The 60,948-nt window shown below is 41.2% G+C and overlaps 2 protein-coding genes and 2 pseudogenes across 5 annotated transcripts; 2 read left to right on the top strand and 2 right to left on the bottom strand.

Moving 5' to 3' along the window:
* The first annotated feature begins 18,166 nt into the window (after positions 1 to 18,166).
* Positions 18,167 to 28,611, top strand: ZKSCAN4 (zinc finger with KRAB and SCAN domains 4). The gene is given in 6 exon segments (XM_010374526.2): positions 18,167 to 18,589; positions 20,512 to 20,659; positions 22,204 to 22,286; positions 23,244 to 23,367; positions 24,353 to 24,888; positions 24,890 to 28,611. Coding segments are annotated over 6 exon segments (1,638 nt in total). The 3' UTR covers positions 25,214 to 28,611.
* Positions 28,612 to 37,168: 8,557 nt separating this feature from the next.
* ZSCAN9 (zinc finger and SCAN domain containing 9) lies at positions 37,169 to 45,437 on the bottom strand. 4 transcript variants are annotated; one of them, XM_030929398.1, is made up of 4 exons: positions 45,337 to 45,437; positions 43,183 to 43,675; positions 42,864 to 42,996; positions 37,169 to 38,106 (listed from the first exon to the last, which is right to left on the bottom strand). In XM_030929398.1, the coding sequence occupies exons 2-4, from the start codon at positions 43,600 to 43,602 to the stop codon at positions 37,490 to 37,492; spliced, it is 1,170 nt and encodes a 389-aa protein (XP_030785258.1). In that variant the 5' UTR covers positions 43,603 to 43,675; positions 45,337 to 45,437; the 3' UTR covers positions 37,169 to 37,489. The 4 variants fall into 4 exon arrangements, with proteins under 4 accessions (XP_030785258.1, XP_030785259.1, XP_030785260.1 ...); XM_030929399.1 differs by having other exon boundaries at positions 45,373 to 45,436; XM_030929400.1 differs by lacking the exon at positions 45,337 to 45,437 and adding an exon at positions 40,521 to 40,664 and having other exon boundaries at positions 37,169 to 38,124; positions 43,183 to 45,238.
* Positions 45,438 to 51,527: 6,090 nt separating this feature from the next.
* LOC104671097 lies at positions 51,528 to 53,007 on the top strand (annotated as a pseudogene).
* A 3,111-nt stretch (positions 53,008 to 56,118) lies between these two features.
* LOC104671088 lies at positions 56,119 to 56,466 on the bottom strand (annotated as a pseudogene).
* Between the last annotated feature and the right edge of the window lie 4,482 nt (positions 56,467 to 60,948).

The following is a 60,948-nucleotide window of genomic DNA, read 5'->3' as shown; positions in this document are numbered from 1 at the left end:
CTTATGCTCATAGATGAGAACCCATTATCAATCAAATATTCCTTGTCCAGTGGGGATGAAGTCAAGGCATGACATTAGAATTAGCAAAATTGAGGAAAAGTGCATATCAGGGCCTAATTCAGAGAAAGGAAAAGAAAGTAAAGCTGACGAGCCTAGACGCTAATTTTAATTGCATGAATAGGTCACTTTTTTTAAACAGTAGATATTAATAGGATAAGTTTCAAGGCTCCCACCAGAATCTTAGCATTACTAGTAGCACACTACTTTCGTTTTTTGTTTGTTTGTTTGTTTGTTTGTTTGTTTTGAGACGGAGTCTCGCTGTCACCCAGGCTGGAGTACAGTGGCCGGATCTCAGCTCACTGCAAGCTCCGCCTCCCGGGTTCACGCCATTCTCCTGCCTCAGCCTCCGGAGTAGCTGGGACTACGGGCGCCGGCCACCACGCCCGGCTAGTTTTTACTAGCACACTACTTTTGAAAAACAATAAACCGGCTGGGTGCGGTGGCTCACGCCTGTAATCCCATCACTTTGGGAAGCCAAGGTAGGTGGATCACCTGAGGTCAGGAGTTTGAGACCAGCCTGGCCAACATGGTGAAACTCCACCTCTACTAAAAGTACAAAACTCAGCTGGGTGTGTTGGTAGGCACCTGTAATCCCAGCTACTTGGGAGGCTGAGGTTCAATCCACTTGAACCCGGGAGGTGGAGGTTGCAGTGAGCTGAGATCACACCACTGCATTCCAGCGTGGGTGACACAGTGAGACTCTGTTTCAAAATAAAAACAAAAGAAAAACACCAAAGCTATTCAGGAAGAACATGAACTCTACCACATAAAATTCTTTCCATTTTTAAATAACCTAATTCATGATTTGGATAATAAGTAAAAACAACTAACATTTGTTCAACATTCTGATTTACATTTTAAAGTGTTTTTACAAGGGTTATCTCATTGGATATGCCCAAGGTCACCTAAATCTACATTGGATGGAGGAGACAAACACATTATGACTCTAAACTCCATGTTCTTTTACCACCACCCACATTCAAAAGTCATATTCAAGTTCTCTGCACTTTCTAGTGTTATTTCCTGTATTTTTAAATCTTGCCCTTTTCTCTGGCAAATTTCTAGGCATCACAAGGTCGAGGACTACATTTTTCATTTATTTTGTAGATTCTATAACTCTACTTTGTATCTGGTATGAAATAAACATACACAGATGAGCAGATTATATAATAATTAATTAAGAACCCTTTCACTTAGAAACAATGTTATTTAAATACAAAGTTTTCAAGAGAGAAAGTGGTAATGCAAGTTAAGAATCAGGTGTCAAGGGATATGTGTAAACTCTTAGCAAAGCCACTTAGCAGCTGTTGTAAGGATCAAAGAGATAAATATAAAAGGTTTTAATGAACTCTAATGTTAATTAAACACGGGGCTGGGGCTAGAGTGTGGCAAAAGAGGCATTGAGGGCACAAAGTGTAAGGATGAACCCACTCTCTTAAATTTTGTGATCCTAAATTCCTCTCTTGCCTTATCCTTCCAGCACTGTTTAAAGATAAGTGATAGACAAAAGATCATCCCATTTTTCCCCCATTTAACATATAAAGGAAATTCCACGAGTCATCTATAGTCCCACAAAGAACATACAGAACTAGAAAAAATATGCTGTGGATTGTTGGAACAATATCCAGCTTGTATTGTAACAGTTTGTTAAGATCTCTATGATTGGTACTAAGTGAAGTCAAAAATACCTGAAGAATTAGACATCTTCAAAGTTTCTGTGGAATTGGGAGAATTGTTTCCCTCTATGTTGTTCTGATCCCTAGAAGGATCAGATGCCCTCTACCATTTATAGCCAACATCTCAACTGTTACTTGGACAATTAATTTGATCATAATATTAGGATGTGTCAGAATTAAGTTTTTATACTTTTAAGCACAAGACAAGAAGAAATGTACCCCTTGTGGGACTTTTAGAGACCTCAGTGTTTAATCAAAGATCTTGTGTAATATTCAATATAATGATGAATGTCATGAACACAAGTGGCAGAAAATATGAATGAAAAAAGGATGAGAAGCTGTGGGAAAAGGCAGAAGCTCTTAACACCCATAATCAATTGTTTAAGGTTTAAACACCAACAACGAATAGTTTGCTCCTTAGCAAATTTAATTATGGGATTTCTAGAAACATTTCTAGAAAGTTTAATTATGGGCTTTCTAGGAAGTTTAAAATTGGCTTTCTAGAAACTTTGATTCAAGGCTGGGTGCAGTGGCTCACGCCTGTAATCTCAGCATTTTGGGAGGCCGAGGTGGGAGGGTTGTTTGAGTCCAGGAGTTTGAGACCATCCTGGACAACATAGTGAGATCCCATCTCTACAAAAAATTTAAAAATTAGGTGGCCATGGTGGGATGTGCCTGTAGTCTCAGTTACTTGGGAGGCTGAGGTGGGAGGATTGCCTGAGCTCAGGAAATCAAGGCTGCAGTGAGCCATGATCACACCACTACACTCTAACCTGAGAAGCAGAGTGAGACTCTATCTCAAAAAAAAAAAAAAAAAAAAAAAAAAAAAGTAAAAAGAAAGTTTTATTCCCAAGAAACTGCCTCGGAGGTATGGAATTTAACTCTCCTCTTCAGTAGTAGGTTGTATTGCCTGCATTTTGGAGCCTCTGGTATTAGCTCATCTTCTGTTCATTTTCAGTGCTTCGACACCTAAGTTTTTGTAGAAGACATGTAGATGTCTAGAAGACATCTAGACATCTTTTTTCTAAAAGACAGAGTTCCCTGTTGAGAACACTCTGATGTTGAATGACGCTTGACCTCTTCATGGAGGCCTTTCCCCATTCTTTACACGGATAAGATGTATCTCTACTGTGGAGTCCCTGATACAGAACAAAACTGACAACCCCACTGAAAGCATTCCCACACTAATCACATTTTTAAGGTCTAAATCCAGAGTGTATTTTCTGGTGATAACAGAATACCAATCATGAAGAGAAAACTTCTCTGTCCACTTCACATTTAAGAAGTTTCTCTCCCAGGTGAATTCTGTAGTCGTAAATGAGGCTTGTATTTTGGACGAAGCTTTTCCCAAATTCATTACATTTGTGTCATTTTTTTAAATGTAAAAGTCACCTGCTGATGTTCTAATCTGATCCATTTTTTTTCCGCACTCAGAATCCTGGTACATGCTCCCATTGAGTGTTCCACATACCTTCCCATATAATTCTGTTTTCCTGTAATTTCCTTAACTGGAGCTGCTGTCCTTTTCTCAGTCTTCACCTTACCATTGGAAACAATAATCCAATGAAAAGAAGGGGCTTATCATAGGAGAGAAAAATCTTCCTAATAAAATATGAGTATGAGGTTTGTGTTTATCTGAAAAGTATATGAAGAAGGCATAATATGAGGAGAACATGAGAAAGGAGAAAGATGTGGTGCCAGTGGCCAAAAGAGGAAACACTGGCAAAAAGGCAGTAAGTATATATGTAGGATAAGGAAAAGAGCGAAAAGAACAGAATGAGAGTCAGTTCAAAAAAGAACTGGCTGGGGTGTTATGAGAATGTGGAATGTGGAATGTGAATGAAGTGGATTTGTGTTGAGGTGATCATTCATTGATCAACTCAAATTTCTGATTAATTCATTCAACAAATGTTTACCTTGTGTGTACCATGTGCAGTACTGGAGCCGTCAGTATTAGAACAATAAACAAAACAGCAGAAAAAATTCCTGCATTCACACTCACATAACTTCTATGGGATGTCGGCCAATTAACAAACAACTAAAAAATAAAGTACATAGGTGGTAACAAGTACTATGGGAAAGAGGACAGGGACTTCCATCAGGCAACAGAGGGTGAAAATTTTAAATAGAGTGATGAGGAAGACCTCACTGATAACCTGAAGGAGGTGAGAGAGCCAGTCATGTGGTTATGGGGAGCATAGAATCCCAGGCAGAGCAAACAGCAACTGCTAAAGCTCTGAGGTGAGAGTATGTCTAGCATTCAAGGAACAGCTCACTGGCTGTAGCTGGAGCAAAGTGAATGAGGGAGAGCAATGGAAAATCTGGTCAGAGAGGAGGCAAGTAGCCAGGTTATATAGGGGTTCAAAAACTACTGTAAGAACTTTGGTTTTTATTCTGAGTAAATGAGAAACCATTCGATATTTTTCGATAGAGGAAAGTTAAGATCTGGCTTGGGGTTTAAAATGATCACTGTAGTTGTTGTGTTGAGAATAAACCATATGAGAGACAAACGTGCAAGCAAGAAAACTCAGTAGCGGGCTACTGCGGTAATTCCGGGAACATATAATGGTAACGAAAAACAGTGGTAGCAGTGGAGATGGTGAGAAGTGATTTAGTTTGTAGATATATTGGGAAAGTAGTTCTAATGGGATTTCCTGATTAATTGGATGAGACGTGAGAGACAAGTAAAAGACAAGAATGAAAAAAGCAGATGAGCAGTTTATAAACAAGGCAACTACTACTCAAGGGGCAAAAGCTGTGCAGAAGTTAAAATATGTCTATAGTGAGTACTGGCCTACTATCCCTGTACATGTTTATGCCTTAAGGGAATTATAATTATAAAAAATATAGTTAGGCATGCAAGCTCTATCATCATAAGACTGAAAGGGAGTGAACGAGTTTAAGGAAAATTCATAAATAGTGCTCCCAATTGTGAAATATATGTTTATGCATAATCAGAGTAATGGACACAAGAACAAGCAAGACCAGAGGGGCTTCAACAAGAACTGGTAGGTGCAATCTTAGGTTCTGGGGGTCTGAGATTTGATTTTACTCTACTAACAAGGCACTAGCTTAGCCTGTTATTGGAATCTGGCATATAACACAAATTGCCTAAGTCAGAAACAAAATAATTTTGTGATTACAAGGAGGCCCTATGACTTTTACACTGCCTTCAGAATTTCAGTGCCTTTTTCTACTGCATTAATAACCCACCCCAAACAGTCCTACTATTTCAAAGTTATAATTGTTATTTTTTTCCCAATTAGGATAGTCTAGGCCCAGTGGCTCATGCCTGTATTCCAGCACTTTGGGAGACTGAAGCAGGAGTATTACTTGAGGCCAGGAGTTTGAGACTAGTCTTGGAAACATAGCTAGATTCCATCTCTATAAAAAACAAAACCAAAAAAACCTTATTAGGAGAGACGGTCCCCCTTGGGCCTTTTGTGCTTCTGCGCATCTTGCTATATGTGCCAAGGATGTAAGTCCCTGATCATTTTTTACCAGTCTATTTCCCATAGATAGCAAGTCTGCTATTTGTTACTCATAGATATCAAGCAGCTATCATATTTGCATCAGTTGCCACTGCCACCAAGTCTCAAGAAGGTGACATCATGGGCCCAGATGGATGCTATGCACACAGTGGGTTTGTGTTGCATCCAGAGAAGCCTGAGCTTAGGGAATCTGTAGCTTTTATAGCAAGGGATTGAGTAAGCCTGGTAATTGTACAAGGGAAGACATTATCTTTCAAGGTCACCAGCTGCATAAACAGTCCGAGGAATAGACTGGTTTAAAAAAAAAATCTTGTATCCTGATTTTCTTTTTTTAAAACCATCATTCTCGTAACTTTCTATTAAAGTTTATGTGTACATTCTGCTTATGGTTTATTCTATTGTCAATCTCCACTGGAATATTAACACTATGAGGGCAGAGACCTTTGTCCTTTTTGCCACTGTTGTATCCTGAACACCTAAAATAGTGTCCAGCCCAGAAGAGTAATTCAACATTCTTGTTCTGTAAAAGGTTAAATAATTTAAAGCTTATTGAGTCCTAAGGTGTAATATGTATATCATTTTCAACTTTACAAAATATTTTGAAATCGCTTTTTAAGATAAATGTATGAATTTATACACCCATCAGCTGTGTAAGAGTTTTTTCACACATTTACTAGCAAATATTATTGAAACACTTTTACATGTTGCTAAGGTATAGGTATGAACTGGCTTAAAATTTGCCTTTTCTAATAACAAGGTTAAGGATCTTTGCTTATGTTAATTGGTCATTTAAGATTCCTCCTCTGTGAATTGCCTGTGTGTATTCCTTGTTATTTTTTTCTGTTTGATTGTTGGCTTTTTTCTTGTTCATACATAGAAGTTCATTATATATTCTGGCTATTGATCTTTGTTGATTATATGGGTTGCAAATATCTTCTTTCAGTCTTTTTGTTTTTCCACATGTTTCTGGTGTCTTTTGATATAGCTTTAAATTTTAATGAGGTCAAATTTACTAATTTTTTTCCTTCACAGTATGTGCTATGGATTTTAAAAGAATTCCTGCTTTACTTAAGATCATAAAGAAATACTCCTAATTTTCTTCTGAAAGTGTCAAGATTTTTCTATTTAAATTTTTTTTTGAGAAAGGGTATCATTCTGTCATCCAGGCTGGAGTGTAATGGTGCGATTATAGCTCACAGCAACCTCAAACTCCTGGGCTTAAGGGATCCTCCTGCCTCAGCTTCCCAAGTAGCTGGGATTATAGGTGCACACCACTGCACCTGGCTAATTTTTTCCCTTTTTGTAGAGATGGGGTTTTGCCATGTTGCTGTGGCTGGTCTCAAACTCATGAGCTGAAGCAATCTAGTCACCTTGGCCTCCCAAAGTGCCAGGATTACAAGCATGAGCCACCACACCTGGCCAGTTTTGCTTTTTGACTTTTAAATCTTCATAGAAATTAATTGTTGTGCATGTATGAACCAAACTTTTTTTTTTTTCTATTTGGATATCTTTTATCAAGTAGCCCTTTCTTTTCCCACTGAGTTTTAATGCTACTTCTGTTACATATCAAGCATCCATACATGCCTAATTGCTTCTCAGCCTTTAGTTCTGTTCTATTGGTCTACTTGTCTATAATTGTGCTGATGCCACACTGGCTTAACTACCTAACTACTGTACATATATAATAAATCCTAATATCAGGTAGGGCAAGTTACAGCACCTCCTTTGTTTGCTCAAAAAATTCCTTGGGTCTTTTTCACTCTTTTGTTCTTCCTTATGAGTCTAGGATCAGCTAGTCAAATTCCATGGAACGGCTCACTGGGATTTTGATTAGCATTACATTTAATTTGTGTATCAATTAGGAAGGAATGAAATCGTTCCCATATTGGATGTTCCTATGCATAAACATGGTATGTATCGCCATTATTTATCCTTTTCTTAATAAAATTGTATGTTTTCATTAAGGTGTCTTTTTATTTCATTGCTCCTGTAGTTACTGTCTTCTAAAAATTACATTTTCAAACTCTTGTTGGTAGACCAGAAGAGCAATTGTGAATACTGATGTTTCTCATCCAGCGACCTTGCTAAACTCTCTTACTAATCAAAATAATTCAAGTGTTAGATTATCCTGAGCTTTCTGTGCAAAAACTACAACACATTTTTTAAAGCATGGTTTATTCATTTATATTGAATGTTTTAATTAAATAATGCAGTCATTTACATCAAAATATATTAAAAGTGGTGTAATCATTCTTTGTTTTAATTAGATAATGCAATCACCTCAAAATATATTTAAAAGTATACAGTAATCATTCTTTCTCCTACCTGCATCCCCTAGTCTACCCAGTTTCTAATCCTCATAGGTAACCACCATTATTAATTTAATGTATCCCTCATAGATAACCACCGTTATTAATGTAATGTATCTCTCTGGTGTTTCTTCTGAATATACAAGATCGAAACAAATATATATTAAAGTCTTATTAATCTCTTCTATCTTCACAAAAATCTAGCAAAATATAGACATATCTCTGATCCTTTTCTCCCTTTGCTGAAAGAATCATTTTTAAAAGTCATTTTAACAGCGACACTGGAGGGAAGAAGACGCGTTGGGGGCTGGCAAACCACAGAGTCTGTCAGGTAGGTGGCTAGAGAGGAACGGAAGTGGCCTTTGTGTTCCGCCCTTTGTGTATGGTTTGTTAGTTTCCGACACTGTCAGTGTGTGGTCTATGGCAGAAGCCGGTTGGGAACCCGCTTACAGATGTGGGCTCACGCGGAATCTGCTTATAGATGTGCGGTCACGCCTCCTTCGGTTGCTCTTCTCTGACCTGTCATGCAGTTCTTAGGGTCCCTGTGTGTCTGTGTGTGTGTGTGTGTGTGTGTGTGTGTGTGTGTGTGTGTGTGGTGGGGGGGGGGAATCCCTCCCTCACCAATTTCCTCCCGCCTCCGACCCTCCCCAATTCCCTGAACCCTGTCTTCCCAGGAAGCCTTTGGGCCGTGGTCTCCACAAAGGGCTCACTAGAAGAGCCTTTTTGTTCAGGGCCGTGTTGTGGACTGGGGTTCCGTTCTCTGGGTTGGTGCCTTAATTCGCTAGGAGACGTGATTCTTGGGTTATAGTCACAGGCCTTAAAAAATGAGAGCCTTTAAATCTTTGCTGCCCTTAGAGACAAGTTCAGTATTAAAAGCCCTTTAAATTACTGTTGGCATTACTGGTCAGGAGCCTGGATTTTAGAGCTGGCCTGTCAGGTTGGGTCCTGCTAACTGTGTAACTTCTGGCCAATCCGCAACCTCTCTGTGCTGCATTTTACATCTTTGTAAATGGAGATAATGTATATCACCTAACCCATTAGATAAGGCTGTGAGGATTGTGTCCACGAGGATTAAATGAATATATGTAAAGCACCTAAAATAGTACCTTACATGGAGTAAGCATGATGTAATAATGATCTCCTATTATTGTTATTTATTATTTTTTTCCTATAAGGAGCACCTTACCTTTAGTGTCTTGATGACTGGCTTTTGTTACCTTTCTTTAAATTTTTAGGCCCTTTATCAATTCTATTGGTAATGGACGATTTCTTACATGGGAGTGAGAGAAGTGGGGAGAAGGGATATTCTTAGGAAGAGCTGCTCCCAAATAGTTTGTGTTGTTTGTTGTGATGCTCAAACCCACAGTAGCTCCAAGAGTTGGAAATGCCTCTCCTTGACTCCTCTGATTTAGGAGAACGAAAAGAGATTTTTGTCAGTGGAAGGCTGAAATACACCGACCCTGATCAGTGCTAAAAAGGTGTCATCTTTTTAGAGTCTTGTCTCTGTGATCTGAGAGACCAAAATAGACACACCTCTATCAACTAAGATGAACCTTAAAGTTAAGAAACAATCTTAACCTTACCTGCATGTGTTCATGTATACCTGCTTATGTTTGATGGTTCAGGGCCTTGCTGGTAAAGCAAATTTCTAAATTCCGATGGCTACAAGAAAAGTCATATTCTTACTAAACGCCCTAATAACAGGAGCTATCAGGCAAATCCCAACTCCGATTTATAACCCAGAGCACTACAACTCCAACTGAATAGAAGACCAGCCTTACAAGCATTATTTTCTGATTAGCAATTGTAGACATTAAGCCAGTTTCAGCCAGCTCATAGGGGCTGCATATAAACTGTCTCAGTGTCCTGTAGTTCACCTTTAGACATGAAGAGCCAAATTCTCCCTCATTTTAATGCTACCCACCCCACGCCACCCCAAAGTGAACATGGGATGTATGTTGCATCTATGTTTACTTACCGCACATGAACTCTGCTCCCCTCATAAATATATCCAGCTTTCCCCCAAACCTGCTGAATATGTATGACTTTATTGTCATACACTGTGAAGCATAAAGCCCAACCTGTCCTTTCCCTCCTGGAAGAGGGTATCTTTGGTCCACGCAAGAGACGATCTCTTCCCAGTTTGAAAACTAGTATAACCAATAAAGCCCTCTTTTCTACTATTTAGCCATTCTGGTGGTCTTTTGGACAACATTTCCAAGAGACCTGTGGCTCATGTGGGAATTACATATGTGTGAGTGTATGTGTGTGTGTGTGTGTGTGTGTATATATGACACACACCTACATACCTATGTCTATATTTATTTCTGTAAGTAACTACAGATAGTGGAACATTGAGTTCACACCGACACCTTTAATTTTAACCCAATACTGCAGGATTCATTTTGGCCTTTTATTTTTTATGTTTGTAACTCCCTTCTCTGACAGTGAGAAATCTGGATGCTAATATGACCAGTGGGCTGTCTGTATCTTGGGTTCAACCAATTACAGATAAAAAAACATTTAAAATAAAAAAATTGAAAATAACAATACAATGTCGACCAACAGGAAGAACCTGAGGCACAAAATACTATTTGAAAGAGTTCACTTAAGCCAAAATGAGGACAGTTATGCAGAGCCCACATAAGCAAGTGCCTTCAAGAGGAAATTATTTAGCTCAAGAGGGGAGTGTGACATGAGTGCTATTGCATATCAGTGCTTCTCTGGGTCTGATCATTTAAAAGGGCTTGCAGTCCTCAGATAAAAAGGGTTTTTTTTTTTCTTGACAATGATGAAAAAGATAATGCAAATAGAGAAATACATTGTAACAAATATTTACATGGCATTTACATTGTATTAGATATTATAAGTACATCTGGAAACTACTTAAAGTATACTGGGTATACGTTACATGCAAATACTATACTCTTCCATTTTATGTTAGGGAAAAGAGCATCCTCAAATTTTGGTACCTGAGAGAGTCCTGGAGCCAATCCCCCAAGGATACCAAAGGATGACTGTAACTGATTATTTGATCAGTCTTTCCTGTATATAATCAATTTCCCCATGCCTTCTCACTTATCTCAGTTGGGCTCAGACCTCAAATGTTACAGCTTGCTGAAACTGGAATGAGGCCTGTGGAATAGATGGTAGTAATGTATATGTCAATTTTGCTACCATAGTTTCCTCCTCTCACCCATGTGACATTCTCCTCACTCGACTTGGGGTCCTAATTCACTCTAGGCTGAACTGCCACCTCCTCCTCCATCTCCTGTGGCCCCACCTAATGGATTTTGGACTGAATTATTCAGGAATGAAGGAAGGTAGGATTTTTTAAATTTAAAAGAAAATTACTATGGACAATGTCAGACATATGTAAGTGTAGAAAGAATATTATGACAAATTCCCATATGTGTCTCACCTAACTTCAACAATTATCATGTTTGTGGTGTTTTCTTTTTTTCTTCCTCTTTTATTTTCTGAGTATTGTAAAGCAAAATCCCAGACATTATATCAGCTTACAAGGACAAGTACTTCAGCGTGAATTTCTAACAAATAAGGACTTTTCAAAAACATAACCATAGTATCATTATGACAACTAAATTGACAGTAATTCATGAATATCATTGTGTTTTAATTTTCCCAATTGTCTCAAATATGTCTTTTTGCAATTGTTTTGTTCTTATCAGGGTCCAAATAAGGTTTACCATTACCTTTACATTTGGTTGATAAGTCTATTCAGTGTCTTTTAATCTATAGTTCCCCTTTCTCCTCTGAATGTTTATTAATGCCATTTATTTGTTGAAGAATCTAGGTCTTTCTGAGGTAGGAGCCTTCACTCGACTCCAGAAGTGGGGCTGACACCAGACCAGATTGAAAATTAGCCAAAACAGAGTAGAGGCAAAAGCATGTCTCTGTAGGACATGCTCAGCAATGTGCCATGTCAGTTTACCATTGCCATGCTACCCCTTTCCATGACAACAACCTGATGACCAGGAAGTTACCACCCTTTCTCTAGAAATTTCTGCATAATCTGCTCCTTAATTTGAATATAATTAAAAGTGGGTATAAATATGGCTGCAGAACAGATTCTGAGGTACTACTCTGGACATGTTGCCTATTGGTTAGCCCTGCTCTGCAAAGGAGCAGTACCTCTGCTGCTGCTGTACATTACTGCTTCAATAAAAGCTGCTGTCTAACACCACTAGCTCACCTTTGAATTCTTTCCTGAATTAAGCTGAGAACCATTGATTCATACATTTTATGAAACAAGCAAAAAGAAATAAAAAAAGGACGCTCCTGATCTAAGCCCCATTTGGGGGCTCACCTGTCCTGCATCATCTGACAACCCAGATGGGATGAAGACAGCAGAGACAGTGGAGAAAGAGGCAATCAGCATGAAGGCAAGACAGTAGTAAGGCAGAGAGACAAAAGAGATGATCATGATCAGTGATCAGCAGAGAAGTGGTGATTGGCAAGAGATGATGAGAGAGAGTAGTCAGCAAGACAGCAAGAGACCAGTGAGAGATGGTGATTGGTGAGAAGGTGAATGGAGAGATGGCAAGGCAGTCTGTGACTGAGGCTGCCAGAGCTCTAACAATAAAGAGCTGCCAACACTACAGAGCTATAACAGTAACCAGAGGTTCTTTCCAGAGCCACCATTTTCCCTGACAGGTGGAGCCAAGTGGATGTGTAAGTGGTCATAATGCTGCTGCCTCATATGGGACCCACTGCTCCAACCAGCAGGCCGGTGGGTTACCAGCCCCATCTTGGTCCCCCATGTGACAGCTGAGCCCACCTAAGCTGAGGAAATCTGGAGAGACTTTCACCTGGGTCCCATGTGAAAGATCGGTCAGAGCCACTTATCTTGAGGATAAGTGAATGTTCCTTGTGCTCCCCTACCTCACCCCCTAATATCGGGTAAGATAGGAAGTAAAAGTCTTTGGATAAGTGGTCAGTTAAAAGTCCCCTGTTGTTTGAGTGCTTTGAAGCATATCCTTGCCACATCTTCCCCCAGTTCTTTCTCCTCTGACTCCATTTTATTGCTCCACCAGTCATTTTCAGTCCTAAAATATATGTTTTGTTTTCAGTTTTTTTTTCTTTTGAGACCAAGCCTTACTGTTACCTAGGCTGGAGTGCAGTGGCATGATCTTGGCTTGCTGCTACCTATGCCTCCCAGGTTCAAGTGATTCTTCTGCCTCAGCCTCCCGAGTAGCTGGGACCACAGGCATGCACTACCAGGCCCAGCAAATTTTTGTATTTTTAGTAGAGAAGGGGTTTCACTATGTTGGCCAGGCTGGTCTTGAACTCCTGACCTCAGATGATCCACCCATCTTGGCCTCCCAAAGTGCTGGGATTACAGGCGTGAGCCACCATGTCCAGCCTCCATGGGGTTTTCAGTATTGGGTGAGGAGACCCTCACTGGCTGAAACTCAGGTACTCCGGGTTTTGGTATTTTCGGCTGCCCCGGCAGATGCTCTGGGGTTTTCAGCATTGACATTCCCTCTAGGATTGTGGATTACAGTCCCTACCTCTAGGAAAATATTGGTCTCACGTTTGTCTGCCCTAAAGTTAGAAGTTACTTCCCTAACAGCCAGTTGCAGTCCCCTTCCTTTGTGCTCGCTTATAACTGCCTTGCTCAGCCCTCTTGGTTGAAGAAGCTGGGAATACCCAATCCCCTGGCATGACAGCCAACCACCTACAGCAGTAAACAAGTGGCTACCCAAACATTTTTTTTCAGTGTCTCTGCTGGTAGGTAGGTTCTCCAGCAAGTCAGGGCCTCCGAGATTTCCCCTTGGGCAACCCCTTTTCCTTTCTCCCTTCCATTGTCACCATTTGTTTAGCCTCTCTCCGCATAACACTTGCTGTCTGCAAAATATAGGTTCAACATTCTACAGCCCATTCATAGCTCGGCTCATAATGCACTTTTGTAACACTTTGCTCCCTCAATTATGCCTTCTCTGTAGAACAAAGTGAGAAATTAAAAGGGAAAAGTAACTAGGCATTTGCTAAACTTAGGCTAACTAGGCCAGGCGCGGTGGCTCATGCCTGTTATCCCAGCACTTTAGTAGGCTGACATGGGTGGATCGCTTGAGCCCAGGAGTTTGAGACCAGCCTAGGCAACATGGCAAAACCCTATTTCTACTAAAAACACAAAAATTAGCAGGGCATGGTGGCGGGCACCTGTAATCCCAGCTACTTGGGAGGCTGAGGCATGAGAATCACTTGAACCTGGGAGGTGGAGGTTGCAGTGAGCCAAGATCGCGCCATTGCACTCCAGCCTGGGTGACAGAGTGAGACTCGTTCTTAAAAAGTAAAATAAACTTAGGGTAATTGAAACTCCTGTAGATATCTTTATTAAACATGGGGACAACAGTGAGCATCCCAAGAGACTTGCTGCTAGGGTGGCTTGTAGACAACTGGAGTAAATTTAAACTAGAGAAAGAACCTAGGCATGGTTCTTTACATCATAGTGATATTTAACAAGTAGATTTGCTCTGTAAAAAAAAGGAAAATAGAGATCTCTTATGCACAGGCTTCTGTGGCTCTGTAGTGGTTCACATTAATTCCAGACACCAGAAAGCCACACCTAAGGGATCCTCTCCAAGTAGCTCCCCCGTAGAAGGCCTATGCCCTCTCTGAAGTCTCCTCAGTCCTATTCTGAGGGTAGTCCCATTAATTTTCTAATGAACGATTCTAACTCAAGGTCATCAGGCACCCCTTCCCCTTATCCAACTAGCCCAAGCCCTTACCCCCTAGGGCCCAAAAAAGTAAGCCCAACCAGGACCACCAGGAGTAGGGCACCATATAAGCCCCTAAAGTCAAACCTATGTCCATTGCAGGAGGTAGCTGATGGAAATGGAGGAACACTTAGAGTACATGGGGCATTGTCTATCTATAATTTGGTTTTATACAAGGAAAAATTTGGCCAGTTTTCAGAGAATCAAAAAAAAAAAAAAAAGGTTTATACATTTTACCATATTCTTTGATTTAACTTGTCATGACTTGCAAATATTGCCATTTGCTTGCTGTGCCATGAAAAGAAAAAAAGTGAAGGAAAAATTGTGTGGTTAAGCCAATCATTTACGACAAGGTTATAGAGATAACTCAGGGAAAATGAGAAAATCCCACTCTATTTCAGGGTCATTTTGGTGAAACACTCAGAAAATATACTAATGCAGACCCAGACTCCCAAAAAGGACAAGTTCTCCTAGGTATGCATTTTATTACTCAATCTGCCCCTTACACTAGGAGGAAGATACAAAAAGCAGCAATAGGACCTCAAACCCCTATGAGCCTTTTAAATGTGGCCTTTAAAGCTTACAACAATAGGGACAGGGCAAAAGAGGTTTAACAATAGCCAAAAGTGCAATTATTAGCAAATGCTTTAAGTAACCTGACCCTTCAGGGTTACCCATCCTGAAAAAGTGTCACAAGATGGGTATCTGGAATGCCCAGAGAAGAGCCCCTGACTTGCCAGCCCCAGTGTATAGATTATTTACTAGCCAAACAAGATGTAGTCTGTGCAGTTATTAATAAAACCTGCTGCACATGTATGAACAACTCTGAACAGATTGAGTTTAACTTTCACAAGATCTATAAGTAAGCTACCCGGTTACATATCTATAATCAGGGCACTGACTCCAACTATATCTGGTCAATTATCAAAAGTGCCATTCAAAGTCTCACCTAGTTTTTATCTCTCCTAGGACCTTTAATAGCCATCTTGTTATTACTAATCTTTGGCCCTTGCTTGTTTAACCTCTTTATAAAATCTGTGTCTTCTAAATTACAACAGTTCCAGATAAAGAAAATGCTGTCAAAAGGCTTCCAACCCATCCCATCTACTGACCCAGAAAATAAAAGCATCCTGCCCTTAGATATGGTATCCAGAGATTTGTACTCTTCCAGTGCTAGGCAGGGCCTATACCCATAAACTAAGCAGGAAGCAGTTACAGAAGATGGACCACTGCTCTTCTGCAGCCTGCTTAAAATTAAGAAGGCATATCTAATCTCTGAGGGAGGAATGAGGTAGGAGGCAGAATTCAACTCCAGAAGTGGGGCTGCAACACCTGACCAAATTGAGGACTAGCTAAGAGGGAAGAGGCAAAATCACCTCTCCACAAGATACACCCACCAATGTGCAATGTCAGTTTACCATTGCCATGGCAACACAGGGACGTTGCCACCCCTTTCCATGGCAATGACCAGGTGTCTCAGAAGTTAACACCCCTTTTCTAGAAATTTCTGCATAATCGGATGCTTAATTTGCATATAATTTAATGTAGGTATAAATGTAACTGCAGAACTGCTTCTGAGCTGCTACTCTGGGCACACTGCCTAGGGGATAGCCCTGCTCTGTAAGGACCAGTACCTCTGCTGCTGCTATACACTGACACTTCAATAAAAGTTGTTGCCTCATACCACTGGCTTGCCCTTGAACTCTTCCCTGGGCAAAGCAAAGCACCCTCTTGAGCTAAGCCCTAATTTTGGGGCTCACTTGTCCTGCATCATTCTGTTCTATAGAATATTCCACATGCTGGATTTGGCTGATTGATTTTTTAAAGTGTCATTTAATTCCTTAACTCTCAAACTCACCTGCACGTTGGAATCACCTAGGAAAGTTGGCCAGGAGTGGTGGCTCATACCTGTAATCCCAGCACTTTGGGAGGCTGAGGTGGGTGGATCACTTGAGGCCAGGAGTTCGAGACCAGCATGGTGATGCATGTCTGTAATCCCAGTTATTCAGGTGGCTGGGGCACTAGAATCACTTGAACCCAGGAAGCAGAGGTTGCAGTGAGCCAAGATTGTGCCAGTGCACTCTATCTGTGGGTGACACAGCAAGACTCTGTCGCAAAACAAACAAAAACAACAAAAAGATGTTATTCATGCCTGAGTCCCATCCTGTGACACTCTGATTTAATTGATTCTGGTTGCAGTCTAGGTATCAGGATGTTTTAAAAGCTCCCCAGTGATTTTCTGTGACACAGAGTGTGAAAACTGCTAACTTAACTTGTTTCTGTAAATATTAGGATCTAGAAACTTACTTATATTCAAGTTCACTTATAAGGATACGCCAGGGAGAGTGCCCTCTACCTTCTGTGGTAGCTCATCAAGAGAAAGATATTTTGTAGCAGTTTTCATTTGCAACAGTCTTTGGGACCTCTCATTTTCTTAAGTTCTTTCCCTTCCTAATCCTTGGAACATAGAGGCATAGGCAGAGAAAGAAAAACTCAGGGAAGTACTGACATGGTATTTTTTCCCCTAATAAATTACTGAACTTGCATTTTGTAGCTTCTCCATTCCACTGGGCAGAAAGGGGCTTACTGAAGTGTCCAGCCAAATAACTTACAGTCAATTACGGCTTAAAATCGAGTCCCATCTAGTTCAAAGAATTCTCAAGGCTTTCTCCCTATTATAGGATAGGCCTAGTTTATCACATGCCAGGCATTGTTCTAAGCAGTTTACACAAGAGTGCTCTCAATATTATCTAATCCCTACTAATGCCTGTAACATCCCTATCTACTATTACTTTCCCTATTTACAGATTGGAAAAGTCGGGCACAGGGAGGGTAAATAATTTACCAAGCTCACCCAGCCAGTTAGTGTTAAAGCCAGGATTACACAGGTAACCTGGCTACCTGTGTATCTAGCCACTGTGCTTGACTGTGAATGGGGGCTGGGAAGAAACAGGAAGGAAGAAAGCAGAAGAGAATGGGATCCCTGAAGCCAGAGACTAGAGAGTTTCTGAAGGTGGAGAGCAGCATAAGCCTGATTGCCAGAGAAGCAGCCACGGAATGTGCAAAGTGGTGAGTGGGGGAGTGGGACAGTGTATTAAGGATTAGTGGGAGGTGAGGGCTACAGTCGGGGTGGGGGGGCTTTCTTTCAAGTAGTTTGACCTTAATGAGGAGGAAAAAAGTGACAGATTAAGGGGGTGAGTGGGGAAGGACCAAGGGTAGCCACTGCTCACTCCAGGCAAGTGCCTGGTGATGTGTTCCGCTGCTTTGATGTTTCTGGTCCTCTTGCCAGAGTTTTTAGGGCTCTGGGGAACCCCTGCTTTCCAGCTCAATTTTAGTGTTAATTTTATGCCAGCTGCTTAAGCAAGCTTTACATAGGAAAGAAATATGAGCCACAGCGGCATCCTTCCAGGATTTAAAGACTCAGTCCTATTTCTTATGATCCAGTGTATGTCATCCTTTGCTTCTCTTTCCCTTAACTGCCTTCCCTTGTGTGGTGGTAAGGACAGGGTAGCTAAAGGGTTAACTCGGAGACAACCACTGAGAGGAGCTTCCTAGAGAGCCCAGGAAGTTGCCTTAGTTCCCAGCGAGGCTTCCTGTGCTCCATCCTCAATTTCCCTCCTATGTCTGGAGAGTGATCACTTTCACTCCCAAAGACATCCTTTGGGGATACTTACTGTGGGATTCAGAGTGAAGTGCAGAGGACGACCCTGCAAGGGCACGGACTATAAGAGAGATCTGTGCAGCTGCGCCTCAGGAGTGTCCTGGGTCTCTGGGCATGAGAGGAGGGGGACCACTTGCAGTTTTACTGGACAATTTACCACCTTTCCAGAATCCTCTGAAGATATACAGGTCGCAACTAGAGTGAGACCCGAGTACTGCCTTGGGTCAGAATGGCTAGAGAACCGAGAAAAAACGCAGCCCTGGACGCCCAGTCTGCAGAAGACCAGACGGGGCTTCTGACCGTGAAGGTGGAGAAGGAGGAAGCCTCCGCCTTGACGGCGGAGGTGAGCGCATCCTGCAGCCCTGCTCGGGGCCCCGAACGCTCCCGCCAGCGCTTCCGAGGCTTCCGCTACCCGGAGGCTGCGGGCCCCCGCGAGGCGCTGTGCCGGCTCCGAGAACTCTGCCGACACTGGCTGCAGCCTGAGATGCACAGCAAAGAGCAGATCCTGGAGCTGCTGGTGCTGGAGCAGTTCCTGACCATCCTGCCGGGAAATCTGCAGAGCTGGGTGCGGGAGCAGCATCCAGAGAGCGGGGAGGAGGTGGTGGTGCTACTGGAGTATTTGGAGAGGCACCTGGATGAACCGGCGCCGCAGGTAGAAAGAACAGGTTTAGTATCTGAGCGCTGTGGTCTGTTTCCTCCTGAAATCCCAGATCGGAGTGAGGGGCATTCCTTTAAGATCCAGGAGTTCTCCATCTCTTTTTGTACCGTGAACCTCCTTGGCAGTAAGGTGAAGTCCCTGGACTCCTTCTCAGAATTATATTTTTAAATATATAAACAAACTATAAAGGATTACAAAAGAACACAACCATAATGACATACAGTTAGCAAAGAATTAAATTTGTATTAAAGTAATATATGTGGATTTTTATTAGTGCACTAAATAATAAGACCTAGGGACAGGGCTTATAATTGGCAGTTTCAGAATGGTGATAAGCATCTGTTTGCCTGGTTGTAATGTGATGTGAAAACATGTGCAGGTTCTATTGGTGACAAAGTCCTGGGTACTGCTTATGCTACCTTGATTTGTTGCTTCCATTCATAGTTGAAGGAAATGTTAACTTTCTCTTAAAGACCAGTAAAAATAAGGTTAGTTTTTGTCCTAAGTTCATGGACCACTTGGGAGAAAGTCCATGGACCACTGGTTATGAACCTCTGGTAGAAAGTGGGCCGATTTTTACCTCCATGTTCTTCCCTGTTTTATGAGGGACTATTTCCTCTTCGCATTGTCCTGTGTCCCTGTGCACACACCCTCAGAGGACCTGTGTGGCCAAAGCCTTCTAACTGGTGAGCTGGATACCGAGGTTCTTGACTTAGGTCTATTTGCACCCGAGCCGTGTAGCAGTGGGAAGTCATTATAAATCTCTTAGCTTCATTCTTCATAAAAGATGTGGGAAATTCTGAGCTGCACATGAAACAGTAACTTGAAAACTGTAATTTAGCTATAAATGTCTGGAGGAAACCTGCTTTTAATGAGGACATAACTATGTGCCAGGCCCTGTGTTAGGTGATTTCACATACTGTGATCTTATTTACTGGTCTCCAAAACCCCATAAAGTAGAAATTATTATCCTCATTTTTCAGATTAGAAAATATATTAGTATTCTTTGAGAATTTAGCACCAGTGTCCAAAGGGTTTTCATAAACACACAGATGTATATGAGGGAGCCTAGAGTAATGGTAAGAACATGGGATCTGGAGTCATTCTGTCTGAGCTCCCATCCTAGCATTGCCACTTATTTAAGCAGCTTGCTTAAAAGCACCTTGCCCAGGCTGGGTGACAAGGGCAAGCTGCTTAAACACTGTCCACCCTTGGCTGGGCACAGTGGCTCATGCCTGTAATCCCAGCACTTTGGGAGGCCGAGGCAGATGGATCACCTGAGATCGGGAGTTCAAGACCAGCCTGACCAACATGGAGAAACCCCATCTCTGCTAAAAATACAAAAAGTAGCTGGGTGTGGTGGCACATGCCTGTAATCCCAGCTACTAGGGAGGCTGAGGCAGGAGTATCACTTGAACCCCGGAGGCGGAGGTTGCGGTGAGGTGAGATCATGCCATTACATTCCAACCTGAACAACATGGAGAAACCCCGTCTCTACTAAAAATACAAAAAGTAGCTGGGTGTGGTGGCACATGCCTGTAATCCCAACTACTAGGGAGGCTGAGGCAGGAGAATCGCTTGAACCCTGGAAGTGGAGGTTGTGGTGAGGTGAGATCATGCCATTACATTCCAGCCTGGGCAACAAGAGTGAAATTCCATCTCAAAAAAAAAAAAAAAAAAAAGACACAACAACAACAACAATAAAAATGCTGTCCACTCAAGAGAGAGGATCAGGGCCACATCTCCGTTTTCAGCAACTTATCACGAAAATCCAAAATAATAGCTCATAGGGTTGTTATCTATATGAATTGTGTTAATATCATAAGGCTTTCAGAAACAGTGGCTAGAAAATAGAAATCACTTGCACATGGAAAACATAGAAATGTTGGGTAGATAACTAAAATAATGACTTCTAGGTTCCAGTTGGTGATCAAGGGCAAGAAATGCTCTGTTGCAAGATGGCACTGTTGACACAAACTCAAGGGTCTCAAAGTAACCAGTGCCAGCCAGTGAAGGCTCTGTTCAAGCATGAATCTCTGGGATCCCAGCCCTTACAAGACAGAGGTGAGTATTCTCTTCTGGGTTGTATGAATTCTATAGACTTCATCCAATTTTATTTAAGGATCACTCAAAAGATCCATTTACAGTTACTTTATATGCTCTTTACAGAGAGACTGTATTTTAAGACTGAGTGTAAAAGAGAAATTTCAAACAATGGTGAAAAGCTTTCCTAACCAAACTAGGACATAGTAAATCCTATTTTATTAAAATTGATGTCTAGAAATAATCAGTTTTTTAAACAACATAGTGATTTCCATTCATTAAAGATACATTTAGGGAGCCCTCATCTGTGGTAGCCAGTGTTGTAGGTACTGGGGAGAGAGCCACAAATAAGACAGAATTCTTGCTTTGATGGAGCTTACATTCTAGCAGGGAGGATAGCAAATAATAATATAATTTTCGATATTGGTAAGTGCTATGAAGAAAATAAGGCAGAATTTGTAAAGCCAGCCAGAACATTCCAGAGATAGTAGGACTACTGCAAATAGAAGAGTGTAAATCTAAACCCTGTAGTCTATAACTAGAAGAGTGAAAATCACTTAACAGGAAGCAGCTGTGTGTTCCATGCTGTTCCTCACGTGCTGTGAATATCTGGGCTGATTCCTAAGACATACAACACTTGGACATGCCATCCAACATGAAATCTTTATTTCTCAGCAGAGTTCCTTGCCTAAACCAACTTGTTTTCTGCCCCTTGCAAATTGACTTATTGTAGGGAAACCTAAGGTTTCTTCTACTTCTCTTTTGAGTCTGAGCAAGTTCTATTTAAGCAGTCTTCCATTTCCTCCTTTCTGGACCAAGCCTTATTTGACTCCTCCTAGTTTTTCCTTTTTCTTTTCTTTTCTTTCTTTCTTTTTTTTTTTTTTTTTTTTTTTGAGATGGGGGTCTCACTGTGTTACCCAGGCTGGAGTGCAGTGGTGAGACCTTGGCTCACTGCAACCTGTCTCCCAGGCTCAAGCAATCCTCCCACCTCAGCCTCCTGAGTAGCTGGGACCGCAGGCCCATGCCACTACACCCACCAATTTTTTATAATTTTGGTTCAGACGGGTTTCTCCAGGTTGCCCAGGATGGTGTCGAACTCCAGAACTCGGGCAACCCACCTGTCTCAGCCTCCCAAAGTGCTGGGATTACAGGGATGAGCCACTGTGCCTGGCCTCCTCCTAGTTTTTCATACCTGAAGTAGAAAGCATCCTAACGTCTACTAAAGACATTTTAACCAAAACAAAAACAAAAAACCCTCTTTACTCCCCATCTCCTAGCAAAATTCAAAACCCAAAGGTCTTCAAATGGAAAGCTTTGTTATGTTGCTTTCATTTCACCACTCCTACCAAGGATTCTGCACGTGGTTTTTGTATATCTGCAGAGCACACCAGATTTCTTTTGGCCCTAGGGCTGGAGCTGGTGGGAATCAGGCATTTTTGGAAGGAACACATTCTGTATAAACTTATTGGCCAGAACTTACTGCCCCAGTTTTTGAACTTGGATTTTGCAAGGCGGGGAGGCTGAATACTAGGGTAGTTCTCATCCAGAGCTTCTTTCCTTCTTAGTTCTCCAGGTTCCTAGGCTTGCCCAGGGAGGGTGCTGCAGAGAAGATGCAATGGTAGCTTCCAGGGTCACTCCAGGGTCCCAGGTGAGCTGGAGCTCCTCTCCCTCCCCAGCACCCTATACCTTTCACTATTGTTGGGCTCCGCATTAGGTTCCTCCCTCCCCGGTCCTACCCCACCCCTATCCTAGATCTATATGGATTTGAGTTTTCTCATCTATCCCAAAGTTGCCTATTATTGTCTACCTTCATTTTGGTGCCTACCTAAGAGGATTTTCCTGTTTCACAATAACCTTGGAATGTTATTTGTGCTTCTCAGATCTTTCCTACTACATTTCTTAGGTCAGCCTCTTCCTCAACGTGATTTTTCTTCTTCAACAAGGGCAGTTCCGCAAAAGCAAACTGAAGGTTTTGTTGGGATGGTCATTCTGTTTTGCTTTTTAAAATATAATAAGCTGTGCTGTTGGTGAGGGATATAAAGGCCTGGCCCTTGCCCTCAGAGAACTTATACCTGAAAGGTCAGATAAGGCATAGTCTCTTAAAGTTATTTATATTACAATATGAACAATCTTTTCTCAACCTAGATTTCAATTTACTATGCAGCCTTGCATGTCCTGCTTGAAGATCTCAGTGTTTGAGGCTCTGTAGTATCCTTTTTTCCCCTATTTTTTCTCCCTTCAGTCCTAGATTTCATTGTATTTTTAAAACTATTAATGTAAATGAACCTCTACCCTCACTTTGCCAAAGCATACTGCAAATCTTTTGAAAATTTTCGACATAGTTCCATTCCTTTTGCTGCACTGACCCTTGTTTTCCAAACCTTTTCACTTTCTGGACTGTTTCGATATTTATTGAAAGTACTTATTCTAAAATGTGTGTAATATTTCTTTCATTTGGCAGGTGTTTTTGGTAAAGACGTTATTAGAGATAAAGCTAAATCGGTGTAGGTGTGCCACACTTGCTCTTTAAAGGTGATGTTCATTCTTTGCTTTGGGAGTAATTTTAGGCAAGAGGAGCTAGTTAGGACTACCTATATTGTTTTAGGGGTTGCTGAAAATGGAAGATGTGGCTCTGACCCTCTCTCCTGGGTGGACACAGCTGGATTCATCTCAGGTGAACATCTACAGAGATGAAAAGCAGGAGAACCATAGCAACCTGGTCTCCCTTGGTAAGACTGAGACACTAATTTGTCTTAAGATTGCTTGGCATTCTTTTGTGTATTAGAACCTATTGGGCTGTTAGAAGCTGTTGAGTCCCCATTATGTCTGGATTCAGAATCACCATCCCTGAAAGCCTGTTACTGACTACTAGCTTCTTACTCCTTCTGACCTTGCTTTCTCCTCTGCCATGCCAGTGTTCTAGTTAGGATAAGTGGGGTGAAATTGACACAACTCCTAGTACAGGTCTGGCTCATAGGAGATGCTCAGTAAATGTTGATGTCCTCTTGTTCCTATCCCTGACTGAAGAGGAAAGCTGGGGGGCCTCTTCAGGAAATGAGCCATGGATTCAAAATGTGAGAGCCAGAAGCAACCTTAGACATCAACTGCAGACCCTGACCTTAGGGTTGAGGGTACAGAGGCGTAAATTACCTCAATTGTTTGAAATTTCATAGCTTGTTGGTGGCATAGTGGGGACTCTAACTCAGAACTCCTAGTGCCAGTGCCAGCTCTGTTTGAGAACTTTGCCTCTGCCTGGGGCACAGTTAGAGACGACGGCCCATGTCATTGATCCATCACCAATTTCTAGTCTTTGCTTTTGCCATTTCTTGCAGATGCTTCAGAAATCCTTCCACTTGCCCTGTTACTATCACCCTCTGCTCAGCCCTTTCAAAATCTAATCCTAGGTGCATGGCCCTGCCTTACTATTCTTAGAGCTTAGAACCACCACATATGTCCCCTGCATAGTCCTGGGTCCTCACCACTTTCCCTCCATTCCCAGTTTGAACCCTTCCAGTGGCCCCATTCTCATTCTTAGGTCTCCCTCCTCCCCAGCACCCCTGTTCTCCCCTTTTATTCCCATCCTTATTCTAGCACTTAAATCCTCATCCTGGGCATATATAGACTTCTGTAATTCTTGCTTCCCTGGTACTCATCACAGAGCTTTCCGCCCATGGCAGGGCATAACCCACAGTTGCTGGCCATTTGTTGTTTCAGGTGGTGAAATACAGACTGAGAGCAGGGACTTGCCTCCAGTCAAGAAACTTTCAAAAAAGGAGCATGGGAAGATATGCCACCTGAGGGAAGACATTCCCCAGAATCCTACATGTGCAGAAGCTGGTGAACAGGAGGGCAGGTTACAAAGAAAGCAGAAAAATGCTGTAGGGAGTAAGCGACATTATTGCCATGAATGTGGAAAGAGTTTTGCTCAAAGTTCAGGCCTGACTAAACACAGGAGAATCCACACTGGCGAGAAACCATATGAATGTGAAGACTGTGGGAAGACCTTCATTGGGAGCTCTGCCCTTGTCATTCATCAGAGAGTTCACACTGGTGAGAAACCATATGAGTGTGAAGAATGTGGTAAGGTCTTCAGTCACAGCTCAAATCTTATCAAACACCAGAGAACCCACACTGGGGAGAAGCCCTATGAGTGTGATGACTGTGGGAAGACCTTCAGTCAGAGCTGCAGCCTCCTTGAACATCACAAAATTCATACTGGGGAGAAGCCATACCAGTGCAATATGTGTGGCAAAAGCCTTTAGGCGGAATTCACATCTCCTGAGACATCAGAGGATTCATGGTGATAAAAATGTTCAGAATCCTGAGCATGGGGAGTCCTGGGAAAGTCAGGGTAGGACGGAAAGCCAGTGGGAAAATATTGAGGCTCCCATGTCTTATAAATGTAATGAGTGTGAGAGAAGTTTCACCCGGAATAGAAGTCTTATTGAACATCAAAAAATCCACACTGGTGAGAAACCCTATCAGTGTGATACATGTGGAAAAGGTTTCACTCGAACTTCATACCTTGTTCAACATCAGAGAAGCCATGTAGGGAAAAAAATTATTTCACAGTGACCCACAGTATTCATGCCAACATTGGTGCTCATTTGTCACTGAACTGAAGCCACCTTGGAGCCCTTAATGGTTACAGAAGTTGTGGACCAGGGCTTTAGTTACTATTATACATCATTGGGTATGGGAAAATGTAGTCTGGCTGAGATGATGAGTTATCTTCTACATTCTAGAAAGTAATTGGAAGAAGAAGTCATTTGATAGGAGGCCATGGGAGAGTGGTCTGGAAGTTGTAGGACCTAAAATAGTTTGTTCTCACCCAGTGGATTTAAATGGCCTTCTGGACTTGTTAATTGCCCTCAGCTAGCACTTTAGGACATCTGGTTGGATGGCTCTGATCTGGGGGGGCTGCTGCTCTGACCATTCATTTTGCCTCTAATGAATCTTTCACAAATTGGTCAGATCGATGAGGTCTTTTACTCTTCATTGTGCCTTGCATGATAGGTGCTAATAAACATCTATTAAATGTACCAGTAAAATGGCTTTTGTAGCTCCAAAAATTTGATGTTGTCTGTATTTCTGAGAAATTTCTAACTTATGCCATTTTTGTTTATGTATTCTTCTCTGAGGTTCTAGATTCTGGGTCAGTCTAGTGTATTTGTTGCCATGTACATACTGTTTTCAGAATTGAGGTGGGGGAATCCATATTTCTCTACCATGATAGTACAGATGACAAGAATGCCTTAAACAGCTTCTTTATCATTAAGACATTGTGAGATTGCTCCATCCATAGAACTCCACTGTTTAGTCAATGTTAATTATGTTAGTTTACATTAATTTTGCTATGCTTTAGGGGGAATCTTTCACATTCAGGTAAATAAAAATCAACCTATCAATTTAGATCAAAATGATTATTATGAATTTTGAAGACATTCTGTAAGACTTACCATCTTGTTTCTTACCTTTTAGTTATCTTGGGCCTAACCAAGTGCTAAGACGTCATCTGTGTCCCTCTTCCCCAGTTTATAGCTGACTGTTTATCAAGGCTTATGCCAGCTAAGCTTAAACTTTCTCCAGGTCCGAAGATTCATACCAAATATTTATAATTATTATTCATGGTTTCAAAACTGCCCTGTCAATTGTGGACAGGAAGATCAGGTTAGAGGCAGCCTACAAGGAGAGAAACTCACGTCTTGAGTGGTAGGAGAAAATGTATCTGTTCAGGCTGGGTGCCATGGCTTACACCTGTAATCCCAGCACTTTTGGAGGCTGAGGTGGGCAGATCACATGAAGTCAGAAGTTTGAGACCAGCCTGGCCAAGATGGTGAAATCCCATCTCTTCAAAAAATACAAAAATTAGCCAGGCTTGATGACACATGCCTGTAATCCCTGCTATTTGGGAGGCCAAGGTAGGAGAATTGCTTGAACCTGGGAGATTGAAGTTACAGTGAGCCGAGATGGTGCCACTGCACTCCAGCCTGGGTTTCAGAGTGAGACTCTGTCTCAAAAAGAAAATGTGTCTGTTCAGAAGCACATTGGGAATCCTAAGTATCTGATGAAAAGGATTTTACAATATCCAAAGTGTTGATATGTGATGTCAAGGCTCAATGCTGTGAGTTATTCACAAGAAATAAGAATTTTTTGATATCTTCTGTTTTCACCCAAATCACCTGTGTGCTTAAAGACTGATTTCTGAAGTGCTCAAGTGCCTATTACCATCTTCCAGCATTGCCAGATTTTCATGAATGGATTCTGCTTCTGATGAATTACCTGACCATGTTTTATTCAGTCACCAGCATAGTGTTCTTATCTATTCTCAAATACCCTTTCTGGATTTCTGCTCTGAAATACCACAGGCTGACCAGACACTTTCAAAACCATAAAGCTCTCCCTTTATTAGTTCCCTACAATCTTTTATTGCCTTCATTATCTCCTTCTTTTCAGTCTGATTTAAAACTTCTTTAGCATTCCAAAGTTCTGTAGACTTTCTCCACTCAATCTTTTCTAGCCTTTTAATTTCTTTAAAATCAGCTTTATTTATGTTATTTCCACAAAGCTAGCCATTTCCTTTTCTCCTTTAATTTTTACTTTTCCTAAATATTTGCTAATAGCTCTGATTTTACACACTCAAACTCATTACAGACAACTCTATTCACTTTTCTGTGGTATTTGTTTCTGATGTTACATGAAGAGATACATGTGAAAGCTTTTTACAAACCAGAAAGTATTATATGAATATAACCTCCTGAGATTAACTAAGGACCACTGTGCCTCCTTTCACTCCTGCGCCTCCAAGCCTAAAAGTCTTCTCTGTAGAGGAGGAAAATAATTGTTGAAAAGTACTTTTCAGTGTCTGCTATGCTAGACAAGGGAAGAAATAAAGCCTCTATTTGTGTGTGTGTGTATATACACACTTGGGTTTAGGCCTTACAATCAGGTTGGTAAGACTTACACACAAATAAGGCAGTGCAATGATAAATGCCTTATGAGTGGTAAACTGAGGCTTATAGAAATTTAGAGAAGGAAAAGGATACTTTCAGCTGTGCAAGCTGTTATTATTATGTGGACAGCTTTACATGTTAGAAAACTGAATGGACTCACAACAACTTTGTCTAATTGAGTAAATAAAGCAAATTTTAAGAGATAGGGACATTGTAGGGGCCTTCAGTGCCAGAGCAAAAAGTTTAAATTTTATTCAGTAAGCACTAGGGAGTCATGATATTTCATAATCGAAATACTATCTAGGAAACTTTATCTGGTGTATTATATAATATCAAGTAAAAATTATTTTGCTTACAGTCTTTAAGATACTCCACTTTTGTATAAAACAGAGGTATGTGTTTATAAATAGCTGAATTATAAAATGGGTTTATCTGTAGCCTATTGAAAAGGATGGCCAAAAAAGTTATTTTCCAGTGAAATCAGATCCAGTAAAATAAACTATTTAGTTAAGATATAAGCAGTATATAAAGCATAATAAAATGTCACTTTTCATATTTTCTTAAATTGTTTTTAGGAATTTTAGTGGTAACTAGTCTGCCATTCTATTTCATTTCTGTAACTGAAGCAGTGCAGAAATCCTCTATTTTCTTTTTTCTCCCTTTGCTTGAATAGTAACTGTTATAGCATTTTTTTCTACTTCGATAGAATGAATGGTTACAATGAAAAAAGCTTTGGATGAATGGCACTCTTGGATTTGTTCTTAATTTTGGCAAAGATGTATATAATTCTGCAAAAGACTTTCTCTGCCTCTTCCTTTAGTGAAAAAAAAAAAAAAAGTAGGAGTGACAACTTATTTCACAGGATTCTGAGGATCTGCTTATACAAATAAGAAGTGCTATGTAAAAACTCTGAAAATGTTGCTAATTGGTAGAGAAGTTGAGATTGAACACTTTGTTAATGGAAACCTCCATATAAAGGTATTATAATTATTTAATAATAAAGACTATATTTTAAAAATGTCCTGTAACTATTTGACAGTATTGGTCTTCTTATCTTCGAATAATTTCCCAAACCTATATGGTACCATTTCCTCAATTTATTCATAAGAACTTTAACCACTAAGTAAATTCAATTTATCTACTTTTCTCTAAATACCTGTTTTAGTCCATTTTTTGTTTTTCCTCATGATAGTCAAAATTGGGTCTGATAGATTCAAATAAGGAAGCTTTATTTTTCAGTCAGCTTTGTGTAAGTAGTTTCTCTTTTGTACATTTCAAAGGGAGTTGCTATGACAGAAATTTTTTGGGATTAATATTTTCCATGACTACCTTTCTTGTGAACTTTTTTTTTTATATGTATCATGTTCCCTTATTATAGAAATATCCTTTCATTGTTGTGTTGTATTTACCCAGATTTCTTACTTAGTTTCTGGCATTTGTGGTCCCCTTCTATTTACAATGTCAACCTATGACCCTGGAATTTGAATGCAGTAAGATTTCCTGCACTCCTTTCTGAATTAATGGTTGAACATTGGAGTATATTCCTGCCTGTTTTGTGTATGTTGTTGAATTGGAAGATTACCCAAAATCCTCTGCACATTTTTTCAAATTCCTGTTTTTATTGCCATTTCTAAGGTTGGTACTGCAAGGTTTTCAGGGATCTAGGAAAGCAATCCTAATGTAACTTATTTGTATACAAGTAATAAACCATATGATTATTCCTTTCCTCTCAATGAATTCTTAAGTAAGACAATGGACTGCATAATTTCCAAACTGTCAGAAAATAACTATCATTTCAGGTATTAACTAAAGCATTAAAACCTTTAACAATTTTCTCCCTTTTTTTCTCTCCCACCAGTTCTGCCCATAAGCATTGGGAGCCTGGGAAATGGAGTTTGTAGCCTTACAGACCCACTTATAGCACAGGGTATACAAGGCCTGCTGAGGGGCTGAGAGATACGAGGGACACATGAGATATATGAGATATATGACTGGCTTTTCATTGTAACCTCAGCACCTAAAAGAGTTCCTCTTAGATCAGTGAATGTGGAAATTGGCTGACTCAACTTTTTCTTTTGTATTATTTAAGTAAATCAAGATTCCTTGACAGCCAAAGTATTTGCATATCTGCTTCCAGAAATACTAGGCTTTCCCTATTTCTAAACAAGTTATGTATTCCTAACCATTCATTCAACAACCCCCAGTTGCTTATGTCATGTCTATGCTCAGGCACTAAGGAAATAAAGATGAACAAGATGTTGTCTTTGCTTTGGAAAAGCTTGAGAGCTACTCTCTATTTTTACCTGCTAGGTTTTGATTTGTAGCTCACTTTTTTTTTTTTTTTTTTTTTTTTGAGATGGAGTCTCGCTGTGTCACCCAGGCTGGAGTGCAGTGGCCGGATCTCAGCTCACTGCAAGCTCCGCCTCCCGGGTTCACGCCATTCTCCTGCCTCAGCCTCCGGAGTAGCTGGGACTACAGGCGCCACCACCTCGCCCGGCTAGTTTTTTGTATTTTTAGTAGAGACGGGGTTTCACCATGTTAGCCAGGATGGTCTCGATCTCCTGACCTCGTGATCCGCCCGTCTCAGCCTCCCAAAGTGCTGGGATTACAGGCTTGAGCCACCGCGCCCGGCCTGTAGCTCACTTTTAAGGTAGATTGAGAAGCTGATCATTTCTCACCACCTCCACTGCTACCATACTGGTCTGAGCCACTCTTGCTCTCCCATGATTATTACTATGGAAGCCTACAAATAAGTCCCCCCTACAGTTTCTTCTCAATGTATCAGTCAGAATAACCCTTTTTAAATCCCTGCATAATCTAAATTGGATCACACACATCATTCTTCCACTCAAAACCCTGCAGTGGTTTCCATTTTCACCAAAATTAACAGCCCAAGCCCTTACAGAAGTGGGCAAGGCTCTTCACAGTCTGGCTTCACATTACCTCTCTGACCTCAGCGTTTTTTTTTTTTTTTTTTTTTTTTTTGAGGTGGGGGTCTCACTCTGTTGCAATTTACCTATATAACAAACCTGTGCATGTACCCCTGAACCTAAAATAAAAGTCTAAAAAGAAGTACTTAAAGTGCTGAAGAATACAACTGTCAACCTGAGCAGACTGAGTTAATGAGGGCTCTCTAACTTGATGCAGACACATGGAAACTACCATTCAGGGGTAAGGGTTAAATAAAAACATGTTAACACAAAGCCTGAGAGAATTTGCAGTTGCTATACAAACCACTGAAACATGTGCTTCAGTGAGAAGAAAAACGAATCTTCAAGAAAGCCCCAGTGAGTAAAACCAATTTATTAAAATGTATACATGGAAACCTAGTTAATCGTTGATGATAAAAATCCAGTAATAACAACAACGATAATAACAATGATCACTTTCGGTAAACGAAAGCTTAAAAACAAGAAGAAATAAAGTATTAATAACATTATATAATATTGGAGGGGGTTAATAGGAGGCATTCCAAGTTTTGTATAATATGGAGAAGGGTGGGGAAAGAGATTAGTTTCATAATCTCACAAGCTAGGTGGGTATATGGACACTTTATGCTCATGTGTAAACGTATGGTTTTCAAACATGTAAATGGGGGAAAAGAAGAAAATATAAATTAATCAACACAAGACAGGAACTAACAAAAAATCAAAGAAAGATCATGAAAAATAGAATGACAAAATCAGGTGGTGGAAATAAATCAATAATCATAAAAATATCTATGGATGAAAGGGATTCATAGTTAAAAGATAAGATTTGGACATAAAAATATTGTAAAAGGATATTAAAATCAATTTAAAAAACATACTGCTTAGGAATGCATATATATGCAATAAAATTTTATATAAAAAAGGAAAGCAAGAAATGATAAAATTGGGATTCAGGATGATGTTCCCTCAATTGGAAGAAGTCAGGTGGCTGAAATAAGGAGTACCAAATGATTAGATATATATGTGGTTTTCAAGGTCTTTTGTTTTGAATGGCAGGTTAAAGAGTGCTAATTTAATTATTTAAAATAACTACTTAAATTAAGAAAGTAATAATCAAAAGCATGCCATTCATGGGCTGACATGGTTTGGGTCTGTGTCCCCATGAAATTTCATGTCAAATTGTAATCCCCAATATCGGCAGCAAGTCCTAGTGAGAGGTGACTGGATCATGAGGGTGGGTTTCTCATGAATGGTTTAGCACCATCCTCCCTGGTTCTGTCCTTGCAATAGTGAATTCTCGTGAGACTGGGCTGTTTAAAAGTGTGTGGCATCTTCCCCCTCTCTTTCTTACATCTGCTCTGGCTATGTGACATGCCCACTCCCTTTTTGCCTTTCGCCACAAGTGTAAGCTTCCTGAGGCCTCCCCAGAAGCCAAGCAGAGCCAGCATCATGCTTCCTGTACAGGATACAGAACCATGAGCCAAGTAAGCCTCTTTTCTTTATAAATTACCTAGTCTCGGGTATTTCTTTAGAGCAATAGACTAATACATGGACCAATGATATCAGTGTGTTATGAATCACATAAAGGAATATGAATAATACAATTCTGTGCACTTGATGTCCAAAGGAAATAATTTTTTTTAAATGCAAAGGGATGAGAAAGAGAGACGAGACTAATAATCTCTAAAAGATTTTGGCCTAGTTACATTAATATCAGACCACACAAGCATTGTTAGCGATAAAAACATCATGATTAAAGGAATAATTCCTCAAGATTTATTTGCATGTCAAGAAGACATGCAATTCCTGAACTTCTATATACCTCAACTCATAACCTTAGAATATGCAAAGCAAAATTGACATCATACAAGGAGAAACTGACAAGTCTTTTCCCCACAGCAAAGTATTAACAAACCTCTCCTAATAATCAATAGATCAGGCCAGGTGGGGTGGCTCACACCTGTAATCCCAGCACTTTGGGAGGCCGAGGCAGGTGGATCACTTGAGGCCAAGAGTTCAAGACCAACCTGGCCAACATGATGAAACCCCAATTCTACTAAAAAATACAAAAATTAGCCAGGCATGGTAGCAAAGGCCTGTATTCCCAGTCACTCAGGAGGCTGAGGTTGCAGTGAGCTGAGATCATGCCACTGCATTCCAGCCTGGGTGACAGAGCAAGTTTCTGTCCCCCCACCAAAAAAAAAAAAAAAAAATCAGAGGGCAAACAAAAACTTAGGCTATAGAAAAATTTGAATAGTTAACAAACTCGAAAAACTGATATTTTAACAACAGAAAATCTGTTAATTCACATTAAGATCAAAGGAGGAAACACTATACCATCATTTTAACATATGCAGAAACATTATTTGATAAAATTCAACACTCATTTGTGAGAAAGACTTTTAGTAAATGAGGACTAAATGGGAATGTTCTTAATATTATGGAGGATAATTATCAGAAACTCACAACAAATATGATATGAATGATGAATCCATTCAAAATCAGGAATAAAATGACTATTAGTATGATTTCTACCCAACATTGTCCAGGAGAGATTGGCCACTGCATCAAGACAAGAAAGGGAAATAAGCAAGGGAAGAAATAAAACTCTCCTTATTCACAACAATGTTATTTTTAAAACTCAATGTTAGTTCTCAAACAGAGCTAAAGAAACAATTGAGGGAGATGTTTTGAGAGCAGAATAGAGGTAGTGAGGCGGGGTGGGAAGAGCAGGGAAGGAAAGAAGTTAGGATCAAAGAACATTTAGATGGATTAGTTGAGAGACTGTTGCAGAACAAATGGAATTTACATACGATTAAATGATTAGGTTGGGTAGAGACATATATAAAAAATGGAGAATTTCATTCAATACAGAAACCTTTACTTTTTAATATTAATTTACTTTTAAAACCCATGTGAGTACAGTCTGTAATACACTTTAAAAAAAAATGAGGCAAAAGAAAAAGTCTCACAAAAACTTCAACTTAAAACTCTCTCACCAGTATGTCAGATACTCCTTTTACCTTGGCATATTATATGCAAATTTGGTAATACCTCCTTCTATTTGTTTGATGCAGCATTTCATAGATTGCATTGTCCTTTCATATAGTCATGTGCCACATAACGTTTCAGTCACCTAGTGACATTGTAGCTATCTTAACAGCTTAGCGCAATGCATTATTCATGTGTTTGTAGTGATGGTGTCAACAAATATTTAAAAAATAAATTTAGTGTAGTCAAAGTGTACAATGTTTATAAAGTCTATAGTAGTATAATGTCTTCACATTCACTCTTCACTCACTCACTGACTCATCCTGAGCAACTTCCAGTCCTACAGACTGCATTCATGGTGTCCTATACAGGTATACCGTTTTATCTTTCATACTGCATTTTTACTACATTTTTCTATATTTAGATAAACAAATACAGCATTGTGCTACAAGTGTCTGCTGTATTCAACACAGTAGCATGCTGTACAGGTTTGCAGCCTAGGGGCAACAGACTATACCACCTACCCTACGTGCATAGTAGGGTATATCATCTAGGTTGTGTAAGTACATTCTATGATGCTTGCACAGTGACAAAAATCATACAACAGCACATTTCTCAAGATGTATTCCTGTCATTTATAGGACTGTAATTGCTAGCTGCTGTTTTTCAAAAACAATCCTACAAATAGGAGGATAAATGAAGAAACTGGGGCCTGAGAGGTTAAGTGTGGTGATGGATGCCAGTGGTATCCTGCCCAGGTCCCCTTTTCCAAGTCAGTACACCCATTCTCCATTTGCCAGGAAGGTCAGTGCACCCATTCCCTGATTATCAGGAGCACTGGCTGCTACTGGCTCACAGTCTTCACCTTCTCTGAAGAATTGTCCTTGGAAAAGGGAGATAATCTATTATCTCCAGGAAGTCCTCAATCCACAAGGCACTGATTGAGGTACAAAAAGCTGGCCCCTTGCCTCAAGGGTAAGGTTTGTTCCAAAGATCCTTCTTCCAAATTAGACTAAACTAGACTTAAGCTCAGACCACATCTTGCTCAGCCCATTTCCTCTTCCATATCTTGCTTCCCTCTCTGCCTTGCAGCTTTTTTTCTGCAGCTTATTTTGCCTCAATAAATTTCCTAGACTTGAATCCATGCCTAGGCTCCGCTTCTAGGAAACCCAACCCAGGTGACTTATCCAAAGTCCAAACTCTAGAACTGATTAGGCATGGACTCCATCTCAGGAGTCCCAACTCCTGGTCCACTCCTTTTTTTTTTAACTATACCATGTGGTATTAAGACATAACAAAAAAAAAGAGAAGAGACTACTTTAACATTTAAATTTTTGAATTTTAACTCACTCAAGACGATTAATGTCATCATTAATAAGTAATTCCCATACCATTTGTTGGGTATAGGAAGGTATTATATTTAACATTTCTGTCAGATGATCATGGAGTTTATCCTTTAAACCTACTATGACACAAAAATTCTTCTTAGGCTTCCCTACAATGTGTAAAACTTTTTCCTGATGCAAAAGGAGAAATGAGTATCTTAGTTTAAGCTGATATTTTGTGGCGTTTTTAGGTGATGCTAAGTATTAGGTAATTTATTTTCCCTCTGATGGGAAAGTGTTGCTAAGGGTTTTGACTTAAAAATCCAACTTCCTTGGGTACTCATTCAGTGGAGAAACAAGAAAAAAGAAACATTTACAACTTGCTCTCTTTCTGAAGTCTGCTACCTGAGAGATTCCTCTGTACGATAAAACTTCATCTCCACAATCCTTTCTCTTAGCCTAAACATTCCTTTCCATTAATCCCAGGTCTTCGGATAAACTCAACCAATCGTCAACCAGAAAATGTTTAAATTTACCTATAGCCTGGAAGCCCATGCTTTGAGTTATCCCGCCTTTCTGAACCAAACCAATCTATTTCTTAAATGTATTTGATTGATGTTTCATGCCTCCCTAAAATATATAAAACCAAGCTGTACCCTGACCACCTTGGGCACATGTTCTCAGGACCCCCTTGAGGGCTGTGTCACAGGCCATGGTCACTCGCATTTGGCTCAGAATAAGTCTCTTCAAATATTTTAGAGAGTTTGACTCTTTTCATCAACAAGTTCATGGGGTTCACTATGCTATTCCACTTCTGTTTGAATCTTATGTAAAAAACTTAAATAACACAATCCCCAATTCAAGAGTTGGCTGCTATGCAAAACATTTAGGAGTTACTGAAAACAGTGCAAAACTCAACTGTGTATGGACTCATCCTAAGCAAATTGCATTTTTCCTTTTCCATCTGTCAGGAAACCTCTGAACATTTAAATCAAATAGATGAAAGGACAGAGATGGGGTTGCAGCCTTAGTAATCATAAAAGGGAGTAAGGGAGAGCAGGCAAAGAGCCTTGGAAAACCTCAAGCCTCAAGTCTTTAGTCCTAAGAAGGGGAGATTCCTCTTCTCCATGAGTAAACTTCACTGAGAAAGAGTCTCCTCTGGAGCAGAACACCTAAAGCTACGTAAGTCTTCTCCGGTTTTTTAAAAAATTTTCTTCCTTTTTACATTTTCTGATGGAGGCAGCATAATTGAATTTTTTTTTGAGACAAGGTTTCTGGGTTTTTGTTTTGTTTTGTTTTGAGACAGGGTCTCTCTCTGTGGCCAGGCTGGAGTGCAGTGGCATGATCACTGCCATCTCGAACTCCTGGGTTCAAGTGATCCTGTCACTTCAGCCTCCTATCTGGGGACTACAGGCACATACCACCACACCCAGCTAATTTAAAATTTTTTTTTGTAGAAACAGGGTCTCACTATGTTGCACAGACTGGTCTCAAACTCCTGGCCTCAAGCAATACTGCTGCCTTGGCCTCTGAAAGCTCTGGGATTATAGGCTTGTACCACCACGCCTGGCATACAATCGATTTTCTTAAAAATCTATACAGGGAAGAAATATTTTTTCTCTAGACCTAAGCAAAGCAAACAGAAGAGAAAGACTGAGGACATTTCAGACAGTAGCTAGCATCTTATCTGGATTAATCCAGTTCTCTGATGTGGCCTGGTACTCAGGATACAGATGACTTTCTAACACTGAAGTTGTGATAGAAAAACTCTGAGGGAGTTCCAGGTGACTAAAATGTAGAAATCTGATATCAGTATGAAGCATGACATCGTAAAGAAATTAAGATTTGGAGTTAAAAGACAAGGTTTAACTAAAAAGATGTGATGTTATAAGTTAACATTAGGGGAATCTAGGTGAAGGGAATATGAGAACTCTATCTTTGCAACATTTCTATAAGTCTAAAATTATTCCAAAATTAAAGCATTACTAAAAACAAAAGTTCAGGGTTTCAGCCTTGGCTCTGATGCCCAGATTTTCTGAGCCTTAGCGTCCTCATCTGTAAAACGGGATAATGATAATGCTCATTTCCCTGTATGGCTGTTGCGAGGACCAACTATGGTTAAGTAATTGGACACACACTGCAGACACTGAAACACACAGCCCATGCTGGTCACCTTCCAAGGGAGAGTCACATAGGTATCAGAGAGAAGCAGTAAGATGGAAAAGGTGTTTATAGTGTAGACCCTGGTCACAGGGAACACCAAAGACCCAATTGTTATAAACCATCAGTAGAACTCTGTTATCCTTTGTAGTTAAACACAGACACAAAACCTTTCAGGCATGCTGGCTCTGGCAGTGCCATTTATTATATTATTAGAAGGGTTTAGCAGCCATCTCAAAAAAATAATAATAATAATAATAAATAATAAATAAGAGGGACACAGCTAGTAAGAATAAGAAAGAGGTAAAACGAACAAAAGGGAAAACAGTAGCTTCAAACACCCAACTTTCCTTTTAGGAAGTCCCTGGGCTGTAAGTCATTATTTGTTTCAAACACACTTAGTGGAGAAAGGAAGAGAGAGAGGCATTTTCTAACCTCAAGCTACCCCACATGACTTGGCTGGTGATCTGGAAAACTTGCTCATAGCAAGCCCTAGACCAGCTCAGACAGTGTGTGGATCTTCTGATGGCGAATGAGGTTGCAGTGTCGATTAAAGCTTTTCCCGCATTCAATGCACTGGTGAGGTCGCTCCCCTGTGTGGCTTCTCTGATGTTCAATGAGAAATGAACGCCGACTGTAGCTCTTACTGCACTGGCTGCACTGATACGGCTTTTCTCCTTTGTGGATTCTCTGATGCTGGATAAGACCTGCACTCTGACTGAAGGCCTTCCCACACTCCTTACAGTGATACCGTTTCTGTATATTGTGGATTCCTCGGTGATTAAAAAGACCAGAACTTCGACTGAAGGCTTTCCCACACTCATTACATTCATAAGGTCTTTCTCCAGTGTGAATTCTTTGATGTCGAATGAGACCTGAGCTCTGAGTAAAGCTCTTCCCACATTCATCACATTTGTGTTGCCCCTCTCCTAAGAGGTTTCCCCACTGCCTCTCTATCCTATCCATATGTTCACCAACTTCTCCATGTGGGGGATCCTGCTGTGATACCTCCCAGGTCTGCTCATTAAACATTTTCCCATGTGGTTCCACTATCTTAGGACAGTCTTTCCTTAGCACCAACTCTCTGTCCTCAGTCTTGGTTATTTCATCTGAAACAAAGAAAAAGGCTAGGTAAATGTCACTTGTTCCCTGAGCATATGGTAAGGTGACTATGTCTATAAAAATATATCAAAGGAAAGCAAGTGGGCTAGAAACAGAAGGGCTAGTGTGGTAACACCTTCTCCTAGGTAAGGAGGAAAGTTTGCCCTCTTTGGCAAAATGCAGGTCAGTCCATCCCCACGTAGACTTCAACTAGGGAGTTGTTTTTTTGTTTTGTTTTGTTTTTTTGAGACAGAATGTTGCTGTGGAGCCCAGGCTGGAGTGCAATGGTGTGATCTCAGCTCACTGTGGCCTCCACTTCCCGGGTTCAAGCGATTCTCCTGCCTCAGCCTCCCAAGTAGTTGAAACTACAGGCACGCACCCCCATGCCCAACTAATTTTGTATTTTTAGTACAGACGGGGTTTTGCCATGTTGGATATCCTGGTCTCGAACTCCTGACCTCAGGTGGTCCACCCACCTTGGCCTCCCAAAATGCTAGAATGAAAGGCATGAGCCACTGCACCCAGTTGGCACTATTTTTTTATACTTCTTCATGGGGAGGGATGGGTAAAGATCAGGGTGGCTTCTCTGGAGTCTTCCCTTAGACCTCTCTCTTCTTTCTGAGATAACCTCAAAGTGACCCTTTCCAAGGAAAGTTACTTAATGTATTCATTCATTCATTTTCAGAACAAGTATTAAACTTCTACTATTCTAGGTGCTTCAGGCAGCACAGTAGTCCCCACTTACCTGTGGTTTTACCCTACAAAGTTTCAGCTACCCACAGTCAACCACAGTTCACATATACTAAATGGAAGATTCCAGAAGCAAACAATTCTTTTTTTCTTTTTCTTTTTTTTTTTTTTTGAGACGAAGCCTCACTCTGTCGCCCACGCTGCAGTGCAATGTTGTGAACTTGGCTCACTGCAACTCTGCTTCCTGGGTTCAAGCGATTCTCCTGCCTGTCTCAGCCTCCTGAGTAGCTGGGACTACAGGCACATGCCACCGTGCCCGGCTAATTTTTTTTTTTTTTTTTTGTATTTTTAGTACAGATGAGATTTCACCATGCTGGCCAGGCTGGTCTTGAACTCCTGGCCTCATGATCCATCTGCCTTGGCCTCCCAAAGTGCTGGCACTACAGGCGTGAGCCACTGTACCTGGCACAAACAAGTCTTAAGTTTTAAATTTGGCACCATTCTGACTAGTATGATGAAATCTCGTGCCATCTGGCTCTGTCTCACCCAGGATATGCATCCTCCTTTTGTCCAGCATATCCGCTCTGTACATGCTGCCCGCCTGTTGCACACCTAGTAGCCATCTTGGTTATCAGATTGACTGTTGCAGGGTCACAGTGCTTGTGTTGACATACCCCTTATTTTACTCAATAATGGCCCCAAAGTGCAAAAGTAGTGAGGCTGGCATATTATTATAATTGTTCCATTTTATTATTAGTTATTGTTGTTAATCTCTTACTATGCCTAATTTATAAATTAAACTTTATCTTAGGTATGTATAGGAAAAAAAATAGTATTACAGAGTTCATTCAGTATTAGCTCTGGTTTCAGGCATCTACTGGGGGTCTTGGAATGTATCCCCTTAAATAGTGGGGACTACCATATTATATGACTTTCAAATCCACAATTATCCAAGGTGTATTCCCATCATAAGACCTTTGCTCTAGTGCTTCTCTCTTCCTGGAAACTTCTCACCTCAAATGAAAGCAAGGCCCACTCTCTCGCTTCCTTCAAGTCTTTGTTCAACTCACCTTCTCAATGAGGTCTATCTTAATTCTTCCATTTAATATCATGATCTGTTTGCCTTATCCATAGCACTCTTAATCTCCCTTATCCTGTTCTATTTTTGCCTTATTCCATAGTCTCATCACCTTCTAATACACTGTATCATCTCTTTACTTTTATATTTATTATTGTCTCCCTCTTGCTACAATCTAATCTCTATGAGAGGAGGATCCTTCTGTTTTATCCCTGAGAATCATGCCTGGCACACAGTAGTTGCTCAAAAAATATTTGTTGAATGATTGAACAAATAAAAGGGAAAGGATTGAAACCAATTCTACTACTATGGCCTCAACCGACTGGCCCAGGAACTGGCATCTGGAGCAAAGGCTGCCACACAGGACTGGTCCATAATGAACAGTGTCCAGCCAACCCAATCAAACCCTTTCTGCTTGGAGGAGTTGAAGGTAAGAATGGAGAGAAACAGACCCAAACTGTCTAAACACTAAAGAGCAGATGCTATGGTATCCTTAGTATGTCTTGGGTTCCCCAGGTCTGATTTCACTTTGCAACCCAGAAAAAGGTCAAGGACAACAGACCCAGACCTCCTCTTTTGACCAAAATATTTGCCTCTTTCTCCCATATCTAACTGTCCTGTCTCTCACACACAAGAATAAGTACCTCTTAGAACTCCCTCTGTTGTTAGGCTGTGGTTCTCCTCCTCCTTTTAGCTGGGGGATCACAACAGATTTGGAAAATAAAAATGTGTCTGTAGAGAAGAGATGGGCCCCAAGTGGAATCAGTAGTGCCCTTTTGCTCAAACTACATATTAAATGTGAACTCCATAAGGGAGCTGGGTAGAATATAAAAACTCAGACATTTCCCACCTTTTAATGATTACCATTTATATAACTTTCATGACTTATGAAGCACTTTCAAATATATTATCAAACTGACTCACCAGAAAACTCCTTGATGTTATTATCCCATCTCTTTAAAGAACTATAGAAAAATATGGCAAGATACATATGTATGGGTAGACAGACTATATAGAGAAACATCTGGAAAATATGCAGCAAAGTGACAAGAGTAGTTACCTCTAGGGAGTAGGATGTGCAGAACTTTCATTTTTTACTACATAAACTTTTGTATTATTTGGATTTTTAAATAATCAGCATTACTTAAAAAGAAACTCAAACGTACCTATTAAATATTGCTTGGCTAAGAATTTGAAAAGCTGGAACTTGAATTTGGTCCTTGTAATTTCAAACACTATGTTGTTTTATAATATTGGCTTTACCTAAATTTGTAACACATACCTGCACTGATATCCTACAAGGAGAACTCTACAATCTCTAGATGCCCTCTGGACACTCTTCTACAGCCATAGTAGATGCTTAATAAACACTTGTTGAATGATAGATGGATAGATGAGTGGACAGATGGAAAATGTAGACGTGCTTCTTGGAAAAGGGGGTTCTCAGCAGGGTTCTAGATGCAGTTTAGAAGGTAGAAGAAAGGAAGTGGCTAGAAAATAAAAGGTCCAAGTTCATAGAGAAAGGAAGAAGAAAGAAAGAAATTGACTGGAAAGATGCTCATAAAGAGGGAAAATGATATCAGAAGCAATTTTAATCTGATAAAGCCATGGGAGCTATAGAAAGGTCTACACAGAATTTACTCAACACATACACTTTAATTTAAATCGAGAGATGTGTTCCATGTAACAGAAATCCATAATTGTTAGGGTAAATGAAATAAACAGAAGCTAGAGACAAAGAGGCAAGGGAAGTTGCAGCTTTGATGTATATGGGGGTAATATGAAACTGAAAACAGCAGAACCTTGCTACAGATTGATTGTCAGAAGATTAACAAAAAGTCAGTAAGAGGGTATGATTTTATGTGTAGGAAATCAGACAAGCTGGAGATAATTCCTGCAGAGAGGGCTAGAATGGGGAAGCAGCTGACTCAGTCCCATGTGCTCAGTTCTATATCCACAAGGGTGGCCACTGCCACCATTCAGAAGATTACAGAGAAGGAAATGGTAAAGTCTGATTTCACTGGATTCTCCCATACAGTCTGCCACTTACTAAGCATATCTCATATCTTTCTACTGCAACTATGAACCCAAATCAGCAAGGGTGGCACTGGTGATTTGTGGCAATAGCGATCATGTATCAAGCGTAATGCATGCCAGGTGCTTTTCATAAATTGTTTGTATTTGATGCTCACAATGACTTTCTGAGGCACATACTGGTTATGGACTAAATTGTATTCCCTCACATATGTTGAGGTCCTAACCCTCAATATGTTTATAGTTGGAGATAGGGCCTTGAGGGAGGTACTAAAAGTTAAATGAGGTTATAAGGTAGGGCTCTATCTGGTAGGAATGGTATCTGTCCTTATAAGAAGATGAGAGAGCTTGCTCTCTCTCTCTATGCACACAAAGAAAGGCCATGTGAGGATATAGCAAGAAGATGGCCATCTATAAGCCAGGAAGAGGCCTCACTAGAAACCAAACCTGATGGCATCTTGATCTTGGACTACTAGCCTTCAGAAATGTGAGAAAATAAATTTCTGTTAAAGACAACCAGTCTGTGGTATTCTCTTAAGGCAGCGCAAGTAGACTAAACCAAAGCTATTATCAACCCCATTTTATAGATGAGAGATCTGAGGCCAAGTGGTTAAGTAATCTGCCCAATACAAGCAGCTTCCATGAGGCGATGCCAGGATCTGAACCTGTCTGTCAAACCTTGAAGTCCATTCTCTGAAGCTGTGCTCCACAGCGATCCCTGAAAGCCTTCCTCATGTACCATGCATCAGAAGTCCAGAGAGCTTCCAGGATGGTACTCAGAGAGAAGTCTGCACACAGGGAGAAGGGTCAAAGATGAGCACACTTGGGTCTAAGAAGCACTGAACATTGCTGCTATCTGGTAAGGAGTCTTTGGATCTCCTATTTTCCCAGCTCTGGGTTTATTGTTTGTTTTTGCTTGACCAGGCGAGATTCATTCAACATCAAATAAATGCTGTCCCTCACCTGTCTCTCCAATAGAATGGCACTTCTGAGCAGAGTCACGTGTGGGCTGGGACTGAAGGCACAATGGTGTCTGCTCTGCTAGAGGCACCATCTCTTTAGAGAGGACTTCTTGTCTGTGTCTGTGGGCTACCATCTGGAGACAAAAAGACAAGATTTGACTTTTGAAGAAATCAACTGTCTGAAATAAACACTTTCAAAAAAGAAGGAAACAGGAAGGAGAGTATTTTATCACCAATGTCAAGGAGACACAAAGCAGAGGATACAAAGATTCTTGGCATGCCAAAATACACTTTTTTCTCTAGCAAATCTCCCGTCCTACCTCATGTTGTGGTTCATCGAGCTCTCTCTCCAGATCCTCCAGCAAAATCACAGCCTCTTCTCCACTCTCTGGACAGTGTTCCCTCACCCAGCCCTGGAGCTCCTTGGGCAGGATGGACAGAAACTGCTCCAGCACCAGCAGATCCAAAATCTGCTCCTTTGTGCTCACATGTGGCCTCAACCACTGGTAGCAAAGTTCCTGGAGTCGGGTAAGAGCCTCCCTTGGTCCAGGGGTCTCTTGGTAGCACAGCTGTCGAAAGTGCCTTCGGAAGATTTCCCTTGCCAGTGGATTATTGCATTTCAGTCTGGATTCCTGCCTTTGGAGGTGACTTTTTGCTTCCACTTTCATTGTCAGAAGTTCTTCCCATGCCTGGGGAACGTGAACACCCAGGGATAAAACCGCCTTTGAGTTTGTATTCATCTTGACCTTGAACAGCTTAAAAGGTACCCTCCAACTGCAGCTATGCTTCAAGACAAACTTTGGAGGCGCCTGCCTAAGCAGTAAAAATAAATTATTTATATGGAAAAATGACAATAACTGATGACAGAAACTGATAACAGAAGCATTTATCATAGGCCCTAAAGCTCTCCTCTGAAAAGTGATTTGGTGACCAAAGGATGGAAATAATGGAAATATATATATATTCATAATGTGCAAAGAGTATAGGCTTTTAAGTTACCCAGATATGGGTTTTCTTTCTTTCTTTATTTTTTAAAAACGGGGCATTTCACTCTGTTTCCCAGGCTGGAGTGCAGTGGCATAATGACAGCTCACTGCAACCTCAAACTTTTGGGTTTAAGCGATCCTCCCACCTTGGCTTCCCAAAGTGCTGGGATTACAGGTGTCAGCCACCACACCTGACCCAGACCTAGGTTTTATTCTGATCCTAACATTTACTAATTGTGTGACCTTGTGCCAAGTTTTTAAATCTTCTTTCAGTCTTGGTTTCTTTATGCGAAAAAGAAATAGCAATAATACTTTACAGAGTTCGTGGAGGAAAACAGCCCATGAATTAGGGACTGCATAGATCATTCAGAAAGTCTGAATAAAAAGTTTGAGCTCACTGTATAAACATCAAATTAAAGAAAGAATAAATGGAAATATTGTTACTGTCGACTAAATGAATGAACCAACATTTACTTTACCATTTACTTCAGTTTTCTTAAATTAATCTTCAAAACAACCATTTAAAGTTGGTATTATTTACACTAAATTTACAGAAAGAAAGGCTTGGGTGGATTCCAAGCCCTGGAGCTTTCCACACCACCCTGCTGCTACTTAAGAGTAACAGTCAACATTGCACAAGTCTACAATATGCTTTCAGATACAAGACCATATTTCATCCTCACAATTACCCACTGAGGTTTTATTATAATAATTATTTCATTAGATAAGAAATGGAAGCCAGGGAAAGTTAAGTAGATTGCCCAAGGTCAACTTCTTTGTGAGGACAATCCTAAGAAGCCTAAGAAGCCAAAGAAGCCCAAGGGAGAAGTTTTCTCCAGAGACCCAGGCAGCGCCTGAAACCCAGGGGGTGTTCCCAAAACGTGGGTCTCCAAAATGTCACAAAGCACAGCGCAGCAGCTTAACTGCAGCTTGACAGGTTCTATGGCAGACATCTGGGGAATCTGAATTGGGAGGTGGAGAGAAGTACAGGGAGCCCCAGAATATGCACCTTTAACGGGCTCCTCAGTGATTTGTATGTATTATAAGGTTTGAGAATCAAAGAACTAAGGAAATCGGGAACTGTTACATTCTGCACTTTAAAACCAGTCCATTCAACGCCCCTTAATTTGCTTTTAGAATCTAGAGGTGAGAGGGTATACGGGCTCTCCATCTTGAAGGCTGCCAAAGTCTTAACTGTCCTTAACTTCCTCTCCCGGGTGTTTCTTTCCCTGAGTCCTAAGCCTGTTGTCGTTATTCACAGAGGCGACCCTTCAGCCTCTCAGTCCTCCTACAACCCTTTCTCGTACAATGTCCCCACAGCTGGGGATGACCACCCTGGTCTAGGGGACGCCTGAAGCCGGCCGGCACTGACCGCCGCCCCCTCCTCCGTCTCCCCCTTCCCAGCGGCTGAGGTTCACTTTCCACACCCCTTTCCCAGCCCCACCCTCCCCAACACTCCTCCATTCCCGGCCCCCACAGCCAACTCACGAGACCCGGAACGCGCGAGGTGGCAGAGGGGATTACCGGCCCGGCGTTGCTAGGAGCCCGGCACGAACAATGGCGAGGCGGGGAACATGCCCACCCCTCCTTGAAGGCGAACGGAGCAGAGGCACTTCCGGGACGGTCTAGGATTCCGTGTCTCGTTGTCCGGCGTCACCTTGCCTCGGACTCAACCCCGAATTTCCTGGCGTCCACTTCTTTTTCAGCGGTGAATCACATAACCAGAATGTCATACGTGTGTGGGCCGCACACAGGTTTTAAACGGAAAACGTTGATGAAGCAGAGACCGTTAACTATTGAAAATGCTGATTTTAAAAGCATTTTTAAAATTAATACATTATTTATGATTTTAAAAAACCCTCAGACAATACCAAAATTAATAAAGTAAAATGTTAAACCCCACCTACCCCTTCTTAGTCCCATTCCCTGAGGCAGCCACTTGTCACCGTTAGCCTGGAATTTGTATATCATTGTGATCCTCTCACACACGGTGGCATTATTTTATATTTAGCCTTTTCTCCCCTGCTTATTTAAACGTTTTCACTTCATGTATCCTAAACAGCTTTACTCATCATGTAGGTCTAACTTATTCTATGGGTGCATAATAGTCCATAAAGCAATTTATTTGTCCAGGCCCCTATGTATTCTTTATTTAGGCATCTGCTTGCCTGCCTGCCTGCCTGCCTTCTTTCCTCCCTCCCTGCCTCTTTTCCTACCTCCCTCCCTCCCTTCCTGCCTCTCTCCTATCCTCCTTTCCTTTTCTTTCTTTTTTGTTTTGTTTGTTTGTTTGTTTGTTTGTTTGTTTTGCTATAAAAGTTTTCTGGAGTTTTAGTAATAATATGATAATACAAAATCAAACCAAAACCAATTAAATAAATTTGTCACCCAGGCTGGAGTGCAGTGGCACCATCATAGCTCACTGCAGACTCCAACTCCTGGCTCAAGCAATCCTGCCTCAGCCTCCTGAGTAGCTGGGACTACAGTCACACACCACCTTGCCCAGCTTTTTTTTGCGGGGGGAGGTAGATAGAGATCAGTGTCTCGATTTCTTGGTCAGGCTGGTGTCTAACTCCTGACCTCAAGCGATCCTCCCACCTCTGCCTGGCAAAGTGCTGGAATTACAGGCATGAGCCACCATGCCCAGCCTTAAATAAACTTTATTGGTACAAAAGAGCATAATTGTAGGTGCTGTTAGTCATTCATCAGTTTTACTATGCCAACTAGAATGATGGTGTTGCATAGATAAAACTATATTCTGTTTGTTTTAACAGAATCTTATCATTTATTTTATTAAAGCAGTAAGAAAGTATCTTGTGCATTAATGGAGGCTCCATGATCTGTTTTAACTCCAAAACGGTAGTAGCTCTGAAAATTTCTTTATTGTTTTCCTCAACCTAGCCTTCTGAGGGCATTAAATAAACCTGAGTTTTATGCTTTACTTCTATTTCTTTCAAATATCCAATAAGTATATAATCATCAAGAGCACTAACATGCAGAAAATTTGCTCAAAAATTCTCATCACTTTTTCCATCATGCCGTGTTCACTTGCAAATCCCTCATTACAAACTTTCCTAACAAACTATGAAATGAGAGTAAATGCTCAACTTCTCTTGGACTTGAATAGACTATTTAAATATGTTATTCTTTTCCATTTTGAATGACCATCTGTGACAAGTAAACGTGATTTAATATTTGTATGAAACTTCTTAAATGTCTCACTGGCAGTTGGTTAGGGTCTCTCACTGGTTTACACGTGTTTGCTAAGAGGGTCAACTATAGGGCTCAGGCAGGCTCCAGCTCAGAGTCAAGTGGGCAGCACATTGGACTTCACAGTGGTTAAACAGCCCTGATAGAGACTAGCTTTCATTTGTCTGTTTTGGGGAAGATTCCACTATAGCAATACTTTGATGAGTGTCCTGGGACAGAAGAGATTATTTTTAACTTATCATTGGAAATCCCTACTGAATATTGAAAATGCCACACCAACTCAAAGACAAGAAATACTGACTGCAAGATCAACCCAAAAGGTTGAGGATTACCTGAATCTAGGAGCAGACATACTGGGATACTAACTCTGCTGTGGGTTATGCCATAAGCTAAAAAAAAATTAAAACGAAATAAAGCAAAAAAAGAAAAAGAAAGGGCAAGCAAGAAGGAAGGAAGGAAAGAAGGAAGGAAGGAAGAAAAGAAGAAGAAAGAAAGAAAAAGAAAGAAAGAGAGAGAGAGAAAGGGAGAAAGGAAAAGAGGGACGGAGGGAAGAAGGAAGGAAGGAAGGAAGGACTTGGAGGATTGGTGACAAAGAGATTATTGATGGAACTAGCTCGCATGTGGATAGATCTCTTAGAATGGATACCAAATGTACAAGTATTTGTATCCTGTATGAATCTTCATTAACCCACTGTGTCAGAGGGTTTCAGTAAGCAAGTGAACAAGATGATGTTGAAAGAGAACATGGACTCCTCCTCTTCACAGCCTACTGGGATCCCTCCTTAAGCTTGAAAATAAAGGAAAAATTGTGAGTCCCTTCAAGGGAAATTCCGGGCACCCTGCAACCAGCAACTAGGGAAATAAATTAATAACCTGCTAAGCAAGAAGATAATAATAGCATAAACAATAGTCACTCAAGTGAGTCAGTCATGAGATGTTTGTTTCCTTATAGAAACTAAAGATAACATTTTGACATATGTCCTTGAGTTGAGTTGTTTTTCAGAAACCAGGACCTCCACCAGATGGAAAATGTTGGTCACTGTCATATAGACTTTGACAAACAGGAACCAGAAGATGATAAGGAAGTCCTAGAAATTTTCCAGCCTTTAACTCACATTGAAGAACCCCCTCATCCATGGCTTAAAAACTCTTGCTTGTAAGCCATCTTACAAAGATTTCAGATCTTAAGTGTTAGTGGCCCATTAACCTTGCTTGGTGCTCTGCAATAAATGCCTTACTTTCTCTCACTGCAAATCCTAGTGTCAATGTTTGGCTTTGCTGCACCGGAGACGCAGACCCAAGTTTTGTTGCTTAACAATCTGCTCCATGGATATCAGCAACTCTTTTTTCAGCTATTTCAGCATTTGCTCAAGAAACTTTTGAACATAGTGACCATGCCTGCCATGATGAAGGCTGTACATAGGCTCAAAAAACAAGACAAAAGCTTTTCTGTTGAAATCCAATTTGCAAGAGCCAAAACCAATCCTAATCCCTAGATATGATGTAATATCACAGTGGAAACAGCCAGTCACCTGATGGTAAATTGATTACATTCAACTCTTTCCATGATGGAGGCGACAAAACTTTTCTTCAAAGCAACAGACACTTTGGGATTTGGATTGACTTTTCATACCTACCATGCTCTGTCAGTACTGACTTGTTGAAAGCCCCACTTACACCAGCCTCAACTTAGGTGGGCATTAAAATATAATGATTTGGTTTTTTCCTTTTTTTTTTTTAGACTGTTCAACTTGTTCTTGTAAATCCTTTCCTGTCCCTTAATGATGCCTTGAGCAGCTCCCATAGCTTTCTGGTAATTTTAAGTATTAAAGGTCTTATTCAGTTTATTTTTAATTTTAAATTTATTGTTTATTGAATAAGTTACATAGCCAAGGATTCAAAATATAAGAGGTACAGAAGGGCATGCATTGAAAAATCTCTGTGATATTTTAAATTTTGTTATGTGTGATGACGATATTGTAGTTCTGTAGGAAAATGTTCTTACTTTTTAGGGATGGGTACTGAAGTATTCAAAGATGGTATGCCATGATGTCTATAATTTAATTTAAAATACTTCAGCAGAGAGAAAGAAAGGCGGGGAGTTAAATATGACAAAATATGAACAATTATAAAATCTAAATGATAAGTATATAGATGCTCATTACACATTATATAACGTAAACTAGAAATAAAATCCAATCCCCACTCCAACCCTGGCCAACCAAACAGACCCCTTGTGGCAAAAGTGATACCAGAAAAAACTTAAAAACTGAATTCCCAGCCCTGACAGAGTGAGAGGTCAGACACAACTCATTATACCCTCCTCCCTTTTGTGGTTTAGACACAACTGACCAGCATTAAAGTTAAAATAGAGATCATTAGACTGATAGAATAGACTCTTTGTGGCAATAAGATACCAAATTATAAGCAGAACATAAGTCCATGCCAGGGAAGGGTTAAGTCACGCATTCTTTCACTTAAAGAAGAAACTATGTTCCAACTGCCACAAGGTTTTCCTTTTTCTCTGGCAGCTAAACAAGCACTGGCCCTGAGATAAGCAATATTCAAACAATTTGCAGCTACACTAGATGCTGACTAACTGTATCCTCTTCCACCAACTGTAACTGTAGCTTTGATTGGACATGAGACTGATTTCAGTAGCTTTCTCCTGATAAGACCAATCATGGACTGATTCTAGCCCTTTTACAGAGATTGCGCACTTCTGTGCTCTCCTGTCCTAAAGTGACCATTTGACATATAGAGCCTAGTTGTAATACATGCAAATGTTAAGTCTCCACTTCAAAGTGAACATGTAACATGCATGTTTGTTCAATGTGCATGTGTCATGGCCCCTTCCTGAATATTCATAGCTCCTTCAGTAACCTGTTGAATATGTATGTTTGGTCAACTCATTCAGTATAAAGCTTCCACTTCAACCCCTCCTCCTTCAAGGTGTCTGTCTCTGGATGTGGCTGGAGGAAGGCTTCCCAGCCTGCAGTTTGGCCACCTGGCAGGCTGTAACCCTTAAGAAGAAATACAGTCTTTTCTCTCTTTTTCTAAATTTGTATCTTGTGATCTTTTCTTTAAGTTAAAAATACATAAACCTTTGGGAGCAGATGTATTTCCAAATTCAGGCTTTTGTTTTTGTTTTTTTTTAATTTTAGAAAGATAATGTGCATACACTATATAATGTAACTTCCAGCAGAGTTTCAGAGCATATCAAACACCTCAATATTTCTGCTTTGAGATTTATGATTAGTCACTTTAAATGAGTTAAAGGCTATAAAGAAGTTCAGGTTTTCCCCTCAGATAGATTGTAGTGCCAAATTTATGGAGGAAAGATTTGGAGTTTTTAGAATTTTATGGATTTCAGAACTGTGATTAAGGGATCCTGGATATGTACTAGTCTATTTTCTGTGTTTTTTGCATATTTAAACATTTTCAAAATAAAAATTTTTTAAATAAAAATATACAATCTATTCCTACCACTAGTCACCTAATTTCATTCACTAGAAACAGCCAAAGGTATTGATTTGTTTTTTTTCTTCTAGACAGGGTCTCTCTCTGTCACCAAGGCTGGAGTGCTGTCACCAACGCTGGAGTGCAGTGGCATGATCTCAGCTCACTGCAACCTCCACCTCCCAGACTCAAGAGATTCTCCCACCTCAGCCCCTCAAGTAGCTGGGGACCACAGGCATGCACCACCATGCCTGAAGAATTTTTGTATTTTTAGTAAAGACGGGGTTTTACCGTGTTGCCCAGGCTGGTCTCGAACTCCTGAGCTCAAGTGATCTGCCGGCCTCCTCATCCCAAAGTGCTAGGATTCCAGGTGTAAGCCACCATGCCCGGCCTTCATTTCTTATACAGCCTTTCAGAGATATTTTAGGTATGTAGAAGCAAATATTTATATATAATTTTGCCCTGGGATTTTACAGAAATAGTAGAAATTTTTCCTGTAGCCATACATACAAAGCTGCATCTCTATTTTGACAGCTGCATACTATTTCATTATGCAGCCAGTCCTTTATTGATGGGCAATTAAGCTATTAATATTTCCTATCACTTTCCATTTATAAACGCTGCTGAACTTCAGACACTTATTATCTTACATATGTGTGAGTCTGTCTCTAGGATAAATTCCTAGAAGTAGAATTCCTGCGTCAAAGAATATGCACATTTAAAAAATGTGGCCGGGCGCGGTGGCTCAAGCCTGTAATCCCAGCACTTTGGGAGGCCGAGACGGGCGGATCACGAGGTCAGGAGATCGAGACCATCCTGGCTAATATGGTGAAACCCTGTCTCTACTAAAAAATACAAAAAACTAGCCGGGCGATGTGGCAGGCGCCTGTAGTCCCAGCTACTCGGGAGGCTGAGGCAGGAGAATGGCGTAAACCCGGGAGGCGGAGCTTGCAGTGAGCTGAGATCCGGCCACTGCACTCCAGCCTGGGCGACAGAGCGAGACTCTATCTCAAATGTATAGACTTCGGGCCCGGGCGCTGAAAGGTGGGGGTCTTCCGCGGAGAAAAGCCAGCAGCTCGAGCGACTCAGGGCCAGGAGGGCAGGACCGCCCCGCGGCCGCAGCCCGGAGCTTCTTCAGCCCCCCGACACGGGCCACCCTCTGGTCGGTTCTCCCCGCCAGGTCGCCGCCCGCCAGCCCTCCATCCCCCAACCGCCCGACCTCCTAAGAGCTGAAAGAATCATTTTTGAGAGTCATGACCCATAGCTGCTTGCTTCGTCCCCCAACCCTCGACGACGAAAAGGACTTCGGCTCCCGGCCGCGCGGCTCCGGGAAAGGAAGAGAGAGCGACCTCCGCCCCGCGCTCAGGGCCACTCTAGAGGGAGAAGCCGCCCCGAGGCCGACAGAGCGCCCAGCCGCGGCGGAGACCGGAAGCCTTCTGGAGCCCAAGGCTGTGCACGGGCCCTGTGCTGATTCTCTGCCTAGGAAAGGACTATGCAGCTGGAGATCAAAGCACCCCTGAACTTCATCATTTTCTACTCTTGTACAACAAGCTGCTGTGGCGCTTCTGAAAAAGAAATAAGAAGTCCACTGGTACCCTGACAAACCGCTGAAGGGCTCTGGCTTCCACCATGTCCACACTGGGGAGATGGTGAACCCCTTTGGGGAGCTGGCCGCCAAGCGAAGTGGCCTGGCAGTGGAAGATGTGCGGGCCAATGTGCCTGAGGAGATAAGCATATGGATTGACCCCTTCGAGGTGTCCTACCAGATTGGCGAGAAGGGAGCAGTGAAAGTGCTGTACCTGGATGACAGTGAGGGCTGCAGGGCCCTGGAGCTGGACATGGAGATCAAGAGCAGTTTCAGCCCTGACGACCAGATACTCGTGCCCATCGGAAGCCAGGACAGCTCCTTGTCCAACTCCCCGTCGTCATGCTTTTCCCATCACCCAGCCCCACCTTCATCCTCTGCCTCGCCAGCCCATCACCTACACCATAGACTCCTTTGCTGCCACCAAATTAGGCTCCACGAAGATAAAGAAGAGGGGTGGGGCAGCAAGTGGTAGAGGAGCAGCCAGCGGTGAGGCAGGTGGCCAGCAGCCACCACAGTGGCCTCCATTGCCCGCTTTAGCACCAACAGCTTGTTGAAACACAAGAGTCTTTCTCTGTCTATGCATTCACTGAACTTCATCCCACTCAACCGGGCCCTCAATCCTAGCTCTCGCCCAAGGCCACGTACAGTCTCAAGTACAACAGTGGTGGCTCTCCCAGTTTCTTCTTTGATGGGGCCAATGGCCAGGGCAGTGGCACCCATCCCCCTTTGGAGGCAGTGGGACTGTCACCTGCAACAACAGCAGCTTCTGCATGGTCTAGGTATTTGGAGGTGGCACCACCCGCCTCTTCCTGGAGAAGCCACCCTTCATGGAAGGCCTCAGCTACAACCTGAACACCATGCAATATCCTAGTCAACCGTTCCAGTCCGTGGTGCTGGCCAACTGACTGTCTACCTGCCCTGGGGCCAGGCACCCAAGACCACAGAAAAGAGAAAGAAAAGGAAAGGCCAAAAAAAAAAAAAAAAAAAAAAAAAAAAAAAAAACCAAAAAAAAGGAAAAGAAAAATGTACAAGAAGATTTTCTCACTCTCACTTCTAGAAAAAAAGATCTAGTGCAGGCACGGAATGGGAGGGGCTCCCAAAGCACCAAAATGTGTTTAACTTAACCCCCTACCACTTACAACTTGCCCATCGGCCTGTATGGTTTGGGTTTTATATTTCTTTTTTCTGTCTTTGTTTTTTTAACATGTAGTTCTCTATCTAACATCTTTAATTGGTGGCTTCCTTTGCTAAGAATGGTCCAGAAATGAATTTCTGCTCCCTGTTCCTCCCTTCCTCCTCACACTCCTGGTTTAGGATTGGTGTGTCCAAGCTCACAGGGAAGGAAGAGCTGCAGCTGGAACCTGACCCTCCCTGGAACAGGGAGAGGCTGGCCTGTGTCACTGCCTCTGTCACCCAGCGATCCTCACACTCAAAGCCATCCAATCTTGGCAGACCTTCTCAGGCCCTGCCACCGAAATAGGCCTGACTCCAGCCCCCACTCCATTTCAGGCTGGGCCACAAGGAGCTGCCAGTTGGCCACTTGACACCCCCCCACACACACCCTAGAGCTGATGTCTGTGACTACAGTAAGGTTAGCATTTTATCTAGTTTAATTCCTGTCATCTCTGTCCTGAGGCCCCACCTCACCATTCCCTCCAGGTCCAGACCATCATCAAGGCCCTGGCCACCCAGCCACTGATGCATATGGCCTTTTCTTTCTCTCATGCAGCTTCTTCTGCCCTGGGCCAGAAGTTGTGGGTAGGGAGGTGGGGTGTGTGTGTGTGTGTGTGTGTGTGTGTGTATGGTTTGCTGTCCAGTTTTAAAGGATTCCAAGCCATGTGAAACTTACTCTCTAGATGTGATTCTGGGTTGCGACAAATGCTTATTAATGAGTGAGGCTAGGGAGTGGGCTGGGAGTATTAGCAGTCCTTTTGCAGTGTGTGTGGTGGGGTCACACCACTATGGTTAAGCCAAAGACACTCCCAGAGAGAAGCACTGCAGAAGGAACTGGTTTCCAGACTGCAGAGGGATCTGCACTTTTGTTTTTGACTGCCTCCACCAGAAAAATAGGTTAGCTCTGATGGGCCAAGGGAATACCCAAGCCTCTGATGCCTATGAGAAGTCCCTGGACTTCGACCCTCCTGTTGTGTGACCTTAGCCACGTGGGAAGCTGCTCACCTGAGCACCTATGGGGGTGAGAAGGGAGGCAGGGTGGGATATTGGAGTCAGCATCTGCAGTGGGCAGCCCTGAGCCTGGAGTGGATACTTTTTGGTCTTTTGGTTGTAGATGTTATTTGAGTACATTTGTGCTCCTGCCTGATAGAGCTTCTCAGTACTTCCTACTATCCCCCTCACTGCCCTGACCTAACGCCACTGGACCTTAATACAGTGAGGGGTAGTGTCCTGGACAGGGACTCTGCACTCCCAGCTGACGTGTTTGGATCACAGAAGAGTGTTTGCTCCTCTGCCTTTGCTAGTAGAGGGTTTGTTTCTCCAACCCTAGAAGGCCAGGCAAACGTGGACAGGAGCCAGGGGAGCAGGGTAATAAACATTTTATTCTTTGGCAAGTGGGGCACTTGGCATCAGGGTCCCATCACTAGAAAGCACCAAAACCCCTGCCGCCACACTCACTCCATCCTCCCCAGGGACCTCAAGTGGGCAACTGCTGTGGCTGTGGGTCCAGCCCAGGCAGGCACTGCCAGCCTCCTCTCCCTGCAGTGGGCACTAGCTCTACTTCCCCCAGCAGGCAGTGCCCTGATTGCTCAGCCCAGCACTATCTGTTCCCCTAGACTTCTCAGGGGCCAGCCCAGTTTGGGCCACGCTCTCCCTCATTCACAGCTCCCACATAGGTGATAGGCCCAGCAGATAGCTTCTCTCTGGGAAAGGTTGGATGCTGTCTTACATCCCCTTCTAGCCCTCCTGTCATCCACACACACAGGCATCCACCCACATCTAGGTCAGCTTGTTTCTCACCACATGCAGGGAGAAAGGGGTGACCAATCCCTTCGTGTCTTTTGAAATGTAAGGAAAATTGTGTGTTCAGGAGCATGACTTCAGTGCTGGGCTCTAGAGCCCAGTTCAATCTGTCTTGTCTCAAATCTAGGCATTTTTGCTTCAATTTTATTTTTTTACGAAAACAAAAACAGAAATCTGCACTAATTTACCTGGTTTCATAGGAAAACTTTCTAAAAATTTTTTACATTTTTTGATGTCCATTTGTATTGAATAATTTGCTATACTTGTGAAATGTAAGAGGTATGTATAATAGATGTATATTTCTAACACAATAAACATATTTTTTTACTTTTCAAGATTTTTCCTTAAAAAGATGAGAGAAACATTTTTTTTTTTTTCAGGAAAAACAAACTTTAGAAAAGAGAATAAAATCTTTTCTCCTCTTTCCCCATCCTGTCTCTATCTATCCCTCTTTCCCAGGAACAAATCAGAAGGTAGATTATCTTGTGAAGAATGTGAACTGTTAGTCTGGAATGATGTCTTTTCCTCAATGCAGTGAGCTATGGATCCTCTAGTTTTCTCTCTAGGGATGGGAAGGGGGCATTGAGGCAAGCCTAGAGAGGAACCAGGAGAGCAGGGTCATGAGCTTTTTCCTTTAGTGAAGGAAGAACACAATCAAGGGGTTTGTATTCAGAATGTTGTGCAATATTTTGTAATGGGACATTGGTATGTTTGGAAATTTTTAGTTTAAAAACAAAACAAAAAGATTTATGAAATCTGTAGACTTTCTACTGTTCCAGATTGTTTTAAGTTTGTATGGAAAGCATGATACATTATATAATTTTTAAAAATGTGTACATACTGCTAGATTGCCCCCAAAGTAGTTATAAAAATTTACAGCTCTCTAACAATACCTGAAAGTTATTTCCCCTCCCACCTTCACCGAAGTTTTTGATCTTTGACAGTCTTATTGGGAAAAAATGGCATATTATTGTGGTATTAATGAACGTTTTTTAAAAAACAAGCTCTGGCGAGTTTATTTAAAGAAATTTTTGCATGGTTTACTTTTCACTCGTCTGTGCTGGCATGCTTCTAAAGATATCAGAATCACCTGGATCAGTGATAGCCAGTGTGCATACTCTGTAGTATTTTCCGCATCCTGTGGCCAGTTCAATATTATTGCTGCTACAGTGATGGACACCAGTTTTGGCCAAAATTGTATAGTACTCTATTTCAGATTTCTTCAAAGGTAGGCAGTTGTTAGCGAGAATGACCAATTTCACTTTGCCTTGTCTGATCATCTTCAGAGTCCGCTTGTACCCCAGCACATCCTTTCCTCTTTTCAAAACAAGTTGGAGCCTAGAGTTGCTGGACTCCAGGGATTTTTTCGTTTTCTTTGCAGCCACCATCTTCCTGCCTTAGGTGCCAGATGGCCTCCAACCAAGAGCAGCCACCAGGATGCTGCAAGGGAGTGAGAAAGGAACATTTCTTTAAATATGAATGAGGTTGAATGAATTAGTATTCATGCATATTTCCTTCCTGTGAATTTTCTGTTTATGTCTTTTCCATTTTTTCTGTTTGTGATGGTGTTTCTTTTTGTTTTTGAGACATAGTCTCCCTCTGCTGCCCAGAGCTGGAGTGCAGTGGCGTGATCTTGGCTCACTACAACCTCCACCTCCCAGGTTCAAGTGATTCTCGTGCCTCAGCCTCCTTAGTAGCTGGGACTGCAGGCGTGCCCACAACACCCTGCTAAGTTTTGTATTTTTTGGTAGAGACAGAGTTTCACCATGTTGGCCAGGCTGGTCTTGAACTCCTGAAATCAAGTGATCTGCCCACCCCAGCCAAAGTGCTAGGATTAAGGCGTGAGTCATTGCAGGCGGCCTGTGATAGTATTTCTTTTGTTGACTTGTATGATTATCATGTATTAGGGAAATCAGTCCTTTGTGATAAACACAGAATTTTTCTATTTAACTTTTGTTTTTGTTATACAGAAATTTAATTTTTTTTTTTTTTGAGACGGAGTCTTGCTCTGTCGCCCAGGCTGGAGTGCAGTGGCCAGATCTCAGCTCACTGCAAGCTCTGCCTCCCGGGTTTACGGCCATTCTCCTGCCTCAGCTTCCGAGAAATTTTAAATTTTTAAGTAGTTTAATTTAATAATCTTTTATGTTTTCTAGGTTTTCTGTGATACTTAGACCTCCTCATGCCAAAACTATGAAAGAAAATTCTCTCTTTTATTTTTTTTTTTTTTAGTGCTTCTATGGGATTTTTTTTTTTCTGCTTAAATTTTGAATTCCCTGGTTGTGAGATGTGAGATGTGGATTATGCTCTATTTTTTTCAGATGTCTATCTAGATATTCCAGTACCCTTTATAGCATAATTCATCTTTTCTCCACTGCCTTGAGATGTCAACTTTATCAAATGCTTAAATATTTGTGCCTGCTTCTGGATTTTCTATCCTATTTATACTACAATGTTTTATTCGCTATGCCTTAAAATATGTCTAAATACCCAAAAGGTGTATGTCTGCCTCATTATTCTTTTCTGAATTTTCTTGGCTACTAATGTTGTTTATTTTCCATGTAAACTTTAGAAGCAATATATACAGTTTGAAAACAAAACTCTATTTTAATTTGTATTGGCATTATGTTAAATATGTAGACTAACTTGTAGAGAAGATTGACAAAGTGTTCTTTATATTCATCTCGTAATTTCCTTCTAAATTTATTTCTTAATGTTTTATCTCTTTTGTTGCTATTGTAAATGGGGTCTTTTCTTCCATTGTGTGTGGGTAGGAAGGCAAGTGATTTCTCTTATTTATTTGTATAAATATCTTTAATTTCATAAATAAATCTTGTGTACCTTCATATATCCAATGTAATGATACTTTTATCCCCTTCTTTTGAATTTATTTATTTAAATAATTCTGACTAACCCAAAACACTACAAAATTCTTGTGATGAAAGTGAACATCTTTCTAGCTTGTTGCTAACTTCAAAGGCAATGCATATAATGTATTCTCTGAAAAGCAGGATGATGACCATTGATGTAAGTTAGATATGTTTCTAATGTGAGGTAAGGAGCTATCCTCTTTTATTAAAAGTTTCAAAAATTACAACCAAAAAAATGGATCTTAATGCAACCAAATGCCATTTCCACATTTACCTAAATCCTTATATGCTTTTTCTCCTCACGTATGCTAATGTGGTGAATTATGTTTAAAGATTTTTCTATTTTAAATAATACTTACGCTCATCTCCATTTTGTCATTGTGAATTATTTATTCCTTTAGTGTGCTGCTGGATTCTGTTTGCTATCATTTTATTTAGGATTCAGCATAAGAAAGAATGAAAAATGGGGTTTTCCTATTGGTAATTATCTTGAGTTTTGTGATCACTCTTAGAATTGTTTCTGAAAAAAATCGAATATTCCCTTTGCTTTTTACATTCTGGAATCATTTTAAATGCATTGAAATTATGTGTTCCTTAATGGTTTATTAAAATTTATCTGTGAAACTGTTATGTCTAATGCTTTTTCTGGGGGAAGTCTGTTGACAACTTTTATTTGTTCTATTCTAATTGGTATGTTTGATTTTCCATTTCTTCTAAAGGTTGTCTGGTATGTTTTGTAGAAATACATTGTAACCAGGTTTTTCAATCATATTGCAGAGCATTAAACAAAATAATATCTTTTAATTTCATCTGCATTTGCGGTTACAAGCATTGCTACCAGCACTGACTCGCTGGAGTGAGAGCAATTACAGGAACTAACCACTGAGAGAATGGCAGAGCTCAGAATAGAAACTGAAGCGGAGGGGGAACTCAACTTCCACCTAACACACGGTTTTGGCAGCGCGCGCTTTGTCAGCCAGGGTATTTAAAGTTCGCGGGAACTAGAGGTGCAAAAGGAGGAAAAACCAACAGGCTGGGCGCCGGTGGCTGGCTGTAATCCCAGCGTTTAGGGAGGCCGAGTGGGAGGATCACTTGAGCCCAAGAGTTGGAGACTAGCCTGGCCAACTTGGCAAGACTCCGTCTCTACAAAACGAACAAACAAAAATCAAGAAATTAGATCTGGATCAAAAAGGAAATTCCTCGAAAGAAAAAGGTCCGGGCCGCGAGATTCTGCCAAGAGTGGGCAAGCACAGTATCCATTGCGTGGCCAGCCCGGATTGCACCGCCTGCTCTCACTGCACACTCCAACGAGTAAGAGGTGCTTGAGGAATATTTATTAAGTAGGTCTTCCTCACTCTGTTGTTTTCCTGCTTTGGACTCCGATTCTTAAATTTTGGTCTTTCTGATTCAGACATTTTAAACCTAGAAGGACCTGGGAACGCATCCGGTAAAGATTACACGTCGGCGCACCCACTGCTCTTTGCTCTGAGATTTCATCCCCCAATCCCACCTTAGTGTCCTACCTTGAGGTTCCTGGATGGTCGCCAGAGAATCTCCCAACCCGTGCATTTCAAGAGTCTTTCCTCAGATCCTTAAAGGGCTACCCAAATGGTCCCGCTGGACGAAGATCAGATCTCCCAATTCCTTTGCCCAGACACTACTAACACCTCACCCCCACCCCCGCCCCGTGCTTTTTAGCACTCCCAACCCCCATCTCTGCCAGGCAAAGCATGACAAATCCTTTGCAGGTAGAAATTCTACCTTTTACTTTTTTCACAGTCTTCACACTACCGTCATCACTAAACTCAACGCAGTAGGTGGTCAGCGCCGAATGTAACATTGACTCTGGAGTCCTATGTAAGTGACTATTAATTGTATTATATAGATTATTTATTTATTTACTTAATGCTGGATCTCGCACAGTCTCCCAGGCTGGAGTGCAGTGGTGCAATCCTAGTTCAGGGCAGCCTCCAACTCCTGCGTTCAAGCAATCTTTGCGCCTAGGCCTCTCAAAGTGCTGGGATTTCTCGGGTAAGCCACCGTGCCCCACCCCAATTTTTAAAATGATATAAAGTTATATGCTCCTCTGCCTGCCAACCCCTTCAGACGTTGCAAAAGCAAATTTAGTATTAACCAAAAAGCCCTTGCACCCCTCCCATTCAATTCCTAAAAATAAAATAATAATAATCTGCAAGAGTTTGGCTTTGGCATGTATTCCTCAAAGCTACTTAAAAATGAATATATAATTGTATGTGTACTTCTAGAGTTATATTTACAAAAACAGAAACTGCTACACAATATTGTTCTGCAGCACGCTTTTTATGTCAGTTACTACCTGTCTATTTTATTATTTTTGATGGTTGTATAGTAGTACAATTAAGTTGATGCACCATAATTTGTTTAACCAACCTTATACCAACCCTCTTTCAAAGGCTGCTACCTTGAACATTCTTTTATGCTCTTGTTCATACCTTGTTGAATTTATGCAAATATTTCTGTAGAATAGAGTTTTAGAAGTGGAATAGCGAAGTGATGATATCTACCTTTTAAAAAATCAGTTTATTGAAGTTTAATTTCCATTCAGTACAATTTACCTTTTTATATGTAGTTGGATGAATTTTGGCAGACACATGTAGTCATGTAAAGATCTCTACAATAACAAGATATACATTTCCAGCACCCCCCCATATTCTTCCTCACTTCTCTTTAGTCAATCTTTCCCTCTACTCCCAGCCAGACAATTACTAATGTGATTTTTTACTTTATCTTTTGTCTTATCTGGAATAGAATCATACAGTACAAGCATTTAAGTCTGGTTTCTACTTTCTTTCACTTGGCACACTGCTTTTGAGACTCATTTATGTTGTGTTTATCTGGTTTGTTCTTTATGCTGCTGAATAATATTCCATTACATAGATGTACCACAATTTGCTTATCTATTCACTAGGTGATAGACATTTGGATTGTTTCCAGTTTTGGCAATTACACATAAAACTGCTATAA

This window comes from Rhinopithecus roxellana, chromosome 4, assembly GCF_007565055.1.
Source record: "Rhinopithecus roxellana isolate Shanxi Qingling chromosome 4, ASM756505v1, whole genome shotgun sequence".
Classification (NCBI taxonomy): Eukaryota; Metazoa; Chordata; class Mammalia; order Primates; family Cercopithecidae; genus Rhinopithecus; species Rhinopithecus roxellana.
Note: the sequence above shows the minus strand (reverse complement) of the source record. Positions and strands in the feature narration are given on the sequence as shown.

What these genes read in the sequence shown, in the direction of transcription:
- ZSCAN9 (XM_030929400.1), bottom strand. Translation starts at nt 43,830, where the DNA reads ATGAATATATATATATTTCCATTATTTCCATCCTTTGGTCACCAAATC. An exon ending in TCGATGAACCACAACATGAG is followed by an intron (nt 42,997 to 43,182) that starts GTAGGACGGGAG and finishes TTTTGTCTCCAG; the next exon opens with ATGGTAGCCCACAGACACAG. An exon ending in CCATTCTATTGGAGAGACAG is followed by an intron (nt 40,665 to 42,863) that starts GTGAGGGACAGC and finishes TATGGAGTTCAC; the next exon opens with ATTTAATATGTAGTTTGAGC.